The sequence below is a fragment of the Rattus norvegicus genome, chromosome 17, assembly GCF_021556685.1.
Source record: "Rattus norvegicus strain SHRSP/BbbUtx chromosome 17, alternate assembly SHRSP_T2T, whole genome shotgun sequence".
In the NCBI taxonomy this organism is placed as follows: Eukaryota; Metazoa; Chordata; class Mammalia; order Rodentia; family Muridae; genus Rattus; species Rattus norvegicus.
Genome location: NC_141550.1, coordinates 13015057 through 13086985, shown reverse-complemented (window position 1 = coordinate 13086985; position 71929 = coordinate 13015057). Strand labels below are relative to the sequence as shown.

General features: G+C 47.4%; 4 long non-coding RNA genes across 4 annotated transcripts in view; 3 read left to right on the top strand and 1 right to left on the bottom strand.

Annotated features, from left to right (window-relative positions):
* The first annotated feature begins 13866 nt into the window (after positions 1-13866).
* On the top strand, positions 13867-25485 carry LOC102555869 (uncharacterized). Its single transcript, XR_015641484.1, has 3 exons — positions 13867-14139; positions 22138-22387; positions 24517-25485. It is a non-coding gene; the product is annotated as an uncharacterized LOC102555869 (long non-coding RNA).
* An 8682-nt stretch (positions 25486-34167) lies between these two features.
* Positions 34168-40523, top strand: LOC148000006 (uncharacterized). The gene is made up of 4 exons (XR_015641483.1): positions 34168-34317; positions 34480-34612; positions 38531-38580; positions 39244-40523. It is a non-coding gene; the product is annotated as an uncharacterized LOC148000006 (long non-coding RNA).
* Positions 40524-62089: 21566 nt separating this feature from the next.
* LOC134482817 (uncharacterized) overlaps positions 62090-71929 on the top strand; it is a 58491-nt gene continuing 48651 nt past the window's right edge. Inside the window, exon 1 of the long non-coding RNA XR_015641480.1 lies at positions 62090-62858. This is a non-coding gene — a long non-coding RNA (uncharacterized LOC134482817). The remainder of the gene's footprint in view (positions 62859-71929) is intronic.
* Positions 65107-68612, bottom strand: LOC148000005 (uncharacterized). Its single transcript, XR_015641481.1, has 4 exons — positions 68418-68612; positions 66061-66207; positions 65586-65890; positions 65107-65467 (listed from the first exon to the last, which is right to left on the bottom strand). It is a non-coding gene; the product is annotated as an uncharacterized LOC148000005 (long non-coding RNA).

Sequence of the window (71929 nt, the reverse complement as noted above, 5' to 3'; positions counted from 1 at the left end):
TGGGACCGTATTGCCACACTGAATGCGTCTCCTCTATCTACTTTTCTATATTAATTTGGTTCTTTTAATTGGCTTATTGAGGAAGGTTGGCCAAATATGACTTATTGGGGCACATCTGTGCTCCCTGAGCCTGGTACCACACACAGTGCTCCCTTCACCCCCTCTCAGGACTCCCATTACAGTCACGTCTTGGTCCTCCCTCATTGTGGCCTTCTGTAAAATCTTACTCAGCTTGGACCATCAGGTAGCCTTTCACTCCAAAGCATCACTCAACACGACTAAGTGGTTGTGTTTGAAGTGGGCCACAATTCTCCACTGGGCAGTATTCTCTGAAAGGCTCAGGCCTCTCTGGTTCAGTGCACCAGGGCTTGAAGACAGAGCAATAAAAGTTACTCCATGTGAGCAAGAAGAATGTTGTGGAATGCTGCCCTCTGAGCAAGATGTGAGCTGGGCCCATCAGTGTTTCACCACAGCTGAGGGGTTCATGAAACCCTACCACTCTCTGTGAATATCAGAAAGTATAATAGTTACTGGGAGAGATATTTTCTTCAGTGGTGTAGCCACGTGTAAGCTATCCAATGTCTTGTAAGTAAACCCTCCCACACGTTCTTGTAAGTAGTCCCGATTAAACTTATTGAGTCATTAAACCAGACTTCAGTAGGTGATCAGGCAGGTTCCAAGAAGAGTAGAAAGTTACACAGATGACATTCTACCCCACGTGTTCATAAAACAAATCTGATAGGTGAAATAAACACAAGAGAAGGCTCTGGTCCCAAGACCACGATCTTTAAAGTGAGGGAGGTAAAGATATCTAAATGGCTTACTGCACCCTGGTACACACCAGTCATTCCAGCAATGGTAGCATTGAGGCAGGATTACAAGTTCAAGATTATCCAAGGCTACACGGCAAGAGACCCTGTCTCAGAAGAGAGAAAGAAAATAGCTTAATCAGAGGTAGGGTTTCCCTGTTTCTTTTGAAGTTGTAAAACAAACGCTTTACCACCACTCACTAAAACCAACTTGTGCTTCATGGGCTCTCTTTAGTAACTTCATTTTTCTGTCATTTTACAGCTGTACCTCTGAGAGTACCCCCCTTCTACCAACCAAGCCCCCTGTTCTCTCCTGACACCAGTCCACCACAGCGACTGACCTTTTTGAGGTAGTCTGCCACTCCGCAAAGCAGAGAGAGCTGACGATTTCCAAATTATCTCCCAGCAATCAAAGGCACCCTTCCCAGTGGCTTTCTCTGCTTCTGAATCACCCTTCCTCACTGCCTTGGGTTTCCTGACAATACGAGATCAGGTGCCCCTAATCCCTGGGAGCACTCCCAGCAGGCTTCTGCATCTGTCTGCTGCCTTGAAACCAAAACTCTCTTACCTTCTTCTGATGCTTTAGGCTTGACACACCCTGGAGACAGACGTGCGCAGGGTTGTGAGAAAGACTGCCTTTGCATTCAGAAAAGAAAAGATTAAGAACTCGGAGCTCCTCCTGCACCTGTAGTGAACACCTGAAGAGACTAGTTAAGGTATGAGTTCTTTTGTAAAAGCTTGATTGTGCTTTGAAGTCCCAGAGTTGAGTTTTTGAGTTCCATTTCAATGAGAGAAGCAAGCTCTTTTAACCACTGACATATCTTTTCAGCCCCACCTTTATCTTTAAGTATAAAAACAAAATGAGCTGAGGCAAGTCAGGTGAAGAGCTTACTTATGCTAGGAGTATGGGAGCTGAGGCTGGGGAGACAGCCTAGTCGAGCAGGTCAGCTGCCTTCCATGCGGCTGTGAAGACCCGAGTTGGATCCCCAGTGCACACCTGAAGCTGGGGATATGCATTTCCGCTGGGGAGGTGTGGAGTAGATTCCAGCAGCTCCCTGGACAAGGGCATAGGCCAAAAAGGGGTCCTCAGTTCCCAGTGAGAGACGAGGTCTCAAGAAACAGGATGGCTGAGTACTGAGGACTGACACCCGAGGTTGTCTTCTGGCCTCTACATGCACAAGCACACACACAAACACACATGCACACATATACAAAAGTGGGCTCTGTGTGTGTGTGTGTGTGTGTGTATGTTTGTGTTTGTGTGTGTCTGAGAGAGGGGGGAGGGGGAGGGGGATGGGCGGGGTTGGGACGGGAAGGGGGGGGAGGAAGAAGAGGGGAGGGAGTGGGAGAGACAGAGAGAGGGGGGGGGAGGGGGGAGAAGAGAGCAAAAGCAGTAAGGATACACACAAGTTTGAAAAGACACACTCTTACCCACACAAGTCTAGATATCCGTTTATACAAATGACATCATTTCTGTGAGCACCTGTGTGACAGGGAAGGTCAAGGACAATTTCGGATGAGACAATCAACCTTGAGGCCTGTGAGAGCATTCTCCGTGCTCATTACTCACCAATTCGTAATCAGTTGACGGGCATCCAGGCTGGCTCCCTGTTCCTGGCTACTGTGAATCGATCAGCAGTAAGGCTGATCTCTGAGGGCAGAGATGCCTAGCAGGAGATGACGTCCTTTGAGCACATTCTCAGGAGTGGGTCAGCCAGATGATGTCAGAGTACTACTGCTAAGTTTTTTTGAGGTGCCTCCCCATGGATTTCCATCACAAGTGCATTAAGTTATACTCTCCTAGCTGGGGATAAGGGTTCTTCTTTCTCAACAGCTGCACCGGCGTCGTCTGTCATTTGTTCTTGATGACAAACTCTCTGAGTGGGTGAGGTGCGGTCTGGGTGGAATTTTAATTTTCATATTGGCAATGGCTATAAGATGGAGAGTCCTCAATTAAAAAAATTATATAATCTAGATCTCTGTCATACACATACACACACACATTCACACATACACAGAGACACACACATACTCATACATACACACACACAGACACATAGACAGATACATACACACACTCACACATACAGACACACAAAGACACACATACACACACTTATTCACACACACAAACATACACAGACAGGCACATGACACACATATTTACACATGTACATATACATACACGCACAGACACACGCACACACATGCACACACATGCACACACACTCACACACACACATGCACAGACACACACACGCAGACACACACACACTCACACGCACACTCCTCTGCTGATGTGTAACTGACACAAATCCCCCACCATTCTGTAGCTGCTCCTTTACTCTGATGATTGCTTCTTTTGTGTGTAGACGTTTTAATTTTCATACAGTCCTATTTGTCAATTCTTAGGATTACTTCTGAAGCTATTAGAGTCCTTTTATTATTTAAAGGTTTACGTTATTCGGTGTGTGTGTGTACGTATAACGTGTATATGAGTGCAGGCACTTACAGAGGCCAGAAGAAGGAACCAGATCTCCCATAGCTGGAATTACAGGCAGTTGTGAGATGCCCAGCATGGTGCTCTCACTCATTAGAGTTGGTTCCTCTGAAGGAACAACAAGTGCTCTCAACCTCAGAGCATCTCTCCACCCCCTTGGAGTCCTCTTAGAAGAGCTTTGCCTACTCCAGCATCCTGAAGTGATTTGGGATACATCACTGATGGCCCAGTTAACTTTCTTGATAAATATCCTTCTTCATCCTTTTCTTCTGTAGTTTTCATCTTTAAAACACCCCCCAACACCCTATGGATCAAACCATTGCTATGATTATTGAAGAAGAGTATCTCCCCTTAAGTACCGGCTATCCAGTGTGCCTGGCCCTTGCTTCCCTGCCTATGGGCTGGCTCCATAGTAGTTCCAACCACTGGAGGACCACGGAGTCTTGGAGGAACTCTAGGTGAGCAGTGAAGCTATTTCCACTGGGCAGCAGTTCAGTGCACGTTGCTGTCATTTTAAATAAGCACACCTTGGCTTAAGCAGTTTTGAAATGATTTTTTCTTCTAGTCTAAAACAGACTGAAGTTTCTGAAACCATGTGCGGACATTTGCAAGAGGATTCCATTGCCAACCTTTGATTCTATGCTCTGAGGTAGAGATTGCATTTGCCCAGTCAATGTCTGATGTCTTCCCTCCTCCCTGAGACACAAAAGTCTTACATTATTGCAAATAATAATTTTAATCATCATCTGTTACATAAAATCAACTCTCCTTCCCCCTCCCTCCCTGTCCCTCTCCCTTCCTCCGCCTCTCTCTCTCTCTCTGTTACACTGGGGATCGAACCCAGGGATCCAAGCATGAAGCATGCTAGGTGAACACTTGAGCCCAGAGTCCCCATTTCTTGGTCTCCAGTGAAGCTGGCTCTGGTTGGGACTTAGTGCTGACCGTGGACATGTAAGCAGCAGAAATAACAGCAAGACACACCGCTCGTTTCCTGTGATCTCTGACTCGGTCGTCTCTGTGGAATGCATCGGTGATGGCTGGGCACCAGAAGTCTACCTGAACCCTAAGATTGCCTTGTTGGAAGCCATTCACTGAGAATGCTGGAAAGGAGCATCAGAAGCAAGCCAGGACTGCCTTCTTAGGACTTGTTTATGTGAGATAAAAATATTCCCTACCTTCTTTAACCTGCTGAATCCGCATTTCTGTTTTAAGTGGGTGAATCTAATCATAACTGATTCGCTCCACTGCGCTCAGATACAAGAAACGCCACATTCTTGTCCCCGTACCAAGCAGCAGTACATTTTATGTCTCATCAAAATAGTAAGAAATCCAATCTCATCTATGTGTGCGGAGGAACTGACCATAGTTTCTGGACCCCTTGCTGTGTGGAGGACACAAAGTAACTGTTTCTCCATCGCTGTAACAAAACACCAACATAATGGCCATGTAACAAAAGGTTAGGTTGAGCTCATGTTTTGGGAGTGCCCAGTCCAAGGCACAATGCAGAGCCCTAAAGCTAAGAGAGAGAAGAGGAGAAAGAATGGAAGGGTAGGGGTTCCCCAGTCCCTGTAGGCCAAACTCTCAGTGCCTCAAGATCTTCTAGTAAGTTCCACCTCCTAAAGGCCCTGTTGGGAGAGACTTTTTCTGGGGAGGTGTATCACAGTTGTACTCTCTTCAGGAGTACAAGTGAGAGGTCACGTAAAGGAGCACGAGAGACTCAAAGGCAGCCGGGTCACTGAAAAGCCCACCTCTGTATGACTACTTATATCTATGACATCTCCGGGTGCCTCTGCACAATTTGCAGGCAGTACCACGTGTTTGAGAATCTCCTCTTCTCAGGGTCGCTGGCCAGGCTCCTCCCCCACCAGCGAAGGACTGTGACTATAAAGCTGGGGAGGGTGGGGGTGGGTATGAGAATCTTACACCTTTCTGCTTTTCGAGACACGTGCAAATCATTGACTGGGTCTCAGGATCCTCCAGCCTCCGTTTTGGAATGTTTCCACTCAGAGGAATTACTGTACAACCTGCCCACGGTGACTTCTGCTCTCCTTTGTCCCGTGGACCTTAGTTGCCTACTCAGAGGAATGGAACCAAATGGCTCACCCAGGCTTCACACGGGCACCAGGATCTTGGCTCACACATTACTCTATCCACTCAAGGTCCTTTGGGCTCCAGCCCTTCTCTCTATCTCTCCTGACTTAGAAGTGGCCCTCTTTGCCAAGGTCCCAGAAGCCTCTCTGCCTCTACGCCTTCTACTTCACATGCCCGCCCACCCTGTCAGCGTATGACACAGAAAGAGGACATTCAACCTTGGTCAGAGTATCTGACTCTGCCTTTCCACCATGCGTATACATGGGAGGGCTCCACATTTCCATGGGTCTACAAAGGCCTAGAGGTTCTTAAACTGAGGGTTGTGACACCCACCCACCCCCTGCCCCAGAGCTCCCATATCAGATACGCTACATATTAGTTATAACAGTAACAAAATCACAGTTATGGAGTAGCAATGAAATAATGTTATGGTTAGGAGTTACCACAACAGGAGGAACTGTATTAAAGGGTGGCAGCATTAGGAAGGTTGAGAGCTCCTGGCTTAAGTGGATAACAAGGCAGGAATGTACGTGAGGTACCAGGTTTAAGGAGGATTATCTCTCCTGTCGGCATTCTAAGAGGTCAAACCTAGGCTTTCCCAAGTAAGTGCATGTTAATACGTCATCCTATTCATTTTAAAAATTAAAACCTTGTTAATATCGCTTTTCTTTATCACCTACACTCTTTGAGAATATCACTGAGTGACACTTCAGTGTCCAACTAGACCTGCCCTGTTCTTACAGGAGTTCACAGCTTGGAGAGTTGAGAGATAAGACGGATGGAAGGATGAAGAAGAAAATCAAGGGGATTTAAGACAGGCTTTCTGGGGTCTGCAGTATTGGTCTGAAAGAAAGCTCGAATGGCTTGCCTTCGCATCAGACAGTCAGTGTAGGGGTCACTGTGTCCCTGTTAGATTAAAAAAAAAAAAGCAGTAATGTGTCACCAAAACAGAAGTCTTATCTCTTACCTTCTAAAGTCCGGGTCTGAAGGGTGTTGACTATGCATTAGTGCTTCCAAAATTCTCGTGTCTGCGCCCATGTCCCTGTGTGCATGCGTGTATGCATGCGTGTAAGTACGCATGTGTAGATGCATAGAGAGGCCAGAGATGGATGTCAGGTCTTCTTCAGTGACTCTCCACCTTTGATTCTAAGACATGGTCTGTCACTCAGCCTGGAGCTCACACATTTGCTAGACTGGCTGGACAGTGAATGTGCCCGTCTCTGCCTCCCCAGTGCTGGGGTCTCAGGTGAGTTCTCCTCACGTTTGCATAGCAAACACTTTGCTAGTTTAGCCATCTCCTCATCCTAGTTTTTCCAAATATCTAGTGCTAGCTTTCAAGTGCATTTCACACCTCAAAGACTTTATTATTTTATTTCTGAGGCAGGGCCAGAACTAGCTAGAATTAATTAATTATTAATTAATTAATTGTAATGAGAGTAGCAATGTTCTATTCAGGAACTCCACCTGTGTTTTCCCATCTCCGACCTGTAAGGCCATCTGTCTTAGCGCTGAGTGGTAAAAGACTTTTCATGTTAGCATTAATGAGTCCTAGTCCTCTGGGGGAATCACAACCCACATGTTGAAATCAACTAGATGCACAAATAATATTCACAAATAATTAACTATTATTAATTTACAATCTAGCCCAGGCTAACCCAAAACTCACAATCTCCCTACCTTAGACTTAGGAGTGCCGGGATCCTAAGTATGTGCCACCCAGCCTGGCCAAATTCAGAGTCATTGTAATGAGAGTAGGGATTTTCTATTCAGGAACTCCACCTCTGTTTTCCCATCTGCAGCACGTAAGACCATCTGTGTTCACTTGAGCAGTAAGAGGCTAGTCATGTTAGCGCGAACGACTTAATGTGTGTGGCGCTTGGAGGGGAGGCAGCCACCAAGCTGCCAGTGTTGTTGCCATTGAGATAATAAAGACTGAGCCTGGGGGGGCTCTTGGTGTGTATGAACTCCAAGCAGTCCTGTCCTGACAGGTTCACTCTCTGCAGCTCCCTGCCAGCCTCACACGCCTGTTCTGGGAGCAGGTTGTGGAGTTCAGGCCTCTTCGGGCGCACGGGTCTAATGATGGTCTCCAGGCTGCAGCTGTTGTTGAACTTGGAGCCTACTTTGGGCGTTCCCATCTGCAGAACTGGTTCATCTGCTCACTCTCCCACCTGGAGAGCAGGAACCAAAGCCGAGGCACAAAACACCATTTGCTTGTTCCAGGAAAATGCCCTAAGGCCTTATGTTCTCAAAGTACCTCAGCCACCGAGTGTGGCTACCCAGTAAGAAAGCCTCTGGAGGTCTCAAGGCAGGCACGTCATCCTCTCGCGCCTCTTCCTGGACTACTAGGTTTCTTTACTAAATAAAGTGTAATGGATGGAACCCTACAACAGCTCAAATGTGTGCTCCCAGTGAGAGGGCAGCACTGAGGGAGAAGCCCTGGCCTCTGAAGGTGAAGTATGTTTGAACCCTGATCACTCACAGGTGATGGAGATGGGACCAGCTATTGCAGAAGTGCCTGGAACTGTCCCGAGAGCTGTTTCCCCCTCCCTACGACAGTACTGTGTGTTCCTTTCTACATGTCTCTAACTATGGCGGTGTGCCCAAGAGCCGCCCTCAGGAACCCATACAACTGCCTGTTATCTTGACCTAAAAGAATATCATTAGGGCAGAGAGTGTGGCTTGGTTGGTAGAGAGCGCTTGCTTAGCATGCACCGAGCCCTGGGTTTGTTCCCTAGGACCACATATTCTGGGCATGATAGGGCATACTATAATCCTGGCACTTAGAATGTGGAGGCAGGAGGGTCAGGACTATGCTCGTCAGAGTCTGAGGTACATGAACTATTAATACTCTACCTCCAGCACCAAGGAAGAGCACCTTCTGGAGGCATTCTTTGTGCTGTGCAGTATTGAGATAATTCCAAGCCCAGGCTGTCCCATTCCTTCTGCACCTTATGCTGGACTCTTCTGGGACAGAGGCCCGGATTTCCTTGATGAAGATACTGTAAAGGTAGCCAAGGGATACTGGGCCATGGGGGGAAGGGGAGGGGACATCAGTCACCTTGAGTGAGAGTCCTCAGACCTTGTCAGACTGTATAAGGAGTGCAGAGAGGGTTAAGAGAATATGGGAAGACATGGGCTAGAACTAACAAAAGTCCTTTTGCCTCAGTAGGTCCCGAGTTCACAGTCCGAGGATTAGGGATAGGTCAAACCCTGTCCATAACAGATTAGAGTGCAGAAGCAGTTCATAAAAGAAATTTGGGAGTGTATGGTTCCAGAGGGTTAGAGTCCATGATGGCACAGTGAAGGGATGGTGGAGGTACCCAGAGCAGCAGCTGAGAGCTCACATCTTCATCTATAATCAGGAGGCAGAGAGAAACTATCTCAAATTGATTGCCACAAGTCTTTTGATACATCAAAGCCTGCCACATCTCTTCCAACAAGGCCACACCTCCTAATCCTTCTCAAACAGTTCCACCAGTTGGGGGCCAAATGTTTAAACATGTGTGCTGAGGGGAAGCCATTCTCACTCAAACCCTGACAGGGACTGATTGAGGCTTCTACTGTGCAGGCTCTGCCTGAGCGGCCTGATCATGTGACCTGCTCAACTGCACGCGCTCAGGCTGTGACAACAGAACTTTGCTGCTCACGGAAGAGACGAGGATCACAGTTGTTGACTTCCATCACTCCACGTGCCCATGCTTGCTGAGTTCAAGCTGACACTTGTGAGGCCACTGACCAAAAGGGAGGGAAGAAAGAGTGGTCACACCACCACAAGGTTAACTAGCCACACGGGTCGTGGAACGTTGTGAGACAGAAAGTCTCTGGGAGGGGAGCAGAGCAAGGCGTCGTGGCTGTTTAGTAGAATCCGTTCACTGCATTAGTGACATGCAATTTACTGATTGATTGATTGATTGATTTTCACTGTGGGAAGAATATCCAAGAAAGTAGTTCCCTTTTAAAAGACAGCATATGACAGTTTGGTTGACTTGATAGACCAGGTCATCGGGTATGGGCTGCCGTGCTGTCTGTGTCTTTCATGGAAGGCTCACACAAGTCACTCATATGGCTCCTCTTGTCTGCTGGAGACCAAGAAGGTGAAGGGGATCTGCCTCTGATATGTGATCTCTTTCTCCATCCCTGGGAGCAATTGGGACATCTCTTGGATTATGACCCATTCTGGAGGCCACTGTGTCATTGGAACCGATGATCTCTTGTTTGGAACTATGTGCTGAGGCGGGTGCATTTGGTTGGGGTTGGGTGAAATGAGGGATAGAGGAGGTTCAAGCTGGGAGTAGGTGTGTGCACAAGAGCATGCGTGTAAGCACAGATCGTGAATGAGTGCATGAGAGTGTGTGTCTCTCAATGATGGGGTATATAATTGCACAAGTCCTCCGGTGAATAGGTGTCTATGCATGTATACAGAAGTGTGTGTACTCACATATGGAGATGTATGCGGATGCTGGTGGGTACACAGGTGTGTCGCTGTTTAGAAGTATGTGTGATCAGTGCGTGAGTGTATAATTACTAAGTGAGAATATGCAAATATATGGGTATGCGATCGGCTGAGTATATATAAGAGTGTTGTGGGTACATGCATGTGTGAAAATGGAGGTTGGTAGCTGTTGGTATGTCTGGGGTATGCAGGTAGATGACTGCATGTGTGTGGATACGCAGGTGGGATGGAGAGGGAGTTTGGTTGTTGTTCAACATGTGTCACGACAGAGGTGCACACACGCGTGTATCTGTCAGTGTGCGCCTATGTATGTACCTGTCATGGGAGCGTGGTGGTTTATAAGCCACAGTAAACAAGTGAGAAGGAGGCAAAGCTACAGCCACTGGGTAGGAATGCACGCGTGGGAAGCGGAAGTCAGAGCAAAGCAGATCACTAGTGACTGTAAACTTAAGCCCCATGATTCCCTGGGAAGGGAGGCTTGGTTTCAGAAAGGGCTAATGGGAAAGCAGGAAGGTTTGGTACCTCTGTAACAAACGGGCTTGCCTGATCGCTCTCTGGAGCGTCCTGTACCTGGAGCATCTTTAACAGCAAATTGGTAGCAGGCACCCATCCGTCCGTACACCTGCGTGTGCCTGTGTGCACGTATAGTGTGTGCACACAGACTAGCATAAACACATGCTATCTCTCTTTGATCTGCCTTGGATGAAGTTTTTGTTGTAGAGAAAACCGGTTTGTCCAGGAGCTCTTCCACCTCACCAGACTGTGCCGAGCTGTGTGTCCTTTGATGTGTAGCATGTGCTAAAACTGATCCTAGAGCTCTGAGCCTCAAAGGAAAGGGAGGCCGAGGTAGCCCCAGGATCGGCATAGTCCTGCCCCTCAGGGGGATGATCATAGTCACCGCCGGACTGGACCCAGCAGGCGGGGTTCTGAAGGCTCTGGGTTATAAAATCTGATGGAGTTTGATGGAGTATGTGGGCTGCCTTTCAGGCAAATGGTCTGACTTCTTGGGAGGTATGTAGAGCAGCCTCTGCAAGTTTGGCAATATCTAGAGAGAGGTATCCAGACAGAAAGCGCTGGGACCGTTCCCCTGGCCTCACAGCCTGTGTGGGTTCCTCGTCCTTGTAAGAATGGACAATTCTGAGAGAGCACTGTCATCTTCGAGAAAATGGACATGGTTGGTCAGGATGCAGAAACACACACACACACACACACACACACACACACACACACACACACAGAGTTATGCAGCGAACTTAGGACCTGTGGTCAGGCAGACCACATGTCCCTTCCTGTAGGTGAGAAAAGTTCCCAGAAACAAGCTTTTTGCGTTGACCTGGCTGGGGACAGCTGTGTTTGGGGACTGGGGAGACCTCCCACTTGTCTTTCTGACCGGATAGCAAGGATGATTGAGAAGGATCTGGGTGTCACTGTGGGCAGTCACAGAAAGGTCATGGCCTGGTGTCAAATCTCCAAGGGAGAAACTTTGGCTGGCACATGGGGTCAGGGGACAGTGTCAGAATATCCCAGCCCCTAAGCTCTGAATACAAAAGTGGAACTCTTTAATTCCTGTGTAAACTTTGAGAAGGCAAACACTCCCTTACTCTCCTGGCTCCATTATAAGGAGCTGTGTTTGCACTGCCAACTTCTTGGGGCTCTTCTGAGGTCTGCAGGGTTATTTTGTTGCTGTTGGTGGTGCTGGTATTGTTGGTATTTTGTTTTGTTTTGAGGGCAAAGCCGACCATCTCCTAGCTGCTTTAGTAAGTCCCCCCCTTCCCCGCAACTCCCGTACTTACAAGCTTGTTTTAAAAAACATTCTTTGGTAGGAGCCTGGTTTACTGTGTCTACAGATCTGGGGGTGATTACTTTCCTACTGTTTCACAATTTTGGTTGATATTTGTTCGGCCTGGCTGGCTTTTGAAAAGCAATAGTAAGTAAGTAACTTCTGTAGACAACTGTGGTCTATCCGCTCCCTGCCCCATGCCCCAACCCCATGCCCTAACCCTCTCGTCCTGTAGATCGTGCCTGTGTTATTGTCTCTGGTCCCTTGACATAAAGAGTTCTGTAAAAGAAATGAGGGGTAAATGAGGGCTCTTAAGTTTCTTTTTCACATTGAAAAGCGATTTCTTACTTGGTTTGTGGTTGTGGGTCACTTGGGAGCAGCTGAGGAGGGAGGTGTTAGCAGGAACCTGCCCTCACTCTTTACTCTTAATTCTACAGGGAAGAGAAGGGCAGAGAGCAAGTTTCTGTGATTGCCACAGTGTGGAGACTGCCTTCTGCCCAACTTTGTATCGCTCCAGACACCGCGGGGTTGAAATCCACTCTTCACGCTAAGGTTGGCCAATATTTGAAGACCCGTTTGTGTAAATATCAGGAACTGTCAGAACCCAGCAGCAGGAAACCCTACCCCCAACGCACATCAAGATCCGTTGTCCCTGCCCAAAACAACAGATCAGCTTCCTAGAAGGCCCTTGCTCAAACCTGGGAGTAACGTCAGCCTGCCCTCTGCCTGTGCGTATGAAGGCTGACCTTCTGAGATCAAACACTGTCCTGTCCAAGAGTCCCCTTGCCTGGAAATGTCCCTGCCTGGCGCAGATCGCTGTTTCCCTCAGACCCTCAGCAGCCTGACTGTCTTCCCAGGGTGACCAGCCCAGCTCTGCTCTGAGACACAGCTCTGCCAAAGTAAACCGCATGGCTTATAAACAGTTTAAAAATCATTTTTCCCTGATGAGCTAAGAATGCATAAGGGAGAGAGAGAGGAACTTCATTTTTTTTAAAAATAAAAAATGGGTCTTTTAGTGTTATTATTAATAAAGTCATGTTGGTGATTAGATATTTCAAAGGTATCCAGGGATGTTTCAGAGGCCGGGGATGACCCGGAAGCTATACAGGACCCATCTGTGACAGAGAAGAAGAATCCATAGTAGCTGTCGCACAACGGAAGCCCTGGAAGCAAAGCTAAGAACCCATCACGTGGCTGGGATGCCATATAGTGTCCAAAACAGAGCTGTTAACCAGGGTCTGCTGCTGGCCCAGCACTTGCTTCTTCTAGACAAAATAGCCGGTTTCCCAGGATTTTGCAAGTGGCAGATGAGACCTGAATGGTTTCACACCAGATCTTGGCAGGGATTTGTTAACCCTGTTTGCAAGGTTGTCCTAGACTGGATCACAACGTACATAGAAATGGCTCTGAAATTCCCTTGTAGAACAAATTCCTTAGTACAGCTTTCCATCTGGAAATTAACCTTGCAAAAATGCTAACAGGACTGGAAGGTGCCTCGGTGGGGCCAGATGACCATGGTAGCACACACATCTGCGAGCCCAGCATTCTTACGGTGAGATGGGAAACTAAGACAAGAATCCACAGAGGCTTGAGGGCCGGCTAGCCTTGGAATGTGCAGCAGGGAACAATAAGAGTGTCTCAGACAAAAAGGCCCTGTGTGGTTTAATAGGACCAGCGGAGGTTGTCCTATGATCTCCACCCATGAGCTTCGGTATGCTTCCCCAACAACGTTAATAAGAAGGGCAAGGATAAGAACAGTGAGCGTAGACCAGCGGCAGCTGAACAGATAGATGGTACCATTTATTTGGTCCAGCCCAATGCCCTGCTAGCATCTCTGTTTGCTTTGATCTGCATGCATGATCTGCTCCTCTCCGGGGGATGGAGAATGCAAAGGGACTAGATCTTACTCCAGGGTACACTTTTAGCATCGAAGCCACTGCAGCCTGTGGCAAGCACGCAGGAGGGTGGAGGAGACTGTCGCCTCTGCTGGGCACCGTGAATCAGTGCTTGTTCTGCACTTACAATGCACATCATCACCATAGAAACCTGGCAAGAGCTGGGTAAGAGTCTGTGGGTTCTGCCAAATGAATGTTTTGCTGTTATGATTCGCAGCGATCCTATTAAATCACAAGGAGTGTTTTTCTGCTGGGCAGCAGATGCTGTCATAAAACACGTTCGTCCTCAGATTCGCACGCAGGCACGCAGCCCTTTGACCAGCCCCACCGTGCGTGTTGACATAGGCGGGCTGCAAACGCCACCCACAGCTGTGGGCTTGCTGCAGGGACTCCCCTGCAACAGGTGTGTGTTTTAAAGGACCCTGAACCTGGATTTACAGTGGGGCCAGCTGCTGCCTTTGGGACTGACCATTTGTCATCTCTAGATGGGTCACCCTCCTCAAAGACTGGCTTGTTGGAAATTCTATCCTCGCCATGGGACCCTGTCGTAATTCTCATTCTGCTGGCTTCTGCTAGCATGGAGGGAAGAAGTCGGACGGTTTGCCCAAGCTGTAAGTAACAAATCAAACCAAAGAAACAAAACACCCGCTTAGACCAGGCGGTACTGAAGCATTCTAGAGAGCTGAGAGCTGAAAGTCCCAAGGTTGGTTAGGAACCAAGTCCTTGCCTCCTCTGGCAGAGTCCAGAGGTGACACCAGGCTCTACTTTGTAGAACAGGCAGCATTAGCTCTAAACACCATGGCCGACTAAATGTCCTCCCCAAGAAAAATATTGCGGGCAGTTTCTATTCTGGGAGGAACTTTTGGTAAACAAAAACTTCATCTGAGTACCACTCATCACTATACTGAAGAAGGGGGAAAGACTTAAAATAGCAAAATGTACTATTTTTGTTGGCTCGAAGCCCATGTTCTTCCACCGGCTTTGGGGCTTTAAGACCCACACTCCTAGAGTACTCTTGGGGCTTCCTAACAAGGTTTAACTTGAGTGGTGCCGGGCTGTACAGTTTTCTTTCTCAAAGTGAAAGCGACACGTGTTCAGAGGAGACCTGAAAGACCCCAGAATGTAAATCAGTAAACTGTTTGCAGACCTGACACACAATCTCCTGACCTATCACTGTGGGCCTACTGATTTGTGCTGTTCATTCCTCTTACAGAGAGACTTGGAGGAAATGTGGGGAAGCTGGGTCTCCAAATAATGAGGGTGAGAGTCAGACCCAGAAGTACAGATGTCAGAGTAACAGAAGCCAGAGGGAAATGATGACCTGGGATGCTGTGCTCTACCCAGGGTCCCTCTGTCCTTTACATCTGTGGCTCTTAGGTGCTGAGGATGGCCTTAGAGCACCTGCATGAGGTCCTGAGTTCAATCCCCGGCACTGGAAATAAAACAAGTTGCAAGGTCCAGGCAGAACTACTCAGCCTCCTTCAGGCTCAGGCACAAACTTTCAGAGATTTGTACAAGACTACAGGGGCCTTGGGAGATGGGTCAGTGGAGAGCGACAAACCCCTAGATTCATGGTATGGAGCTAAAGAGTCCTATGTCTCAGGACCTGCAGCTGCAGGGGTCTCGGAGTTCAATTGGCTGAGAGAAAGAGCCTCTCAGGCTCCATCTCCCTTGGCTGACAGGGCTCTCACACCGAAGAGTGCATGGCTGGGCTGCTAATCGGATGGGTGTAGACCTTAGCTATGCACAAGAGGGTAGACTGAGGGTCTCATGGCCTCTTTCCTTCTTCAGGAAATTGAAATTACAGACCTAGACTAAGCCTCAGATGAATGGGAGTGTCCATCTCTGCACGTGTTTGCAAGGATTGGGGTGGGCCGAAGCCTCTGGGGCACTAGTTACAGGTCCACAGTGGAGATCCTGAGAAGCCTGGACTGTGTGTCTTTGGGACAAGCTTAAATACCTAAAGGAAAAGAAAGATGCCTGAATGGGATTTGGGGCTCTTTCTTCCAGGCACGAGAGATCCAGCCCTGGATAAACGCAGAAAGGACTCACGTTCTTGGAAGGGTTTGTTTTGTTATTGTTCTGTTTGTTCTTCTTCTTCTTCTTCTTCTTTTTTTTTTTTTTTTTGATTCAAAGTCTTAGCTGACTTAGAACTCACTGTGGGCCAGATGGGCCTCAAGTGTATAAAGATCAATCTGCCTTTGCCTCCTGAATGCTGGGATTAAAAGCATGTACCACCATGCCTGACTTTGGTGGCAAGGACCAAACAGACGGACAGTTCCCAGACAGCCCATGGTAGGGTGAATTAGTTAGGGTTCTCCAGAGTAGCAGAATTTGTAGAAAGAACCTCTCTCTTCCTGTCCCCACCCTCTCTCTCTCTCTCTCTCTCTCTCTCTCTCTCTCTCTCTCTCTCTCTCTCTGTGTGTGTGTGTGTGTGTGTGTGTGTGTGTGTGTGTGTGTAATTTATTAGAATCACTTACAGACTATGATCCAGTTAATTCAACAGTGGCAGACTGAATGGAAAGCCCAAGAACCCAATAGTTGCTCAGTTTCCAATTCTCAATTGGTCCTCAATAGATGCTAGTGTTCCAGAGAAGTAGGCTCTAATGTCAATGAAGGAATGGACTTGCTAGCAAGGCAAGAGCAAGCAGGCAAAGAACAAAAGCTTCCTTCTTCCATGAAACTTATAAAGGCTTCCAGCAGGTGTGGCCCAGACTATAGTTGTGTCTTCCTGCCTCAAGATCCAGATCAAAGGTGAGTATCTTTCCACTTCAAAGGTCTGGACTAGAAGTAGATTCACCCAAGCAAAAATGATGTCTCCCAGGTATTCCCTTCATTTCTGGATTGTAGTTTTTTTCCAGACGTAGTCAAACTGATATCCAAGAATGGCCATCACACAGTGGGAGGAAGTGTTTTGGAAGAACCCTTTTCTCTATCTTTCTTAGCTACAGAGAACCACCCAACCCCAACATCTCACCTCATTTCTCCCTCTAGATTTTTTTGATGTATTATAGAATATGCCAGAAATCTTTAGGACCTTCCACTGTCTTCCCGTAACCCAGAGAACTCAGAGTGCTGCTGTGCAAAGACAAGACTGCAAGTTCTCTTTGAAAGAATATTTAATCTCAAGATAGCATCAGCGAACCGCTGAGCTATGCAGGGAATCCCATCATATGACAGGGGACTCCATCTAGAATCCTGGAGAAAAACACAGGGAGCAGGAGCCGGTGCACAGCTCAGATGAAAAACTCAGCCTTGTGCTGGTAACTCCTATATGTGCTATGCATGGGACTATAGTCTGGATACAATAGCTCTCACAGGGCAGGGAACAAGCAAAGCCATGTCTTTTCCAGTCCCGTGTCTGTGGTCACCATCCATGAACCCTTGTGTGGAACCTCACCTGTTTTCCTATAACATGAGGATGTTGACCTCCCCAGATCCTGGGCTCAGTGAATTGGACAGAGCTATGCTCCAATTAGGGGGTTGTAGGCACCTGTAGGCTGTAGGCTGTAGGGTGTAGGCTGTAGGCTGTAGGCTGTAGGGTGTAGGCTCTAGGCTGTAGGCAGTGGTAACTCTCTGTGCTATATCCCCTTGGGGATACTTTAGGAGAACCCATAAAAGTTCTTATGAACCACAACCCAGGTCACTGAACCAGACAGCACAGAGCAGAACAGGAAGCTCAGGGTGCCACAGGGGTCATGATCATCAGAGCAAAGAGCCACATACCCTTACAAGTGTTAGCGGATGCTCGGGTATTTTGTAACGCTCTGTATGGATTCTGGTGTTATCTACGGGAACTTTATTTGAAAGCTAGGCTCTATTTGAATCCTATGAATAGGATTCTTTTGAACATATATTTTGATTAAACTTGTTTATTCATGACATTTTGCACTACTGTAATGAAATACCTAACAAGACTAACTTCAGGGAAGAAGGGTCTATCGACTCACAGTTAAGGGTACAGTCCATCATGGTGGAGAAGGCACAGCAGGAGTGTGAGACAGCCGGTCAAATCGCCTCGGCCATCAGAAAGCAGAGAGAGAGATAGATGCTAACATTAGCTCATTTTTTTTTCTGTTTATTCAGTCTAGGACTTCAGCCTTCGTGGGATGATGCCACCCTCCTTCAGGGTCAAACCTTCTCAATCAAATCATGTGATCAGACACGTGCAGTGGTGTGTCCCTAAGAGAATCCAAACAAAGGCAGGTTGCAGTTAGGGTGAATAGTCCTGATTACAGTTCTCTTCAATTTGCCTGTTTCACTGAATACCACGTGTTCTACTAGTTCCAATGGATTTCTTTTTAAGTTTCTCAAGTTTTCTGAGTAGACATCCAGGTTGATTGAAAACTTTGTGCATTCAGCCTTCCTTGATAGCAGTTGTGACGATGGCTTGTGCATCACTCACCATGGCGCTCCTAAATACCAATATCAGAAAGAACGTCATTACCTTGTCCCCAGTTTGTACTCAGAGCTGTTGGAGACATGGGCTTCTCTCTCTGCCTCGTCTCTATTGGCAGACTTACTATTTTGTGATCGAAAAGACCGCTGTGTAGCACAGACTATACAACCCGAGCTCCCTTTTTCATTTCAAAGGCCAGCATCCCGTTTCCTCTGGATGTCTTTGTCCTGTGTCTAACGGTCATCAGCAAAGGCAAGACTGACACAGGTCTTACAGTGAGCAGAACTGTCAACTTGACACAACCTATATTCACCTGAGAAAATAGCCTCTGGGGGAGGGTGTGGTTCTCTCTATCAGGTTGGATTGGAGCTAAAAAATTAGATCAACTGTCATTGCTTCTAATAATCCATGGAGATATCGAAAGCTTTTTTATTTATTGCCACAGGGTTTTATACTGGTGCATATTTAATTCCCATATTTCTGGTGTACAGTTAGGTTATCCTCGAGAGTTAGTTTGACAATGAGCTGTAGAACTTTGTCTCCCCTTGTTATACTTTCATATTTATACTTCCATAAACAAGGTCTTCACTCACCTTCCTCTTTGTACACACACATACACACACACACACACACACACACACACACACACACACACACACACACACACCTTTGCATGTGCATGTGGAGGCCACAAGTTGACATCAGATATCTTCCTCTAACACTCTCTACCTTGTTATTGAGGTTGGGTCTCTCTCTCTGAACTTGGGGTTTGTCATTCAGGCTAAACTGGATGACAGGTGCCCGCCACTCCCAGCATCCCCCCCCCCATTTCTGCCTCCCAGCACTGAGGCATAGATGCACGCTGCCACACCTGGCTTTTACGTAGATGCCAGGCCCACTGGCCCTCTCCCGTTTGTGATGAGAACATTTTGTTTCTGGGTTTTACTGGCTTTATAAGCTGAGGTGAGCTATTTCCTTTCTTGCTAATACTGTGAAAAGTGCAGGCACACTGGGTTGGGATGAAAAGAGGACAAATAATAAGAAAAAGGACAGCAACCCTAAGAAATGTTCTCCAACTCAGGGCCCGGGGATGAGCACAGATCTCCCTCTTAGCTGCTCCTTTGAGGGAATGTGGCCGGGAATGAAGTATTCCTAGAAGAGAGCTGTTAAGACAAGGCAACAACGTGCCAGCTGCAGTAAAATCACAGAATGGAAACGGTCCATTCAAAGCTGAGCATGAATATGAGACGAGCCTTTGCATGGTAGTGGCTCTTTCTGATTTCAGACTACAGGACAATGACACTCTGGTGTTTGCTTGCCAGGAAGCAGTCTATTCCGAGGAGGAAACAAGTGGGATGGGTGTTAAGGAAGTATGCTTGCTGATTGTAAGCCTCACTGCCTGGGACTTAAGCTAGACCTTGGGGGAAATCAAAGGTTTTGCTTCCCCATCTGCAGAAGGCATCAGGGACGGTCCTAACTCAGGATTAAAGCAGGGTATCCTACACAGCATGCTCAGTCCAGGGTCTACACCACACACTATGTAGTGTTTGTGTTATCATCTGGTCGTGCCATGCTTCTCCAAGTGCTTGCTGGAAAGTGAGCACAAGGGCTAAGGCTGAGCAGTGCTGGGTCCTGCAGTCCTTGGGTGATAAGGATTTGTATTCTCTGATGAGAAAATGCAAGCATGTGTGAGCATGTGCTCCCAATTTCACTCAGAAGATTCGAATTCTGCCTTAAGAATCTATATTCTGTGTGTGTGTGTGTGTGTGTGTGTGTGTGTGTGTGTGTGATTGGAGTTACCCTACATGGAGAATGATGCTATTCCCAAAAGTCACAGGTTGCCAATATAAGAAGAGGCCAATATGGCCTACACTTCCCACAAAGATGTCTTTCAGGGGTGTCCCAAAGACACTCCCTAAACAATACAGACCACTCCCATTGCTCTTGATCCTCCATCATAACTCACCATCTTGAAAGACATGTAAAGCTCAGAAATGAGCGTTCTTATCTGAAACCGAGGTGGGGGTAGGGGCACTGAACTAGCTCTGTGAGTGGAGTGCCCGCCACACCATCATGGAAGCCTTACGGGAAGACCCTATTGCTGAAGACACCACACGCGTTGGCCACAGGACATGGAGAAATCAAGGTGGTATTGACCAAGAAGAAACTCCCTCCCTGCTGTCTTTCCTAGTACCAGGAAGTGCTGTGCAAGCTGCCGGGAGGCAGAAATCCACAAGACTCATGCAGCTCTGAACCTACAGTAACAACCCGCATTGCAAGACAGGCCGGAGGGTAATAGGAATATTACGAGAATAACCAGCCATTTTCTGGTTAGACCCAGGTTCTGCTCTGACAAAGGAAATGCATTCCCGGTATTGGAAAACTTGGCAGAGAGCCCCTAGTTGGGGAACTCACAGACCCCAAGGTGAATCTACTACTATTGTGTTTCTAAATAAACATGGACATGGAACCAAACTACTCTTTTTTTTTTAAAGATTTATTTGTTTATAAGTACACTGTAGCTGTCTTCAGACACACCAGAAGAGGGCATCAGATCTCATTACAGGTGGTTGTGAGCCACCATGTGGTTGCTGGGATTTGAACTCAGGACCTCTGGAAGAGCAGTCAGTGCTCCTAACCGCTGAGCCCTCTCTCCAGCCCCAAACTACTCTTTAAATTTGTGTCTCTACCCATCGACGAGTGCAGCTCTCAAAACCCATGAGAGCAATTTCTTAGTACGCTGGATGGTGGTTAATGCAGAAACATCTAAGTAGCCAGAGTGGAGAGAATACATGTTACTGGGGTGCTCAGATTAAATAAGACAGGACCCCTGCAGTCAGGAACTCACCGTAGATGTGCTTACCCACACAAGATCAAGCTAGTCAACATTCTAGCAGAGAGGCGGGAAGGGACTCCTGAGCTCCCAGCTCTAACCAAGAACCTATTAATAGTTGATGGCTTTTAGAGAAGAGTCGGTTTTTCATGTGGTAAGCTTACCCCTGGTGGTGTTAGTTGTGGACAGAATCTATAATAACCCAGAAACTAGCCTCTGGGCATAACCGCGTGGTATTATATTAATTGACGTGTGGGAAGACCTTATTAGTTGTGGGTGGGACCATCCCCTGGACAGGGAATCCTGTACTTTATAAAATGAAGAAGGCTGAACAGGAGCATGGGTTTGCCTCTCTGTGTTTTCTGACTGAGGATGTTTTATGACCAACTGCCCCAGTCAAGCCCTGGTGCCCCGAGTTCCCTGCCATGAAGGATGAACTGTGCCTTCAACAGTGATCTAGAACGAGCCCTTTTCCCTCTAATTTGTATTTCCCAGAGTATTTTGTCACAGCGACAGGAAAAAGCAATAGAAAATGTATATTTAAACTATTTTACTCCTTCTGGAACATATGTTTGGAAGCTAACTTGAAACGCTCTGCAGGGGCTAACAGTGATCAGGGCACATTCTGCTGCATGTAAGACAGGGTTGGTGGGACTTGTCACTTATCCATCCTAGGACTTGAAGCGAGACCTCATGAGACCCCTAACACACGTCTCTGATCTTCCTGCTGCTGCTGACTTCACTCCAGTTACCCAGTGGGCAGCTGGTGCAGATTCTGATCGATGCCTGCTTTCCCCTCCAGCATGATGAGGTGTGAACTGAAATCTCCTCAGAGACCATTCTCTTCTGACTGTATCCTCATTTTGTCCCACTCAAAGGATTCCCAGATCGGGGGAGCCATTTCAGGCAGATGGTATTTACCAGTCCAGCCGGTCTGGAGAATCCATAAAGACGCTCTAGGGTTAAAGGAGGGGGATGAAGAATGGATTTGCATGCTATAGAGGTTACGATATCGATAGTATCTGACATCTGCAAGTAGGAGACCAGGAAGAGCAGACGATGCGGTTGTGGTGGGGCTAAAGGTCTGAGAACCAAGGGAGGTGATGGTGTGAGTTCCAGTCAAAGAAAAGAAAACACACCCTAGGCCAGAAGCTGACTGGCTTTCTGTTCTGCCCAGGTTCTAGGACTGGGTGAAGGGTACCACTGGGAGTTCATTCTGCTTTACTCAGTCCATCAGGTCCATTGCTAACATCTAGAAAGATCAGATGCCTGTCAGGCACACCTGGAAATACTGTTCGGTTATCTGGGTACCATGTGTTCCGGTCAAATTGACCTAAAGTAAACCTTACGTCTCACCTCTGAACTCTTGGCTTTCAGATTCTGAAGTACGTCAGTCACGTTGGTGTTCTGTGGTTCAAAAATATTAAGCAAGAAATATTAAGCGATTCCATTGGTGTGTCACAGACTGGACATCAAGCAAATACAAGTCATCCCATAAAATACAGAGAGCCTCCAAGGGTTCCAGTTCCCCATCATCTCATGTATTCCGGTGAGCCTGATGTTCCTGTGTTCCCATGGCTACTTTTCTTTAACCCCACGCTGGAATTGGGAAATCTGGGGCGGGCAGGTGAGTCTTTTGCTTCCCTCTAAGCACATGTAGTGGTTGGTACCTGGTATCTCTTTTCTTTAGGCATGTGGCTGTCTCTTTCTTGACTAGAGTGAACTCTTGCAGTCTTTGGGGGTCTCTTTAAGAACACTACAACATCAAGTCCGTTGCTTCATGGATCACTGACGCTTCTGGGTAAACAATGTCCCCTCTCCCTGTTCTCTGCCTTGGTGATCCATTCTCTGATGTGTGTCTCTCTGAGCCTTCACGACTCTCCCACAGAAAGGTTGATATCAGATAGCAGCTCTCAAGGGCATGGTCTATCCATCCAACAGAACCCAGGTTTACACTGGACGTGATTGCTTTCCTAAGCAAATTCAACATGCGACACGCCTTGCCTCAGGTTGTAAAGTTACCTCTTGCTGCGGTAGATAGATGGAAAACACATTTGGGAGGTTTCCCACGGGGCCGTAAGCACTCCAGGTGGCATTTGGCAAGGTAGGGCAATAAGATGGGGGGGGGGGTAGATATATCGTACAGCTGGGTCAGCTGGTTGAAAGTAACACAGCTCTGCTAGCTACAAATGTCCTCAGAGAGGAACCTAGGAAGCTCAAAGGGACTGCAGGTAGACAAAGAGCTCCATGTGCTTCCTGAGTACCCGGACCCAGCTCTCTGAAAGTGGCCACCCCTTCCTGTAGACGGGATCGGTTGTTCTGTGCCATCAGACAGAACACACCACTGAATGACATTCCATGAATTTCACCCCAACGTCTTGTGACGAGAACTTTGCAAGCATAAAGAAAGACAGATAATCTCAGACTGTTCCCACTGATCTAAGCGCTCGGTCGCCACTGGGCGCCACACACATGGTGCCTGACTGAAGATATGGCTTGGCTTATGATCTTTCACTCAAATGTGAGTATGAAAGTGGGGCTCCCCCAGCAGAAACCGTGCTGTGAATTCTAAGTTTGGCGCTCTCTGAACCTTGCAGTACACAGTGCCATCCTCATTCATGATACCCAGCAGTAGCTGCAGCAGCAACCAGCTGACATCGTAGCCAAGCACAGGGCCAGGAGGGTGACCATTTCACATTCTCCAGTGCACAGAGTTGCTCGGTTATGATGCTCCACAGGGTAGAGTCGTGCTGTTTCGACATCCATTCCTTTCAACTTACGATGGGTTTAGAAGGACGGTGCCCCACACAAGCTGAGGACCCCCTGTAGAGTACTGGCTTTATCACCTGCTAGTCCTGTGCTGTGTGCCTGTATCCAGCGCCAAGACATCATCATATCTACCATAGTTCAGAGTAAGGTGCAGGGATTGGTTGCTTTCATTTTTCGTCGTGGTATTTAACTATTTATGAAATGCCAAAGACTTTTTTTTTTAAATGACATGCTATCAACTATCATAGGAAGCACCATTTAAAACACATCAAAGGAACTGGGAGAGTCGGTAAAACCTGTTTGTTTCCCCAGAACCTCCTGTGTACAAACAAAAACAGAAAGAAAGAAAGAAAGAAAGAAAGAAAGAAAGAAAGAAAGAAAGAAAGAAAGAAAGGAAGGAAGGAAGGAAGGAGGGAGGGAGGAGGGGGAGGGAGGGGGAAGGTGGGGAATCAAGTGGGGCATGATGGTAGACACCTGTTAGCCCTGGCAAGTCAAAGACAGATCTCTGGGGCTTAAGGCCACCTAGCCTAGCCTACTTAATAAGTTCTAGGTCCAGTGAGAGGCCCTGTCTCAAAAATACAAGAAGAAAAACAAGAAGAAAATGACGAAAGATAAAGAACTATTGTAAAGGTAGTTCTCTGAGGAGCCTTCTACGCCCCCTTCACTTCCAAATAACTGAAGGGCGTTTCTACACCCTCTTAGCCCATTTTAGCTACTGAATAAAGACACCGAGACCTGGTGATCTTATTAACAGATGCATGCACTAATAGCTGAGCAGATTCCAATCTACTAGGCTGGATTGGAACTAGGCTGCTACTATGTAGTCAAACGGTCCTTTCTGAGTCTTGCCCTGGCTTGCTCTGGCCCATGTGTGTCCTCCTGGCTGCTCTCTCATTGCGATCCCATGGAGAATCCTCCTGGTCCATCCATGTGGTTTCCCCACATCCTCTTCTCTTCCATCATTTTTACTCTTCCATTACTTTCTAGGGTCCCATGACTAGGATCGGGAGTCCCGCCCTATTTCTTCTGCCCAGCTCATTGGCTGACCGGCTCTTTTACTAACAAATCAGAAGTGATGGAAAACAATTTTTACATGACATTGAGACCAGAGATGCTTGACCTGGCCTTCATCTAGACTGCTGCCAGCTGTCTGGGCATGGGAATCAGTATCTGAAAACACAGTGCACAGAACCCATCCCCCAACGAACTATAGCTATATGATCTGCTGGCCTTCATAACCATACACATATACGTAATGAGACAAACGGCAGCCTGCTAACTACAAGTCACTTCCCAATGTGAGGTCTTGAGAAAGGTTCTCTTCTAGAGGACTGAACGGTGGAGAAGACAAATTTCATGACCATGAAGAATCAAGCTTGATGCCCATGAAAAGTTGGTCCAATCAAACTGCAGCCTGCAAGGCAGAGAAAGCTGTATCTACAGTGTAGTGCTGGTCTGAGGTAAAGTGGATTCGTACTTAATTTCCCAGCAGCCTAATGGGAACTCTCGCCCTTGCACGGAGCCCTAAATTCTCCAGCTTATGAGGTGCTAATGGAGTCTCAGTTTTCTCACCGGGAAGTTGGATTTCATGCACATTCAGGGAGCAGGAAGAGAAGGAATTTGAATATAGTAGCACCCCTTGTCCGTGGTTTCCCTTTCTACGGGTTCGTTTGCCTGCGGGCAATTGTGGTCTGAAAATATTAGGTGGAAAAGATCTAGGAAAAAAAAATCATAAACTTTCAATTGCATATTGTTTTTAGTAACATACCAAAGCTCGCAGAGCTCTTTTCCCCTGTCTGGAACGTGATTTACCGTCGTGCCCAGTGGACCCAAGTTGAGGTGGTTACCCACTCATTAGTAATCCAGTAGACATCTTCAATGAAGTCACAACGATTATGTTCCAGATACCATTATTTTACTTAATAGTGGCCTGGAATAAAAGTATTTATTATAGCATATGATTTATTTTATTATTGTTATGTTTGGGATATATATGTATATGTACACACACACACACACACACACACACACACACACACATATATATATATATATATATATATGGCTCATGGTCACCAGTTGGTAGACAAAGAGGCAGGGGTACCACTGAGGCTCACTAGCCCATCAAAACAGTACCAAGCACCATGTCATTTCTGCTTGGGCACACTGTCAAACGAATAATACTCTGTGATTCTAAATTTCCCAGCCTCCTCCTCTCAACATGCCAACTGTCTGTGCCCCTGACTGGCTTGTCACCTTATGAAGAACAACTGGCTGTGTGTGTCTATGCACTACATTCCTGCCCCCCCCCCCCGTGCCCTCCACCTCTGGCTACTTGAAGGGCGGATTTTACTCTCGGTTGTATCTTTTTCTCTTCAGTTCTAGCTAATGCTGAACGTGAATGTTTTGCGGTCTGCACCCGGCTTTTAATGGAAATCTAAAAATAAGAACTGAAAGCCCCTGGCCTTATCAGAGGGTGCCTGGCTGTAGAGCCAGCTGCCCTGTTCTTCCTGTCAATAGGGCAGCAGAGCTAAAGACCACTGAAGCAATTGAATGCTTCCGTGGACTACTGGGGAGGTCAGTACAAACAAAACGGAGAGAGACGAACGCTAATACATTTCCGCAATACCTCCCGTCTTTCATTAAATCCTGTATATATATTTTGAAATAGCAGGACCATGCAGGAAAAAAAAATCCAATCAGTTACACCCATTCTTCTTCCGTCCCCTCCATCAGTTCCTGGAAAGTTCCATAAATTCAATTTTTGAGTAGTGTATTGGTCACAATGGCATCCTCTTAAGGAAAGAGAAAAACCTGCTCAGATTGATTTAAAACGGGCCTTGCGACCCCAGCAATGTTGATTAAAAAGCTCAATAGACTCAGAGGATGACTATAGGATTTCCACTCTATTGTCCTCGCATCTGTGTTCTGTCCCCTTGTCCCTTAGAGCCTCCCGGTTCGGGTCAGTATAGTTCTGGTCACTCCAAGCACCATCTGGAGGCAGAGCTCTGCAGAGGAAGTCAAGAGCTCACCTTCCTATGAACACTGAAGCATCCCAGCTGCCGCCTTTCAGGATGGCAGCCTTCACCCTCCACTTCCCAGAGCATGGGCTGATGGTGGCTCATTGCACAGTCCTCCCCAAAACCTCTCTCATTCACAAAACAGTCTCGGATAAGAGGCTGCTCTTCTTCCTGAGATCCAAGTGTTAGCCATCTTTTATCAGAACCTGCTCCCACAGTGGAGCATTAAAGAAAGGCCCTATTTTCTTGATACTGGCAGCTCAGTGGGGATTCACCATCTCAAACTGTCTTAGTTAGGGTCAGTGGGGATTCACCAGGAATTCTAGGTTCTGTCTCCAGAAACAAGACTTGATCAGGGACACCATAGTATAAACCAGAGGTAATACTTTTTAGCACATGTCAGAGTAGGGGGTACATTTAGCAGCTTAGCCCCAGGGATACACAAAGGACTTATGTTTCATGGGTTGCTTGTGTGAGAGGGAAGAAACTGGAGTAGAAATATCTGGAGGGTCTAGCAAACACGAACCATTAAAAATGAAGTAAGCGTGTGCATCCCAGGACCTAATGGTGCTAGGGAAGTATCCCATCCCCTAGAGACATCAGGAGGCTTGGAGAAGCAGATGAGCTAAGCGAGGCTGGGGAAGTCACCAATCCAGGGTTCCACTGAAGAGCCTGGATGAGGGAGACACTGTCACTGAGAGGAACTTCCTGTGGCCATGGGAATGACAGGATCCTGTGAACAGGTAATGGGGCTTAGCTGTCAAAGGTCAGAGGTGAGCCATTCGCAGGACTAAAGATGGGTTGAGAATGGAAGCCAGTGTTGTACCTGCAGAGAACTGTAGAGAGGTTACACAGACCCCAGGTCCCTGGAGCAGCTACATTATGGTAGCCAAGAAAATTGATTTCTAAAGCAAGGAAACCAAGGTGCGTAAGGTTCTGAATGAAGACAGCCACCCATTCCAAGACACAGTTCAGTCTACAGATTGAGTCCGGGTCATCTACCCATTGACTAAAAGAAGGCAATATCGTCTTACAAATGGTCCCTGCAATACAACAGTCCCTGGGTTGGAAAACTAAAACTGGCTGTCCAAATCCACCCTATGAGATGCTTTTATGAAGAACCCTGGAACAAGCCAGGCCAGAGTTCCTCTCTATTTTCCAGAACTGTCTTGAGTTCATTATGGAGTTAAGAGGCTGCAGCAGAGACTGGCCGTTCTGTAGAGCCAACAAGACTCTACTAGAACCTTTACACAGAGACTCTTGGCTTCGTTTGTCCAGTGGCTATTGGATCTTCTGGTGCTGCTCTGGGCCTGCTTAGATGCCAATAGCCCCAGTCAGAGGCAGATTTATGCTCCTCATGTTAGTGCTGAGCACCTGGGGTCAGAACACGCGATCACAGCCAGGGTCAGTCTCAGGGTAGGTCCCGGGGTGGGACCACCCATCGCTGCTGTAGCTCCATCTGCAAGCGTTACACAATTCCTTCCCTGAAGGTTATGTGAGGTGGATGGTGGGAAGAATCTTCGCATTGGATCATTGGCCAGTGTGTTGCTTAGGTTTATGTCAACTTGACACGAGTTACGGTCCTTTGGGAAGAGGGAACCTCAACTGAGGAACAATGACCTCACCCGATTGCCCTGGAGGCAAGTCTGAGGCTCATTTTCTTGATTGATGATTAATGTGGGAGGGCTCAGCTCAATGTGGGTGGTGCTACCTGTGGGCTGGTGGTCCTAGGTGCTGTATGAACTAAGGCCGAGCAAGCCATGGCAAACAAGCATTGCTCCATAGCCTCTGGTTCTGTTTCTGTCTTGACTGAGTGCCTTGACCTCTCTGGATGATGGGCTATAGGCTGTATAATGGGATAAATCCTTTCTTCCCAAAGTTAATTTTGGCCTTGGCATTTTATCACAGCAACAGAAACCTAAGACAGTTTGAGATGTAAAGGCTAGGCAGGTGCTTCTGCAAGGATTTATCTCTAGTTTGAAGTGCTTGTCAGAAATCCAGAGAGAATGACAGTTTACTGTCACACTCCAATACCTGGAGGATGTATAGTGGTGCATACTCTCATGGGAGCATTTAATTCACTAGAGAGTTCCTCATAGATGATGGAGGGACAGTCTGCATTCCATCAAGGAATACCCCAACAGAAGCTACTAGGATAATGTGTCAATCTCTCAGTAGATGAAGCAGCACCAGGCATATAAAATCAGTATTCAGCCTCTACGCTGATGAATTCTCTTTTATTCCATCCCTATAAGAAAGTTCAGAAATAACTCCACTATTACAAGACAGGCAGTAGTAGAATGGTGAGTGGGTAAGCTATGCTCCCTGACTGTTGCTTTCTGCTACAGTTGATCTTCATTGCTAACTTGCTAGGATTTTTGTATTACCTTGGAAACACACTGGGAGGACATTTCCAGAGAGATTTAACTAAAGAAGAAAGGCTCCTCCCATTGAATGCTCTATGCCATCCCATGGATGTCCCAGAGATCCTAGCCTGAAGAATAGGGAGGAGGGGAGACATCAGTATAAGCACCAGAGTCCATTTAGTTCTGCTTCTTGACTGTGGATACAATGTGCCACCGTGTTCCTATAGCACTGATTCCCCACTGAGCTGTGAGCCAAAAGGAGCCTTCCTTTCTTCAGTTGCCTCTTTCAGATATTTTGTTGTAATGGTGAGCAAGTTAACTAATACACTCACTTCTCTCACCTCTCTCATAACTGAGTCCAGAGGGACCTGGCCCATTTGAACTGTGTGCAGGGCCTCACTCTGGTCTGTGATGGTGGTAGCACCAGTTTCAACAGCCATGATGAACAAGATGTGCAAAGGAAATGTGAGCTCTTTCAAGACAAGCATAACCCAGAGGACAAGTAAATTCAGCCCCCAGTGGTGTGGAGTATGTCAAGAGGACCCCTAAAAGAGGCATATTATTGACTTTTTTATCTCAGTCCCAAGGAAGAAGCTTCTGGAGGTAGAATATGCCCAATTCATCCTTTTCTGGTCAATATCCTAAATAATAAGAAAGGCTGACATCTGTGAGTGAAGCCCAAAACAGAAGAGGACTCTGCAGCAGATACAGAATGATATGTTGTTGGCTTGGAATATGCATGTGTCTTACACCCCTCCATACAAATGGCGTTAGCCATACCTTTGTAGAAAAGGACACATTGTGGAGATTGGAGCTAGTCACAATAAAAAGCAGAGGTTGTACATGAGCTGAATATAACTGTCCTCTAACTAAAGATGCCTTAGCTTCTGGCACATATGCTAGAACATAGTACCATCTCTCAGGTAGACCAGATAGCCGCCTAATGTCAGGTCAGAGAATTGGATCCATTGACAAGAAGGAAAGATGTTTTCTTGTTTGATAAGGGTCTATATACTACATAAAGGTTTGAATTTCTGACTTAAGGCCTGGTCTAGCAAGGTGATGTGATGACTTTTAAGAAATAACTGTGCACACTTCTCTGACTAAGGAACTCAGTCAACAGCAAAGGAGGAGGCATGGAGCACAGAGCTGGAGTCCTTTGGTCTTCACTCACCACAAAAGCAGAACTGATGACAGAGTTAGACAGATTTGAAAAGGCCTACATTAGTAATGACTTGGTGACTCTGGGTCATACAAGCACACTCTTCAGATTGAAGTGGATACCCTAAGTCCATGGCCATTTATCTCATAGCACTAGGTTCCCAGTGCAAGGGAATCAAGTCTAGGTACTTTGAGAAATAAAATGTTTGTTTCCCAGGTTCCATGAACCAGCTTAGGTTCAGCTCAAATGAACAGAAAACACTAGACCCTTTCTAATAGCTTCTAGTCTAGCCATCCTCCAAACCCTCTAAGCTACCCCCTTGCCTAAAGTGAAGATTAGCAAATCACCAACAGTCAAGCTTGCCAGCAAAGTCTTGCCTCCAATAAGCTTGATTTTAAATCGCTGTTTGTATCTGTGTCTGCCGTGTGAGTATGGGTGTTCATGGAGGTCAGAGGAGGACATCGGATCCCCCTGGTGCTGGAGTTAGAAGTATCTATGAAATGTCTGGCATGGGTGCTGGGGAAAAACTCAGGTTCTGTGGAAGAACAACAAGTGCTCTTAACCTGTAAGCCATCTCTCTCTCCAACTCTAATATACTTTGAAATAAACAGGATGTAAAACATAGAGATGAGCCCACACACTTTTTTGTTGAAGAAGAAAAAAAAGACAAACATAGCAACATAAGGAAACATGAGACTTGGGTGAAGTGTAAGATTGTACCTCCTGTTTACGCTGTGAGCGGAAAGGGGAGAAGGGTCATGCACCAGGGTTTATAAACTGTTTTCTGTACTCTACCAGAGCGCCAGCCACTCTAGGCTGATGCCTGGTCTTGCAAAGTTATAAAAGAAACCATCTTGCTTTTTTTGCTTGAATGTCTAGTAATCTGTCATGAAGTGAGGATTATTGTGTCTCACTGTAGACGTGGGAGTAGAAGTGGATTTTATATCCTATGGAATCATTTATACTTTCCTTCCTGCATTTCTGGGGTCTTTGAGTTTAGAGATATCAATTCCACTGAGGGGAACACTCCAACCATGGGTCATATATAACAAGGGTCCCATTAAAATTAAGTGTTGTCAGATGCCCCATCAATGTGAGTCTTTGACATCAATGGGCCAGGAGGTTGGAAAGGAGGTAGTACCTTGAAGGTAACTGTTCTTTATTCCCAGAAGAGGCAACTTTGGTGGGACATGGAATGAAGGGCCTGGCTCTTAGATGATTGTTATAGCTTCTGCTTGGTTATCCTTTATGTAACTAGACAACGCAATGGTTGAGTAGTTACTCATGCCAAGGGACTAGCCTGTGCATCACCAGTCACCTAAGCCAGCAGAAGCATGAGACATGAGTGCTGAGAACCTGGGAGAGGACAGTGGGGAGGGAGAGGCAAAGCATGGCCTGGAAATGAGTCACACAGATTCCAGCCATGGTACCATCTACCATTCTTAACTTGTTCTCCCAGAAAGACTACCCAAAGTATAGGAGGAGATGCCTACAGAAAAGACTTGCACTAAGCCACTGGGGCTGAGCAGGACAGGGGAACACTGCAGTGGGCCATAGTAGCCACAAAACTACCTGGACAGTGCTCCTGCTTTCCCAAGATGCTGCAAAAACTGGCTGTTGATGGCTCAATTGAGAAGTCCCTCCAGGGAGAGGGTCACAAGAACCCTGGGACAAGTTCATATGCAGGGGATGGCCTATATCTCTTTACCCTACCAAAGACATATGTGTTCAAGAATCGACAACAGCCACATCCAGAGACATAGGAAGAAAATGATTCCGTGTGTAACTCTTTCTAAAGGCCGTCTCAGACCTGGGGCTGGGTTGAATGGGCCCGTGTTGGAGACCACGTCATAATGCAGATTCTTCATCTGTTCAGCTATGTCTCTATCCTTCTCATATAGTTGTTGTTTAAATAAGTTGCCTGATCTATAGACCTCTGTCTCTGCGTTCTAGGAATTCCATAGAAAGCCATCGGCTTTGATTTTAAAAAAAAAATCCATTGTAAGAAATTGGTATTTTCTTAGGACACCCAAGACCAAGTTCTCAGCACAAAGATTTATTTACCCCAGAGGGACAAAGGGCAAAGAGAGGAGATAGAGGACAAGGGAGAAGGAGAAGGGAACAGGAAGATGGGGGCAGGGATACTTCTTCAAGGACAAAAGACTGCCTGTGGATAGAGAGGAGACAGTGGAGTATAGGCAGATAGTAGTTTATAAAGGTAAAATGAGAAACCCCTTGTTAGGATGAAGTATTTAATTGGACATGTTAATTAGGTGAGCCAAGGTAGGGAGGTTGATTGTTGGACTTCGATACTTAGATAGCTAGACCTCGGTGGTCAGCCTCAGGAGGAAGTGGCCAAATAAGAGAATAGACTTTGAGGGGCTAGCTTTAGGGATGTAATCTAACAGTTTTTTAGCAACATGGAGGGAATTGGGGAGAAGGGCAAGGCCTGGCAGAGTCATACCTGTAACACTCAAGGTGGCCAGAGTCCCTACACCCACAGTGGCATGCTTTTCTTTAATGGGCTAGAATAGGTCACATATCCATTCTCTGGTGGTGACCCATGAGAAGAGTGAGTTTTCACTCTTAGATCTGTTATGTGACTTTTTCTGGGGCTATGCAGACAATGTCTTCTCACTAGATAAGACACCGACAAAACAAAGTAATTATTCCATCAAAGTCCAGTATGGCCAATCATAGAGTTTATTGTGGTTACTTATGCGGCTTCATCATGAAAAAACAAACAAACAAACAAAAAAGCCCAGAATGTACTAAAGCTCATAAAAAGCTTCATCTCTGGACATCCCAGTGTGATTTTTCAGGCTGCTAGCTTGCTCAGCATTTTCTGTCCCCACCAATTGTTTTCTGTTTTATAAAATTTTATTTCAGGGCCTTGTGAATCTTGTTAGTTTCAGGAACTTCCTTAAGGCTCATGAGTTGTTAATCTTCTGAGTTTCTTGGGCCTCCTGGATCCTTCCAGGACAGACTGTTTCAATTCAGGGGAAATTGCTATACAATACAGTTAAATTGACTAAGAATGTAATGGCTGTTAGGGAACTGAGCAGAGTCACCATCACCAGGATTCGGGGAAGTCAGTGACTCACTCACAGAACTCTCCAGAAATGCCCCTGAGTTGTATCAGCATGGGACTGGAATGAACAACAGCTGCTGTTTTTGATCCCTGGTGGCACTGGACAGGAGACTATGTCGCATGCCATTCCAGCCACCTGCCTACTGGTGGGAGAGAGCAGCTGCTGGAGTAAGCACTGTTTAAAGGAAGCCTTTGCTCTGCCCAGCTGTTGCGCACGCAAACAAAACCGTGTATGCACCTTCCAATTTCTAAATGTGTGGTCGCCCTCCAACTGCTTAGTTCTTTCCTTTAAAACTTAAAATTGGACTGAAGGAGGTAGTTTTTTTTTTTGCCTTTTATCTATACTGCTTCTCCTATCTACAGAATGTTATATCAAAACTCCTTCACTTTCACTAGTCTCTTTAATTTATGGGAGAGAGGGTCTCATTTCCCACAGATATTCCTCAAGGAACAACATCTGAGGTTGACCTCTGGCCTCTGCCTGTGTCTGCACACTTATGAATGTGAACCCTGACATGTGCACCTACATACATGAACATGCACACACATTCATATAATATATATATGTATATATATATATATATATATATATATATATATATACACACACACACACCTACACACCGCAAAATGTATTAAAAGGGAGAGAATTTAGAAGCTGGAGCTTTCTACTCAGTGAAAACTTTAAGGGAGTACTAGGATTTGGATTTTAGCTTTCAAGAGCCCAGCTTTTGGAGGATTTTGTAACTGTGTGACACAGCAAATCCCACAGTGTAGGCCACTGATGCAGGGGATGTAATACAAGTTGCAGAAAAATAAGATGTGAGACTATGAGGTCAAGTGTGTTCAGTTGCCCTGGCTAATAGGACAAATAGGCTTCTTTGCCAAGAGTCTGCTGAGAGCATCTTACATCTCACACACAGCAATAGCAGATACTGCTGTGTGACCTCAGAGGACCCCTGGCTGTGTATATATCCACCATTCAGATGATCCAGCAGCCCCTGACACACCAGCAGGGTACAGCCTTATGTTTAGAGAACCTAGTGTTATATAAACACTTTCAAAGTGCTTCCTGTGGCCCAGAAAGTCTCTGTTCCAGGTGTCTCTTGCTGAGTCTGAATTCAGAATGAGAAGATGTTTCTTGAGAAGGTGAGCACAGTGGCACTTTCTGGGGTTGAAGGGGACATGCAGCTAGGTGAGGTGTCAGGACTTGGTCAGATAGTTGACCCCTCTGAAACCTGACTCCCACCCCCCCACCCCCCAGGTCCCTGGTCTATCTGCCCAAAATACTTACCAGAGATTCTATTTTAGGTTTGACCTAGTTTTGTTAGCAGCCTGATCCATCAGGAGTATTCATGGTAATTGGCTGGGTACCTATGAAAATCAACAAGGGTTTTCTTCAGATATCCTCAAAGATCTACAGATAAAGTGTTTACTGAGCATGGTAAGCAATATATTATTAGCTGTGGATATTATAATTGAGTTATAGTGTGTGTGTGTGTGTGTGTGTGTGTGTGTGTGTGTGTGTATTTGACACAATCTAGGAAGTACCTAAGAAGAGAGCTTGAACTAAGAAGTTTCCTAGATTAAATTGGCCTGTGGGTCACTGTCTTGACTGTTAATTAATGTAGGAGGGCCAGCTGAATGTGGGCAGTATCATTCCCTAGGCCTTGTCCTGGGCCATACACGAAAGCTACCTGAGTATGATCCTGTACCAATCAACAAGTAGCAGGTCCTTCTCAGTTTTCATCCACATTGCTGCTTCAAGAGACTCTAAATGTCCCTAGACTATTATTCTGAGGAGCTTCTGTTGCAAGGTATCCATGTACCAGACATATTCCCCCAGGTTCCTGTATTGCCAGGAACTCTATCTGTGTCTGAGTTCCTCTGGGACAGTAATGGGACCCTGACTCTCTTCTCACACTTAGCACACCGTTGCATGTGGGCAAGGCTTGGTGTGCATAATCCTAGAAGCATTAGTATTAACTAGGTAACTAAAACAGTTAGGGACACACCGTATCTCTCTGGGCATTTGCTTTTAAAACTATTAAGACCTTGGGGGCTGGGGGGATGACTGAGTTAGTAAATTGCACTGTGTGAGCGTTAGGACACAAGATCGATTCCCAACAGTCCTGTGCAAAAAGCTGGATGTGGTGGCACAGCCCTTCAATCCCAGTGCTGGGGAGGTGGAAAAAAGGATCTCTGGGGGCCATCCAGCTGAACTGGAGATCTCTCTCTCTCTCTCTCTCTCTCTCTCTCTCTCTCTCTCTCTCTCTCACACACACACACACACACACACACACACACACACACACTCCCTTGGTAACTTGGATGGAAAAAGCCAAAAGGAAATAGGGAGATATTTTCAGGCAGGCAGGCATAGGGACTTGAAGGTATGTTTAGGTCTCCATTCTGCCTTCTCTGGGGATCCCAGTAACAGTGACTAAAAGAATGTAGCCCTAGTGAAAGCAGCTGCCATCTTCATCAGACTGAACTGATGGTCCTTGAAGAGTACCATTCTAGCCTAAGATTTTATATACTAGGACAACATTTTCTGTCACTCCTTTTTGTGCTTGCTTTTATTTCAAGACAGGGTTTCTCTGCATAGTTCTGGTTTTCCTGGAAATCACTCTCTAGACCAGGCTGGCCTCAAACTCAGAGATCTGCCTGCCTCTTCCTATCAACTACTGGGATTAAAGGTGTGCACCACCACCACCCAGCAGGACAGATTTTCTTAAAGGATGTCTGCTTGTCGGCCTTGACTCCTAGAAATAAATTACAAAGTATCGGCACACCACCAAAGATGGCCGTTACTGGGTCATCTGAGAGCAATGCTATTGGTCACAACCTCTGTAAGAAATAAATCATCCTGGCCCATTTTCAGGAAAGGGTGCACTCAAAGTTTACCAAAGAGTCAAAGATAAGCAGGAGGTACAAGGTCCCTCTCTATTCTAGCTGGTGACTGACATCTGTGTGTCTCAGATCTCTGAGAGTTGGGAAGTTGCAGGCAGTCTCCTATGTGACTGACATGATCAGAGGACAATCTCAAGTCCCAGTGTATCTCTTATCTTCTGAGTCCCAGTCTGTGGGAAACAGAAGGCTATGTTTCTCATGTCAAGGACTTTAAAAACCATTATCTTGTGCCCAGACATTATGTCAGTCCTTTGTGCCTTTCTTCTTGGTTGGTGTCCCTCACTACAGAGTGGCATGTTAAAAATGGGTTTATCTTCACGAGTTTTTAATCTGTAACAGAGTGAGGATCTTGTTGCCCATACCTCAGGGTTGAAGGCTGAATGTCCCAATACCAGCAACCTCCTGTATCAAAGCCCCAATGCTCAATGGTATTGTGTTAGAATTAGAAACAAATTATGGGAGTCACTACATGAGATCATAAACATGTCCCTGGTACAGCAGAAGTGATTTTCTTACAAGAGATACTGAGATAGCACAGAGCTGGCTCCCACATCCTTCACATAGCCGCATAGCCACAGATCCACAGATCCACATAACCACATAGCCACAGATCCATAGATCCACATAGCCACATAGCCACAGATCCACATAATCACAGATCCACATAGTCACAGATCCACACAGCCACATAGCCACAGATCCACATAGTCACAGATCCACATAGCCACAGACCCACATAGCCACATAGCCACAGATCCATAGATCCATATAGATCCACATAGCCACAGATCCACATAGTCACAAATCCACAGATCTACAGATCCACAGATCCACAGACCCACATAGCCACAGATCCATATAGCCATATAGCCACATAGCCACAGATCCACATAGCCACATAGCCACAGATCTACAGATCCATATAGATCCACATAGCCACAGATCCACATAGTCACATATCCACAGATCTACAGATCCACAGATCCACAGATCCACGTAGCCACATAGCCATAGATCCACAGATCCACATAGCCACATATCCACAGAGCCACAGATTCACAGATCCACATAGCCACAGAGCCAAAGATCCACAGATCCACATAGCCACAGATCCACATAGCCACAGATCCACAGATCTACAGATCCACAGATCCACATAGCCACAGAGCCACAGATCCACAGATTCACAGATCTACAGATCCACAGACCTACATAGCCACGGGTCCACAGATCCACATTGAAGATGTCATGTCATCACAATAGGATCCCTCCTTCACAGGTATCTTGATCTTGGACTTCCCAGTCTCTAAAACTGAGAAATAAATGCCCTCTGTTTACATCATTTGGTCCGTAGCCCAAGTAGACTTATGCACACCAGAAAAGGGTGCATTTGTTCATCCTCTCTGTTTGCGACCTGAGATAACAGCAATTCTTACAATGGCCCCAGCTGCAGGCTCAAAGTTTAGTCATGGCTTGATGTCTTCTGACTGCATTAACTACCTCTTGTCCTTCATACTTGTTTTTAAGCAGCGTAGCTATTGCAAAATCTATACTTCTCTTCTTTTTAATAATATTTTATAATCTGATAGTTCAGTACATTTACACAATGTATAGTGATCCTGTACCCATTTTCTTCTTTAACTCCTCTTTAGTGTCCCACCCCAAATCCCTTCTATTTCCTGTCTTTTTCATATTGTTTGGCTTTGTTGTTATTAACCACTCAGGCCCAATTGGTGTGGCCAATTTGCACATGGGTCTATGGACACTCACTGTGGTCCGAGCAACCTACCAACAGTCATGTCCCCCAAGGAAAGGGACTGTCTCTCCCTTAGCAGCAATTGACTGTCAATCACTTTTCCAATAGTGCTGGGGCTTTAGGGCCCAACCATGCTGGGATTTTGACTAGCTTGATCTTGTACACCGTGCCTGATTTTTCTTACTCACGACTATTTCTCCTCTTGTGGTGGGAGCTTTCCCTTCCCTGTTCCTCCTGGGGTATTGATCTGGAGGCAGTAAGAACCCTGCATGTGACCTGAGGGGCACATGCTGTGCTCAGACAGGCTGCTAGGTTTTCACACAGTAAAACCATGACAGACACTGAGTGCTGGCAGCCCCAGTTCCATGTATTTCAATCCCCCTGGGTTTACATGAACTGGAAAGATTACATTTCTGTTTTGTTTCGGTGTCTAGAGTCATGTGACAACCTTTGGATCATGTCAGTTGTCAATCTCCTGGGCCACAATGTCTTTGGAACAAGGTGTCCTGGTGGGAGGTTGTGCAATAAGTCTACACATGCTCTGGGCATTGCAGGACTAGAAGAAAAAGGTCCCATCGGGAGACCTGACTTGCAATGACTTCCCTCTTCTAACCATGTCACCCAACTCAATCTAGGAGATCCTGCCTTGGGTAGGCGATACCTAAATGTTTTCATCACCTTCTTCTGTTCCAGTGGGGAGCTGAGTGACATCTGAGAAGAAAATGCTTCCTGCATTACCCTGGGTAGGTGCCCCTCCAGAAGCAAGGGTTCTAGGAGGAGGTCAAGACAAAGAATGGAGAGAAGGATGCTCACAGCCTTTCTCAGCAGGGCGTAGATTTGGATTCTATTTTTCATAGCATCATCTGTGACCACCTCGCTCTCAGGGAAACAATACTCCCTGGGTTAGGGTTAGGGTATCACCTCTCTCCTCAGTGTCTTTCCACTTAAATTCTTATCAGTGACCCAATATCCTGCAGAGACAGTCTCTAAGTGTGCTCTTGGCCCAAGGGTGGAAAAAGGACCAAGGACTTCCATGTCAACCCCAGAAGTGCGCAATCCATCAAGGTTGCTTAGCCAACCTTGTCCGTTGCCAAGACAAAAGGTCGGGCCAGGAAAGTAGCCCATACTAGCTCCCCAATCATACATGTGACTAGAGGGGTCACATGCCCATTTGATAGAGCAGAACACTCTTAGCCCGTGAACAGATGTGAGAACATCACTTCCCACCCAGAATCACAGCTGACCACATTCTACACCTCTCTGAGACCAGCCTTTGGCAGCCCCCTTTCTAGGTACGAATTATTTGTTTCACCTTTCTACATGGGAGATAAACTGTCAGCTGTTGGGGACCGGGATTTTTCTAGGTGGAGGATGGCAAGCCAAGATCTCTCTCCTTTCTTTTCTAGACATGGTGTGATGTGTGTTCTCTAAAAGGAGCCAGTGCAGGCAGGTCAACATCTCACCACGCAAGATGGCAACTAACATCATCCAGTGCTCAGCCTGAAGTTCCAACACAGAGCTAAGGGCTGGGTTCCATTTTTGCGTAGGTCATTTGTTGGTCTACTGAACTGACCAGCAAGTGATGCAGTCGCTTTTATTCTCTTGATGGACACAGGGGCCGGTTGAGCTCCACATGTGATCTAGAAAACAAGGGAAAGCTAACATCAAGGACCGGGGGAGGCACTTGCTTTGTAGGACTGAGGATCTGAGTTTGATCCCCAGAACTCATGCTGTGTTTGGTGAAGGCATCTGTAGGGTGGTACACTCTGTGCAAAAACCAGTGCTGGGAACACCGGCACAGAGGGATCCCTGGGGCTCGACGCTCAGCCAAACCAGCATAGTTGGCAAACTTCAGGCCAGTGAGAGAGCCACCAACAAAGGGAATGCAGAGAGCACCTAAAGAAAGGCCCCTGACATGAGCACACACGTGCCGACTCACCACAAACGTGTGCGCACACATACACACTTTAAAAAGTGATGTCAAAAACCAATTCCTAGGAATTTGTCAATGATAGGTTTAGGAATCAAATAGATAGCTTTCATCTACCCATAGTACCACTATTTCTCCTTGTAAATCAATGCTCCCTGCCTCCCTGCCTCCCTGCCTCCCTGCCTCCCTGCCTCCCTGCCTCCCTGCCTCCCTGCCTCCCTGCCTCCCTGCCTCCCTGCCTCCCTGCCTCCCTTGCCTCCCTACACTTTCTCCTCTCTGCCTCTCATGGCAGTAACTTTCTACAATTGTTTTTCATCCCCAGTGTCTTAGTCAAGGTTTCTGTTCCTGCACAAACATCAGGACCAAACAGCGAATTGGGGAGGAAAGGGTTTATTCAGCTTACACTTCCACTTTGCTGTTCATCACCAAAGGAAGTCAGGACTGAGACTCAAACAAGTCAGGAAGCAGGAACTGATGCAGAGGCCATGGAGGGATGTTACTTACTGGCTTGCTTCCCCTGCCTTGCTCAGCTTGCTTTCTTATAGAACCCAGGACCACCAGCCCAGGGACGGCCCCACCCACAATGGTCCCTCCCACCCTTGATCGCTCATTGAGAAAATGCCTTACAGCTGGATCTCATGGAGGTATTTCCTCAAGGGAGGTTCCTTTCTCTGTGTTAACTCCAGCTTGGGTCAAGTTGACACACAAAACCGTCAGTATACCCTGTGAATAAACAGCCGTGACCCTCCCCATCTACTAAGGAGTCTCCTCACTGATGGCTTTTTACTTTGACCATCTAAGATGACTCTCCTGTCCTCTCAGAACCCGGACATGCAATCCCTATGAAAGCTTTCTGCTAATGAAATTAATGGACAGTCTGTACACACAGATGCATGCTGGGATTATGACCGTCATAAGAGTGATGGGAAAGGGGTGGGATGGAGGGAGGATTCTGCCGCACACCTGTATACTGTGAAGTGAAATCCAGGGCATGGATTTCACTCGCAGGCGTCATGTCAGTCCTGTATCTCTGGAGGTGGTTGCCTGGGTCACTGCTTGGCCTACTGGCATCTTCCCAGCTTCCCCATAATCACTCTCTCCTTTCTTCCTCGGGTCAGCCCTGCTCCCACACTGCAGCCTCCAGTGTGACCAGGACTATGGCTCAATGAGAAGGTTCTTTGTTCCCTGACACTTGAAATCTCTCTCAATAGCTGGAGATGAGCAAACACTTGAGAGAGAAACCGTAGTTCAAGTAAGACTGAGCAGTGGACATGAGCTGCTTTGTTACAGGGAAAGAGAGACGATACCATGTTGAGAGATTCTCCCCTCACATATGTGGGAGCAACTCTCTCTACCATAGTATGTCTTTCTCTTAACTATCCAGGCTTAAGAAAGCTTCAGCCAAATGAAGGAGGCTGTGTAGTCGACTAGATTGAAGTTGTGCCCTGGTAACCATGGATTTCGGCCATTGTCACAGCAGGCTATACCGACTCTCTGGCTCCCTCTATGAGAGAATAATTGTATGAGGTCATACAAACATCCACTTAGAGCTTCTCTCTCTCTCTCTCTCTCTCTCTCTCTCTCTCTCTCTCTCTCTCTCTCTCTCTCTCCCTGTTTGCCGAGGGTGACTGGAAGAGAGTGAGTGTCTCTCCCAGGCAATGTTCCTGGAGTCACCCTCAGGCCACATTGCAGGGCTAAGGGCTTTGCAAATCCCATCATGTTGTTGTGGACCCTGGGCACTGAAACGTTGCCAAAGTCCTGATGGTGCGCTACGAGGTTTCCCACCAGCCAACAGCAAAGTGCACAGGAAGGCTTGGGGGCAGATGCATAGCTCTCAGAACTCTATAGTCCATAGCAGGAACCCAGGCTTCCATGCCCGGCACAGGAAGGTCTGGAACTTTCCGTTCCATGACACGGTAATATGGCTGGACTCAGAGACTGTAACAATTGCTGGTTGCACAATCAGGATTGCTTTGTGCTTTTAGGAGGGAAGGCTGGTACTTTCCCGGGGTCTTATGGGCTAGACAATTTGGCTTCAAGGTGATAGGTAGACCTCCTTCTCATACCAATCCACCCTGTGGTCTGCTGTTTTCCTTCTGAGAGATGAGTTGCATAAACCCAGCTCTCCAGATGGCCCCGTGTGAGTTAGGTAACAGCCCTGTCTTGTCAGTCAAAACAAGCTATCATGAGGAGTGCTGGGCTAGCAGGCCAGCTCTAATTGTTGCTCTTGGGAGGAGGATCACCAGGAACGTTGTTGAGAATTGTGTTGCAAGAGGCCGTGTTTATCAAACGGCAGCTTGTCCCATGTACCCTCTCCCCTTTAGCTTTGGAAATCAAAGAGAATTATGGGGCATGTGTTTACTGGAAGGTGGCTTTTCCCAGCAGCAGGAGCAGCAACAGCAGCAGCAGCAGCAGCAGCAGCAGCAGCAGCAGCAGCAGCAGCAGCAGCAGCAGCAGCAGCAACAGTCTAATCCCTTAGAGTTCAGTCTTAGTTGAATAGATGCTTTTAGGCAGTGGACACTGCTGCATTCCCTTTTTATCTGTGATGTGTGTGCCTGTGTGTGCCTGTGTGTGCCTGTGTGTGTGTAAGACCTCCATGCACATGGAGGTCAGAAAACAACCTTGGGTGTTCGCTACCACCTTCAATCTTATTTCAGATAGGACCCCTTTGCCGCAGCTGCTGGCCCCTGGGTGGCTAGCCTGAGGTTTCCAGGGATTCACCCATCTCCCCATCTAGCTGTAGGAGCACTAGGGGTCCACATCTAGGCTATTATACAATGTTTACATGGGCTTACGAGGTTCACACCTAATGTTCTCACGCTCACTTGGAAATCATTTACACACCGAGCCATCTCCCCAGGCACTCAATTTGAGCTACCTTTTGGAAAAGAACTATCAGTAAGAATGCAATTCAGTCCAGTTATGGACAGAACAACAGACTCCTCAGACTGGAGATCTGGGCTGGCCTGTGCGGCCACGGCTTGGCACAGGTGGATACTGAGCACTGCTGAAGGGGCTGATCAGAATGGAAATGGAAAATCCCATCAGTGGGAAAACAACACAACAACAACAAAACAGGAAGCTGGGAAGACGTGTGTGAAAAGCAGAATTATAAACCAGTCATTTGAGGATGGGCAGGTGGCTCAGTGGTTAGGAGTAGTATTTGGTGTTTGTGAAGAGGAACTAAGTTTGGTTCCCAGCACCCTGGTCAGGCAGTTTACCGCCACCTGTAACACCAGGAGCTGACACCCTCTTCTGGCCACTACAGGTACTGCACTCATGTGTGCCAACCCCCAGATACAGACAATTAAAGATTGCACCATTAAAATGTAAGAAAATAAAATAAGGGCTGGAGAGATGGCTCAGCGGTTCAGAGCACCGACTGCTCTTCCAGAGGTCCTGAGTTCAAATCCCAGCAACCACATGGTGGCTCACAACCATCTGTGATGGGATCTGATGGCCTCTTCTGGTGTGTCTGAAGACAGCTACAGTGTACTCATATACAAAATAAATAAATAAATCTTTAAATAAAATAAAATAAAAATCTTAGAAAAGGAAATTTCATCCTTTTAAACATGGGTTCTAAGTCGAGGTGATACTTGGAGTATATCGGTTGAGATGCTGCCATTATAAATGTTAAATCCACCCGTTTTTTTTAAATATAATTTTCTTTAACAAGCCTTGTAGAAAAAGGCTCAGTTACAGAGGCAAGTTGTGTCCTGTTTCTATTTGATGGAGCACTGAAAGCTCTGGATCAAAGCTGTGTTCTCCAGCTGAGACTCGACAGCTTCTTCTGGGCATTTGCTTCTCGCACCGTTCTGAGATCCATACCCACCTGGACCTGAGGAGCTCACAGTGTACCGTGGTATCAGCATTCCGTGCTTAAAGTTCTCGACTGCCTATGACTCCTTGGTGGTTGTCTCCTCCCCCTCCCAGCCACCTCTACGGTGAGATCAGTGTCCTGGCTCCGTGCTTTCATAAGCCCCTCTTGGTGCTAGTAGTCAGAAATACTTTAAGAATGTGTTTTCGCTTTAATCCCAGGTGTGGGATATGGGGCTGCTTCAGATTGTCCGCAGCAGCTGACTATGACTTGCCTCGGACTCTAATAGGGCTGTGGTTTTGCCAGCTGTAGATAGTCTCTGCAGGTGTACGACATTTGGAATTTTGAGGACTCTTGAAAGGGTACATAAATGCTAGAGCCCTGAGAGGGGCTGCAGAAACAGCTGGTGCTGGTGGCTGGTGGCTGGTGGCTGGTGGCTGGTGGCTGGTGGCTGGTGGCTGGTGGCTGGTGGCTGGTGGCTGGTGGTGGTTGCCGGTTGCCGGTTGCCGGTTGCTGTGGTTTGTCAAGTGGTCGTGCTCAACAAGATGAGAAATTAGATATCCTGACGGCGAAGAGAAAATTTGCCGCAAGAGACTTGATACCCCTAATCAATAGGAAGTAGTCTAAGGATATTGACACCCCCTTCCCCCTCTAGTCTTTTTTCTCTTCTACCTGGTGTTGGGGGGGGGTTGGAAAGATAGAATGGGGTGAAGAAGGGTGGGAGTCAAAGGAACCCCCGAAGTAGCCAAAAGTCTGGCTGCAGGTGCTATTCCACTGCTTGGAATATTACAACAGCCCCTAGGACCTCCTATCTTTCCCTAGAACCCCATGCACCCTCCTATAGACAGACCCAGGCGGTCCCTCCCTGTGCCCTACTCTGCCCCACCTGTGTTTTGCTCCACATCTTGGCACTGTGTTGAAACTGTTTGTTTACAAGTCCACCTGCCCATTAGACCATGGGCCCCTCGAGGGTAGGAAATTAAGTCTTTATCTACCTCCCTATGACACTCAGTAAATATTTGTGCAAAGCGCCCAGACTATGGAGACTGAGGATAAACAATATCTGGCTGTCATTGTGCAAGGCTACAACAGTGGCTGTGGGGCTGTGGGGTTTAGTTTTAGTTTTATGTTTATTATCATCAGCAATGTCGTTGTTGTCGTAATAATGAGAACCGCTGAGAGCAGTGACCCCAGTGGCTCTCTTGGTATGAAGGTGTCCGAGACACATCTTTCTCTCCCAGGAGGTGATAGCTTCCCAGTAGTGGGTCTTCCATGCTGGCCACTGGTTTGTTTGGGGGAGTTGAAGGCTGAGAACCCTCCCGCCAGCCACCTGCTGGACTACCTCGATGATGCTGAGTGTGGAGGGTGTCAGCCACTGTGAGCTGTTTGTTTGCGGAGGAGAGATAAGCATCTCACCTGGGCCACTCCTAGTGGTGTTTATGTCTTTTAGATTGCAACTCTGTTTGGGGTTGTGGAGGCCATGTTGCTTCATGCGGTCTGCCTTGCCCTGAGACAGGCTGCCACCCTACTGAGGACTTACTGGCTCTGTCTTGACTTGCCCTCCTTGTACTGGACAATGCGGACAGGCTCGTATTCTGGGAACACCGTGCTTCAAGCTATCTCTCCTGCCCAAAGCTACCTATTGGTACAAGAATAGACAAGGACCAACTCCCTCCCCGAGAAAGGGAACTTCCTTTCTCAGGTCTCCGCCCATTTTTGGCAGGAGGAGCCAGTCAACATTACTGGCTTAAAAATAACCTAGAGGTAAGGCAGGACTAAAGAGATTTGGCTCAGCCTTTATGAACATGTAGGCTTTTGCAGAAGACCTGAGTCTGATTCCTAGCACTCCTGTGGGGTGGCTGGCAACTTTGTATTACTCAATGTAACTCCAGCTCCAAGGAGTTAGATGTCCTCTTCTCTATGTAACTCCAGCTCCAGGGGATCCCATGCCCTCTTCTGGCCTCCCAGGGCACATGCACAGATGTATTATATCCATACCAACACATGTATAACAACAAATAAACATCTTTTTTAAAGGCTAAGGATGCAGTTCAATGGATAGGAAGTTTGCTTAGCTTCCCTATTCATGAAGTTTGAACCCTGGCACCTTATAAACTAGGTGTGGGCCCACACCGGAAATCCCAAGTCAAAGGAGCCTCCCTTCCACAAGATAAAATGTAGCCTTGTTATTGTTGATGAGTGTTCTGTCAGAAAAGCAAAGAATTTTTTTCCCAATAAAATATAGTCTTTATCAAGAATCCTCATCCACTACTTACACCCAACAAAGACACCAGGGGTTCCATCCAAAGCTGGGTATCACAGTTCTCCTCTGAGGTCTTGCTGCCTTGAGCTGAGGGCACCCGGACCATGCTGGGCCTGTTGCCTGCCAGGATCTGGCTCCCCTCCCTGATGTTGGCTTCCTGGCCACATCCTGCCCCAGCTGGCCTGGCCTGTTCCACATTCCAGGTCTCTGTCTTCCAGTGAGCCGTATTTGCTCACTCAGACCCAGATTCTAAGCTTCCGTCTGTAGGTCATTTTCCCTGTGGGACCTTAGTGTCATGCTGCTGGTGAGTCGGCCTCGAAGCAGTTCCAAGGAATTATTCCAACCAGTGCTACATGGCTGTAAGTGCAGGGGCCCAGTTCTCCCTGCAGGTGAGAAATGAGAAGCTGGATTACCCAGCAGCCAGTCTCCAATCGCTCCACTAGCTCCAGCAGCCAAGGCTGTGTGACGACAGCACCCCTTGGACTCTGTTATGTGTAGGAAGGCTTAGCTATTGACATAAGGCCAGCTGTACCCTGCCTGGACAATGGGGACAATCCTGCCAGCTCTGCTCCTGCCTGCCAGTTGTCATGTCCTGTTGAGAGGTTCCTGTGGCACAGCTCCGCAAGACTTTTCTTGTCCCTGTTTTCCTTTACCTCTTTTAAACACTCAAAATAACAGCTTTACCACTAACATAGACCTGAACAGGACCTGGATCCTTCCAGATTGCTCATCCATTACCATAGCTTTAATGCGGTTTGAATGATTACACCAAGACTCGTGTGGTGGATACTTGGTGCCACCAAGTGTGGCGGTATTGAGACTGTGGGACCTTTAAGAGGGGCAGCCATGACTGGTGACGTCACAACCGCTAACCCTATTGGGTGACATTCATGGTGGTTCTTCCCTCCAAAGGAATTGTCTGTCCTCTCAGGACTCATTAGTTGTCATGGGAACAAATGGCTGTGAAGAGGAAGCTGACTTTTGAATCCCTCTGGCTTTAGGTTTGGTCACGTGATCTCTCCCTCTTGTCTCGTTTTTTTTTTTTTTTTTTTTTTTTTTCCTTATCATGTTGAGATGGAGCCAAAAATCCCTCACCAGAGACATCAGGACCACATACTCGAGTATCAGGATTGAAGGCCAACTAAGCCTCCTTTTGCAAGCTTCAGAATTTGGGGTACAGCGACAGGAAACAGACTAATATACATTTTCAGCTGCATCTTCTACAACAGGAGCCTCTAACCCCCAGTGCTCTGAGTCCTAGCTTCCCGGAAACCTCCAAATCCCAGGAACAAAAGATACCACTCGCCCAGAGCAGTCCTTGGTGTCATCTGCCAACTGCGTGCATGCACACAGGCATTTGCGAAGAAACTTATTCAGCAGCAGCTACTCATACAGACCCTGGGCCTGGACCTTCCCAAAATGACGCAGTCAGAGTTTGCAAAGCAAGTCACCTGTCATGTGATCCGCTCGGGAAGATACATTGTTACGGGAGGATGCAGTTCAGGCTCCAGGCTCAGTGATATCAGAACTCAGTCCCAACAGGGAACAGTTGTAACTGTTACATCAGGCAGGGGGTGCTCGGGAAAGAAATGCCTGCTGTATCAGACTATTGAAACAGAGGAGCCCCAACAACTGGACTCTTCCTTAGAATCCCATGCAGGAAGCAAAAAAAAAAAAAAAAGGTGGAAGCTTGGTGTTGATTGGAGGAGGGATTTGCCTCCCAAGAAGAAAGGCCACACAGTTTCGATCCCTTGCCAGATCATCTTGAGGAGAACTGGAGCTGAAATAGTGATGGGGTGATACTGGGCAGGACCACACCCTGACCTGGCTGTTTACTTATGCATGCTTCTTGAATTCTATTTATGCCTAAGCTTCCAGTCCGGACCCTGGCGATAGACTTGAGTAAGGACTTCCTCGTTCTTCCTGACAGGATCACATACCCCGTTCTCTGCCTTTCACTGCTACCATTTTCTTTGAGTGACATGTCAGGTCATGGGACTGAGCCTTCCTTGTAAGCTGCCAGGGTGTTGGCTCTGACCCACACAGCTCTAGGGACACGGTTCAGAGAAGTGACTGCTATTCCACTTTGGAAAGTCAAGCGTGGCCCCTGAAGGTCTTGCCCTTGTAAAAGGAAGGGATCGATGGATGTCGCCTGGTCCAATGCTCTGAGGGGAGGGTGCTTACCTCTCCACTCTGCACAGATTTGGTTTGGGTTTTATTCACCCGTAACAGGACAGACACTGTCATGCGTCTGTCTTGGTCTCCGAGGTCAGCCGCTGAGGGTTGGAGTTAGATGCAGCCTGTTAGAAATACTATTGTGAGCACATCCTGTCAGACAGCATTACAACCAGGATGACAGCCAGGGCAAGCTCTCCTTCCTTATCCCACTGGCTCACCCTAGAAACAGCACGGGTGCTGTGTGCTTACTTGCTGGTGGCCCTCCTCTGAGAAGGAAAGTGACTTTGCCAAGGGCACCCGGCCTACAGGCTCATGAGTCAGACGTTCAGACCTGACTCTCTGTTCAATCCATTGTGTCATAGATGCCAGCCAGAGCCACACCACATATAAAGCGCCTCCATTAACTTGCTTTTCTAGATTATTGGTCTCCACGCCCTCGTAGCTGCTGATTCTGCACAGAGGCTCCAGGCTAACAGGAAGTGGAGACAGCCTGACTGGAAGGGTGTACTACGGACTGCCCATTAGTCACGTGGCACAGAACCTTCCCTGCCTTTAAAATGTGTAAGAAGTCACCTTCACCCCGCCATGAGGCCTGCAATGTCCTCAGAATCTGCCCAGGATGCTGTCTGTCTGACCATCCATGGCATTAATAATCTTTTAATACATTTCTTATTCAAATAGCAATCTACTTCAGCATTCCCCTTAGACTTAAACCTCAAGCTTTTCAACATCCCTTTAAAATATACAACAGAAAACTGGGCAAAGCGGCTGAATGTTTATCGTCCCAGCACTCAGGAGTTGGGGGTGGGGTTGGGGCAGTAGGATCCAGAGTTCAAGGTTATCCTCTACACCTTGAGATCCGGACTAGCCCTGGGTCAAATTACTCCATTTACCTTCCCTATGCAGTATACATCTGTGATGGCTTTAACGGAGCAATCAAACAGCAGGTTGAAGTGAACCAGGCAGTCAGTGACTACTCAATGCTAGAGATTTTACAGTATACAGTGGCAGGTTTGTATCTGACACTGTTACTGAGTATATAGAGGGTTAATACTGTATCTTCGTGCCCTTGGGTAACTGAAGGTCAGCTTTGGCCCTTTAGGGATCCAAGAACAGCCTGTGCACTTTAAGAGAGCGTCCAGGGAGTGGCATTTGATAAGCTTTTCCTAAATCTCAGAAGAAGGCTTTCCTTGGAGCTGTCCTTGAGAATTGTGAGCACACAGAACAGCATTAGTGGCTCTTTGGTCTTCTTAGAAATCCCTATCAGCTCCTTTCTAATTCAACCATGCAGCCTCCTGCTGCAGGACTCCCAAGGTCTGCTCGACAGTGGCCCTCATTGCACATTCCAGCTGGGACGAGCTCCCTGTTCCCAGGGTGTGTTTGAAATGAACAACAAGGTAGGGTTTCCATTCCTGCCTACCCCAAGCTGTTCTCGCTCTGGGCTGCAAGTCCACACCGTGGAACTTACCTCTTCATGCCTGGGGATGTGGTTAGTGTAGACCTCTTGTCTGCCCTGTGTCCCCTGAGCTGTTCTCTGCTGAACTTCAGACAAAGGTGAAGGAAGGTCAGGGCGGAAACCCTCACCAACTCCAGCACACTGCCTGTAACTGTGGCAGCAAGAGCTGGGGGAGGTGTGCACAGGGGCTCCCAGAGAGCCCAGGGGGGAGGCAGCTTTCCCAGGTAGCTGCTCACACAAGGAAGCTTCCAGCATCCTTCCTTTAGATGCTTACCTGGGAGAGCAGCTGAAGAGACCCACTTTGGAAGGGCAGCTTCCTGCTGAGGGTCCGTTCCAGGTATTTTGCAGGAGAAATGATTGCCTTCAGTAATAAAGGGTGCTCAAAATAAGGAGTCAGGGGCTAGATTGAATACACAGATCTGTAAGAATAAGGAGCACCAGAGACTGGAGAGAAATGAAGTCTGTGAGATTCTAGTCCCACGTTAGGTTATTGAACTTGTACCTGGTGACAGCAGAGTAATGCTTGACTTGGTATCAATCAAAAACCTGGAACAGGTACACACACATACAGGTATGCACACACACACACACACAGAGACACACACAGACACACACGCTCTTCCATGCAGAGATGCATACATTCACACAGAGAAAGACCGGGCATGTACATATACAAACACACATGTAATCACACAGGGACATACACACATGTTTGCGTATATATGCACATGTATGAACTTATAGGAACAGGGACATATAGGCACAGGTAGGCAGACACATGTATAGACACATCCATGTATACACTCATGTATGGGAGCAGAGCACACACATGTGCGCACACATACAGACAGGATCTTACAATTTTTAACAATAAATTATACAGAGATTTGTGGACACCAAGGGAAAGGAAATCATTACTGAAGGAAAGCTTGGACGAGTACCAGACCTGTTTCTAAAAGAGAGAGCTGCACTCACACAGCCTCTCATGGGTCCATGCGTACTGCACGCCCCTTCCTGTGCAAGCCAGCTTTGCTACTGCAGCCAGAAGCAAGAAGGATAACCTCTAGACCCCCCCTCCTGTACCCAATCCCTGTTCTCCTACCTCAGTTTCCACCGCACTTGTTCCTTTTCTGCTGGCAAGAGCCCGTGGCACATTAACTAGGTCACCCCGCATCCCTCCAAGAGAGAAGAGGTCCTGGATTCGTGTTCAGAACACACTGGGACAGCCATAGCATCCTTGTATGCAGTGGGATGTTGCAGTGGGGAAGAGGATTGAGGTTCAACTGCAAATAAGACAGGGAAGAATGGGTTTCTGCTGCCTGGTTGGTGTGTATGGTCAGTAGACTGCAACCGCGGACGATGGGTGAAGGGATTAAAAAAAGTGTCTGCGCAATGGAATAGCATTAAGCTATGAAAAAGGAGGGAATGCTGATATTACCAGACTTGGAGTTACAGCCGGTGCCCAAACAAACCAGCTTCAGCCGGTCACCCTCTATAAGCCAATGAGAGCAGCCTGATTTATAGCAAAAAGCAAGACAATCATCCTGACTGTGTCTCTGGAGTCTTGATGTTATGGTAACCTTGGAAACCACTGTGGCTTTGGGCTCCACCTCCCATGCTCACACTCCCAATACTAGAAAGGTAAACATAAGCTTTGCCACTCCTTAAACTAGCAGATTCAAAGGTGGGGGTTCCTGGGCTTGGTTGAGTCTCACTAAGGCAAAGTTATCGTTCCTCATAGTCAAAATAATGGAATCTAAATTCTACCCGTGTCCTGGGTGGAGACCCCAAACATTAGCTAATCCGGTTAGGTCTGCCAATCATTTCCCAAGGCGTTCCCTCCCTCTCCCCTCCAGGATATCTGAGTCACCTGAACTGCTAAGGAGGCAGGAGGAACGATTATCCCTACAGGGAGGGAAGGTGCTCTTCCTCCCCGATGCCCCTTAGGGGGTATCCATCAGACAGCACTGCAGGGTCTCTCCGCCTGTCTGCATCTCTGAGTTCACCAGGGCACAGATTCCCAAACACTCTTGAGTACTGGGTTTTAATTCTGTAAAACGAAGGAGCTCTTGCGGGTGAGTGTGGTGGTGGTTATGTAGTGCCCTGAGCAGGCTTCTTCGCGCCTGGACCCTCGACCCTGAACACAGTTAAAGTGGTAGAGTTTATATTATGTTAAACTTGTGAAAGGCAGAAAAATGAAATGTCTGTGCATACCTTGTTTAGAACTAGCCCCCAGGTGACTAAGCCTTGTCCTCTTCCTGGTGGCTGAGGAACAGAAGTGAATTGTGCACAGGCTCTTAGGTGCGGACCCCCAGGTGGCTGGGACACAAAGGACAATGGGGGCAACTGGTGTGTTTCCATTTGTGCCCTGACAACACAGAGGAAGTGGCCGGGCTGAAAGCAAACAATGAAATAGAAGAACTCGTGAATAAAGGTAATTTAGAGTCACAGCATCTGGGGACACAATTAAGGAAGCGCTAACTTCCCGGGGAACCCTGCTTCTCTCTGCCACTGCCAGTAGAAATGCCTTTCATGGAGGTTGCGCAATGGCCCCCCAAAGCTTCAGAGGACTGTGCTGGAGTGACTCACTAGAGCATACAGTGTCCCGGAGAACCACACACCAATTCTTCTGCCCCCCCCCCCCCAAACGAAATTGGGATCTGTTAACAGCTGTTGGTTCAGCGAAGCAGCCTCACCATGTATTTTGATTTTGTTTTTCACCAGCTTTGTTCAATTAAAAAAATAATATTAGAAGGAGCTTTCAAAGCAGTAGGGGGCCACCCGGCTATGCCTGACAGGATTGTGCCCATCGCTGGGTAACTCGATCTAATGGCAGTGCTCAAGCATTGGGATTCTCATGCTAAGTCCTTGTGATCTGGTTTATTCTGAATGTGGAATCACGTTAGGAACGAAGGGGTCACTTGAGAAGCTCCTTGAGTAGTTTAGGACCTGAAGTAAGGGCTGACTGATTTGTTGCTTCATAGCAAATCTTAGGAGCTTCATCAGTATCGTGTGGAGGGTCAGGAGCCCAGACTGTGTGGCTGCACAACTGGGGCCTCGGCAGCTGCCTAGGAGCTCTCTTCAGCTTAGACTTAGGAGAAGGGTGGACTTTCCACTCTCTTCCTCTTACTGGAGCCGTTAGCGTCAGAGAGGAGGCTCTGGCGGATGGGAGCAGCCGGTGCAGCCGCTGTGCCCACGAAAGTGGTAAATAAGTCAGAGAAAGGTATTTTATTCGGTGCGGCCATTTTCAGGAAGGGAACAAATAAGGCAGAGGTCCAGTGCCCCCCGCCCCCTCAAGTTCATCTTCGGGGACCTGACATAGGTTTCAGCTCGAAGAGAAGCCGAGAGGTACGAAAATCTAAACAGCCTGTCAAGGTGCAGTAGAGCCCATCATCAGTGTCTGGCTCCCGTCTTCCCTGCATGTGGTCTGACAGGCCATCAGAATGATGTGACATCTCTTTCAGGAGACAAGCTTCTCTGGCTAGCTCCAGATTTCAGCCTTTCTCTCCCCAGCCTGAACCTCGTGGGGGAGACTTTCAGTTCTTTGAGGTCCCTCAGCTTAAGTGTCTCTTTAACAACATCTCTGCTGTCCTGGGGAGGAAATACCCCAAGCGTTCTCCCTGTGGCCATGGACGGGTTCTGTATTTCGTAGATACCAGATTGAGGGCCAGGGTCTACATAGCACAGCTCACAGGACCGCCACCGACTTGCCGGACAGAGAAGTCGTACTTGGTGGGAAGAATTGGAAAGTGTCTCTCTTCCTCATCTTCTCAGAGGCAGAAATCAATTGTACCCAGTTTGCCACAGGTGGGAAGCAAAGCATGCTGGGACTCAGTCTCTCCAGGAAGGATTCCCAGAGAAGGCTCAGCACAGAAGACTTGAGAGGTCGCCTTCACTGTCACCTTGACTGGATTCAGTATCACCATGGAGAAGAGACCCAACCTGAATGTGATCGGTACCACCCCCCTGCTGGAGTGGCCGAGGGTACACACTTCAGATTAGCTGCTTGCTAAGGAGTCTCGTGGCCGCTGCACTCTGTTCTCACTGGTGTTGAGTTATGGGTAACTTCCTTACAGGGATCTCTTGGTTCTTGTCTTCTCGAAGGAAAGAGTTTAGTCAAGGGACGTAGGCTGCTCAAGAGGAAGTTTACTTAGCAAAGCAAAGCAAGCACTCCAAAGAGGGAGGAGCGTGGATGTTCCAAGCGTAGGAAACTGCCCAGTAGGTAGGTCTGAAGACATCTTAATGAATATTTATGAAGTGTGTGGTATATGCATGGATTAATATTAATAATTCCAATCATATCATGGTGGGCAAAGGGGATGGTGTGCACACGCGCTTGTGTGTGTGTGTGTGTGTGTGTGTGTGTGTGTGTGTGTGTGTATGTGTGTGTGTGTATCAAAACCATAGTACAGGCAATGCATTTGTCAAGACTTTGAGGTTCTAGGCCCTTTGTTCGTACAGGCAGGTGGCAGCTGGGAGAGTGCCCAGGTGTCTTCATTCCTGATACAGTGGGAAGAAGTTAACTGCAGCTTCAAGGATGTCTAACCACAAAGGGGCATCTGCCCTGCAGGAAACCCAGCTGCCAAGCCACATCTGCTGTTTCCTTGGTTACTACACATCTCATTACACACCTTGCCTCCCTGGTGTAGAGCTGGGTGATGAGGAATGGAGGGACATTTGGCTCTTGGTTCAGAAGACCAGCAGTTCAAGACTGGGTGGTTCAAGGCTGAGTGGCTACATCTGGTGATGTCCTTCTGGCAGGTGGGAGCTGTGTGCGGTGGCGGGGCAGTTCAGTAAGGAGTACATCCAGGCTCAAGCCTCTCCTCATTACAGTCAGGATCTCCTGTCGTCACTGTATCTAGCTTTAACTGCCTATGGAGGAGGTACCACAGACAGGCTGACCTCTTGCCTCTTTCCGCCTCACGTACATTTCAACATGAGAGCCAGGGAGGCAGCTCGGTTGGGAAAGACACAAGCACGAGGTCCTGAGTTCTAGGAGCAATATCATGTGAAAACCCTGGGGCCTGGTGGCTTGCGCTTGTCATCCCAGCATCTCCGGGGAGGCAGAGGTAGGGATTCCAGGGGCTCGCTGGCGGGCAGGCTAGCCAAATGGTGAGTCCCTATTAAAAATAAGTAGGGCAGAGAGCAAATGAGGAAGGCAACACACATTAACATCTGGCCTGCACATATACAGATGTACACAATAGCATTCATACATACACATACAGACATATAAACTAACACACCACACCATACCACATACAACATAATACACACAACACAGCATACCAAACACACACACACCACATACAACATAATACACACAACACAGCATACCAAACACACACACACCACATACAACATAATACACACAACACAGCATACCAAACACACACATACCACATACAACATAATACACACAACACAGCATACCAAACACACACACACCACATACAACATAATAAATACAACACAGCGGGGCTGGGGATTTAGCTCAGTGGTAGAGCGCTTACCTAGGAAGCACAAGGCCCTGGGTTCGGTCCCCAGCTCCGAAAAAAAGAACCAAAAAATAAATAAATAAATAAATAAATACAACACAGCATACCAAACACACACACACACACACACACATACACCGCACACAACACAGCATACCAAACACACACACACACACACACACACACACACACACACAAAACACCATTTCAACCACACAGCAGGCCTATCCCTCATGCTATCTATAAAGCTTATTCTACAAGGGATCAAACTGAACCAGCCAAGAGCCTTCCTTTCCCTATCTCTCCTTCTTTGTCCTCAGGACTACCAAATCATCAGGTATTCTGCAGACTTCCTGGGTTAAGGTAGGCCCCAAAGACATCAGGCACGTGACAAGTGTGAAATAGAATCGGTGAGCCAGAGGCCAGCAGAGCCCTGCTAGTGGGGAAAGAGAAGCCATCACACCTTTGGTGGGCGGGGTCTGTGCAGGTGGGGCTGCTCTGAGAGCCTAGTGGGTGGCCCTCAGGCTGACAATAGGCAGCTGGGAGTTGCCTTGACTCTGGTCAGCCACTGGCTTCATTCCTAGAGGGAAGCCACAAGATCTGGTTTGTGCTCCAAGCTCAGCATCAGGAACTCAGCTGCATGGCTCTAACCTGTTCAGCCTTACCCCAGCCATGGGTTTATCTTGGGCCAACCTCTCTCCCTGACCACTGAGTCTGCACCTCAGTCTCTCGCTCCTGTAGTTCACAGAGGCTATACCTCCATCAAATCCCAGATTCTCTCTCTTCCCAGGCTTGGGTACCCCAATTCAACCTTGATAGTTACTGGACATGCCGGCTCTTCACTGGCCTCCATTTGATCCTTAAGCTCAAAGGCCCTCCGAGCCCCTGCCAGCATCAGTTCCTCGTCCATCTGTTCAGACTACAATGCTGGTCAGGGAAGGGAGGATGAAAGCAGGACAAACAGCTGGCCTGACCTCCAGAGGATGGACAAGTAGGACTGAGAAGGAAAGGCTGGGGAAGCAGAGATGTGATTCGTCACTACAAGTTGGGGGAAGACCCCTGCCTGGGCTCCTCACCTCTTCATCACTCGTGGATCCCTGAGCACTGGCTAGTCCTCCCCTCCCTCTCCCTCCGGGGACAGGCTCCCTTCTCCTTTTGTGAGACACTGGGCATAGATGAGGTCCCATCTCTCTCCCTCTCCCTTTCTCACCACTGGTATAAACACAGCATTGGTTGGCAATCGCGCCTGTTCATCCTGGTGAGCTCGATGACTCTGGGGAGAGAGAAGTAAAATGGGGTGTGCCATCCACAATTTGTCCCAGTAAGAGTTCAGGGCATGCAGAGGTAAGGTTGCTGTGAGTGAAAATGCCTGGGTAACTTTCCAAGGAAACTGGAGTTTCAGACAGATGAGGCATCGTGTGTGTGTGTGTGTGTGTGTGTGTGTGTGTGTGTGTGTGTGTGTTATTGGTGGGTGTTGTGAAAATCCACATTTCCATTCGCAGCCTCTGTGGGACTCAGGGATCCTTCTGGGAGGCCCTGGCCAGCTTTCTCCAGCCTCCAAGAGCCAGTAACACCAGGCCGGACAGACAATTAACTGCTCATGGGCACAGGAATCCTTGGGCTCGGCTTTCAACCAGTACCATGAACAATCAGATCCTTTCCTGGTCCTATCCATTCCTCTCTAGATGTCCTCAGTCCTGGAGCTTAAACCACCATCTCTACCCCTTCTCTTCCTGAGGTTTGGCCACAAGTCCTCACGTAAAGGGACTCATAGCAATGCTTTGTGTTCTGACGACAGAATAGATGTTCTTCAGGTGACCTTCCCTGCCCAGGTGGGTACAGTGGTATGTGGTCAGGCTATGGTCATTGCCCCTCAACCCGGTCATTACCTGTCCTCTGCTTCAGTCAGGATGTTGACTAAACACATATAAGCATTCACGCACAGGCACAGGTATGTTCACATCCATCCATAAACAGATATTTGCCTGTATGCACATCAGTCAGGCTGTTGACTAAATACACGGAGAGACAGATACACAAACATGCATGTTTACACTTGCATGCGTGCATGCACATACAGGCACTCGTGCAAATGCACGCCCAAACGCACAGGTCTATACAAACACACACACACACACACACACACACACACACACACACACACACATACACACAGAGAGAGAGAGACAGAGAGAGACAGAGAGAGACAGAGAGAGACAGAGAGAGAGAGAGAGAGCACTACACACTCAAGGCATCTCCTCCCCCACCCCACAAGGAACTCTGAGTTCAGTAACATCAGAAGCCATATGCTGAGCTCACCAAACCAGAAAGGCAATCAAGATGTAGCCAGGTACTTGTAAAAGTGGATGATCTAGTGTAGCAACTGTTACAATTGTGACTGAATCTGTCTGGATGATACTGGACACATGATAGGCCAGCTGGTAAGGGGGAACTCCTAATGACATGGGTGAGGAGGATCATGGGAAGAAATGCCAAGTTCCAACACCTGGCACTTCTGAGGGTGGGGGTCTTATCTCTCCATTCAGGAGTCAGTTGGCTACTTTGTAGTTCAGTTTGTTATTTTTCTCTTTTAAACCTTAGAGATTTTTTTTCTTCTTCTCAGAAGAGTCCAGGAACCACTGTTCTCAGGTCCTGAGCTGAGAGCTTACTAGTCCCTGTGATAGGAACCAGCAGTTCTTCCTTCTGCTTGTTCTCTGGGGTAGTTGGTAGCAGAGAGCCTATGGCTTCATCTCTGGGACGGGGTCAGCCTCAGTGGAAGTCCTGCCTCTCCAGCTGCAGCTGTGAAGGGTGTAGCTTGTGGATGCTGGCAGCCCTGGGACACAGACTGGCTTGGGTTAGCGGAGAACTCCCCCTGCTCCCTCTCTCCCTTGGAAAACATGAATACACTGAATAGAAAGCATGGGAAATAGCCACAAAGTTCATCTTTCCACAGCACCTTCCTGAGTCTTTAGAAGAGAGAACAGCTAGATTAGCAAGGGGACGGGTGGATGCTTCAACATGTCCAGAAGGCCTCCTGGTCCTCCACCAGCCCAGAATATTTAGCCTGTGTTGAGCTCCACCTTGTCACTTGAACTGTGACAAAGGCCATCTCTTTCTGTAAGAGTCATTACAGATGTGCCTGAGTTAAGATGGGTCCTTCTGGGTAGCTGAGGTCCCAGTAGTTGGAATGATCATAAAGACAGATCTGGAGGCTCAGATATACAGCAGGTGTCACCTACAGGAGGCAGTTCGGAGTGTAGCTCTCACCAGAGCTTCTGGAAGAAGCTGGGAAGGACCCTGGAGTCTTTGGAAAAGTATCCTACTAATACTGAGTCCCAGCTTCCTGTTTCTAGGTAGAGAAGGGATACATTTTTTTTTCTACTTTGAGCCAATCTAGTGCATGGGTTTTTCTTATGTTGGTCACAGGAAATAAACACATCGCTCTTCAAAAACAAAGCAGTCATGATCAGCTATCACATGGAGTCCAGCTGGCCCAGAAAACTCAGGGCTAAAATTGGCACATCTGATAGTGAGCAGATTGGATGGGAGCTCATATTTAGACATGTAGACATATCTGACCCTCAGGTCAGGCAGGGGCCACAGCAATGGAATAAATCAAAGGATAGAAGAGTCCTTGGGGGTCAGGAGGAGCTCTGAGTGGCACTGGGGGCCTCTCTAGTGACCATGCAGGAGGGAAGTGTCAACACCTGGGGTATCTGTGGGAACCTGTGCAGCTTCCTGGTTTCCTTTCTACTGTGATAAAACACTTGACTGAAAGCAACTCGGAGGAGGAAATGGTTTATTTGGCTTAGACATCCAGACTGCAGTTCATCGTCAAAGAAAATCAGGTAGGAACCCCTGGCAGGAATTTGAAGCAGAAGTCATGGAGGGATGGATGCTGCTTTCTGGCTCATGCTTAAATAGCTGTGTGTGTGTGTGTGTGTGTGTGTGTCCCAGGACTATGTGCCCAGGGATGGTATAGCCCCTACTGGATGGACCCTCCTACACCAATCAATTAACAATCAAGACAATCCCCCACAGGCATGTTCATAGACCATTCTGCTCTGGGCAATCCTTCAGCCTAGGCTCTCCTCTCTGATGATTCTAGGGTGTGCCAACTTAACAATTAAAGTTAACTAGGAAGGGTAGGGAGCCTTGCTTTCCACCCCTGGGCTGTGGAAGTTCCCAGGGTGCTCAGAGTGAGGAGGGCAGGACTTGTGCAGGCTTTGGGGACAGGGCAAAATCAGGAGCTGGACACAGCAAGAGGGAGGACCTCTTGGAGTGCCGTTTGCAAGATGATTAGTCTGACATTCCAAAGATACAACTCATCCCAGCCAGCTCTCAGTGCCTCTTCCTCTGTTGGAGAACTCCACAACTTGAGAGGATAGATTGCTGCAGGTGGCTGGAGGGTAAAGTCATGGGACTCCCGTGGATGCTGTCCTCCGCTGTATTTGACCAAGACAGTCAAGGCTTGCACACAGTTGAGGCTCGCACACAACCTTCAGAGAACACAATGTCTTCGAGTGCACTGTACCAACAGGAAGGGATAGCGTGCGCTGCCTGCTGTGGCTGCACAGGTCAGAGGCTACTGTGGGTGACGAAGAACTGTTGATGATCTCCACTAAATGGGACCAGATTGGGAGCTGGTTCACACTTGAGCCGCCCCGTTGGAGGCTGGCAGCAGGGGCAGCGGACAACTTGGTGCTGCGTCTCTGCCACAAGCTTCCCGTTGCCCTCGCTTGCACAGAGCCCAGCTGTTCTTGCCCCCTCTCAAGTGCCATACCCTAAAGTCATGAAAAGTTTGACCCAGGTTCTCCGGTAAAGATTAAAAACAGCCCCAATTTTATCTCTGACTTCAGAGATTATCTGTACTGCCCCATATTCTGGTCTAAACACAGCCAGTTCTATTTATACCGAATGAAATGAGCTGCAGGCAATTCATTTAAACAGTGGGTAAAGATTTTGAGGGCAGATTAAATCGAGGCTGGAGAAGCTTGCCAATAGCACCTGCCTGCCTGATTCCACGGCCGTTGCTGCGCGTTTAGGGCTAGCAACTTCGTTCTTACAAGGGTGTGTTTAGTGGTCGGCTCAAGTGTCCATGTGTTTTATGCAGAGTCTTTCAGCCTGCTCAAAGGACCCTGGTCCTCTGGTCTTCCCTCTAAAGGAAGATCTGTGCACTCTGCAGGGACGAGGAAGGTCCGAGGGGGTGGTAGAAAAAGTGCACCATGTCATTAGAATTCAAACACCAGGGGCTGGAAAGAAGACAGGGTGAAGTATTTGCTGTGCATGCAGGAGAACCAGAGAGTTCTGAGAGCCACAGAGCCCTCATGAAAAGCAGGGCACAGCAGTACATTAGAGCACTGGATGCAGCTTGGACCCTGGCGTCCGGTGGCCAACCAACCTAGCTGAACGGCTGAGGTGCAGGTTCAGAGAGAGACCCTGTCTCAAATAATCAGTGGGGAGCAATGAAGATACCCGATGTTGACCTGGGGTCTGCATGTACACACATAGACGCACACATTCACAAATGGGCCCCTCCCCCACACCCCTCCCCCTCCCCACATACACAAGGGGGGGGGGGGCGCAGACCAGCGGAAGGGAGACTGACTTAGCTCTGGGAAGAAGCTCCCAGGAAAGCCATACAGCACACTTCCTGGGAGTCACAAAACAAGAGCTGAGATTTCAACCCTGTTCTTCTAAGATCCACGGTCTGGAAGCATGGCAGGCTGACTAAATAGGAATGAAAAGCTCTCTCTTACTCAGACATCACACGGGCCGGGCTGATGTAATCTTCCATTTCAATATCTGTGCAAAATCCAGATTGCCTCTTTTCCCAGCATGAGCTTTATGAGGCTGTGACGCAGCCTCTGGTGATGCAGCCTCTGGCTTGTGCATTTACCTCAGCTCCCGGTGACCTACTGCTCCCGTCTACCCCGAGGTTCCTCCACCAGACACCCCCCCAACCCCCACCCCCCCACTACCACTCCCCGCATCCCCCACCCCTGCCAATGTGAAAAGCATCTCAACAGAGCTTAAGTGAGCATCAGAAAGGCTCACTTAGCAGAGGTGCAAACTCAGACTTTGACAGTGTAGGTTCAAGGGGACAATATGAAAGACCTCGGCAGCAAACACATAACATTCTTTCCCCCAGAAAAAAACTAGTGCGAAATATTTCTTCATGGGATCCTTGGGGACACGGGCAACTTCCATTTGCTTTCTCCTTCCTCCTTAGGATCTGCAATCTCAGAGTTCAAAATGGATGCAGATCTTGCTACTGTGTTCACAATGAGCTGGCCAAAGTGAAGAGAGGCAGACAGAGCTTCCTTCTTGTGATCTGAATTCCACGCATTCCCCACATGCCATTGTGTTTGAACACGTGGTCCCCAGAAAGTGGTACAGGTTTGAGAGATGTGGAACCTTTAAGAGGCGGAGCCTCTGAAAAGGAAGTCCATCATTGGGGGCGGACCTTAAGGCTCTAGAGCTCTAGCCACTCCCTTTCTGCTCTCTGCTTCCTGGTTGCGTATTTAACGTGAACCCCACTCCAGGCACCGTACCTCCTTTGCCATCATTTGGACAATATTCTGTCAAACTGAGTTGAAATAAACCCTTCCCTTGCTTAAGTTGCTTCTTGTCAGTTTTTTTGGCCTCAGAAATGACAAAAGTAGTCCAGTGCTACTTTGGTTTGGTGGTTGCCCAGTCCTGAGACCTGTGTTGAAGGTTGGCCCAAGGCTGTGCAATGGACACTTTAGGATATGGAGCCTCATGTGAGGTACTAGTGTTATCGCTGCCGGACCCAGGCTGTTCCTTTCTGACTTCCTGGCCAGGAACTGAGCAGTTTGCTTTATGAAACATTCCCTGATGGTGCCGTTACCAACCCCACCGTAGTCCTAATGGCCGTGGATCCATGTTGAATCTCTTAAAATGATTTTTATTCGTAAAACTGAATTATCTCTAGACTTTTGTTGCAGGCCCAGAAAACTAACTGGTACACTGCCACTCAGCTATCTCTGTGCTGGCATTTAGTCTAGGCTCCACCCCACAGTTACCTGGCAACAGCCAGGTATGCCTGACTCACTATAAAAGGGGCTGCTCTTCCCCTCCTCCTCTGCTCTTGCTCCTGCTCCTCTCTCTCTCCCCATTCCCCTCCCCTCTCTCTTCACAAGTTCAAGGCCTGCTTCTACTCTTCTACTCTCTCTCTCTCCCCTCCACTCTTCTACTCTTCTTCTCTCCTCCTCCTCCTCCTCCTCTTCCCCCTCCTCCTCTTCTTCTTCTTCCTCTTCCTCTTCCTCTTCCTCCTCCTCCTCTTCCTCCTCCTCCTCCTCTTCCTCCTCCTCCTCCTCCTCCTCCTCCTCCTCCTCCTCCTCCTCTTCTTCTTCTTCTTCTTCTTCTTCTTCTTCTTCTTCTTCTTCTTCTTCTTCTTCTTCTTCTTCTTCTTCTTCTTTTCTCTCTCTCTCTCTCTCTCTCTCTCTCTCTCTCTCTCTCTCTGCCTTTCTCTCAACTCAACTCCCCTCCCCACGCCCTGGATAAACTTTATTCTATATTATATCGTAGTCCCTCAGGGGGAAGGGATGCCTCAGCATGGGCCCCAGAGGCACCCCCTTTCCTTATACCATACTGCACCTCCACCACCTCCACCAAACGTATTCCTTTTCTCTATCTTTTTATAAAACACAACACTTTGGGCAGACTGCAGGCAGCAAGCTGTGACACTGGGCTGCTCAGGTGAAGGGAACCTGGGGATGTTGGTAATTGTGATAAAGGATTCGGGAGCAACAGAGGTTCCTGTAAAGTCAGGAGCTCACATCCTGGAGAAAGCTAGGCCTGTGTGTCTGTGAATGCTTAGGAAGAGGCCAGGCACGTAAATTCATCTCCGAGGGTGAGTAACAGCTTCATTACCTAGTTCGGGTACGTCAGGGTAGGGGTTTTGTTTTGTTTTGTTTTACCATATTGAGAACTTTAGTCTTTTCCTGTAGAAACATCTCATGATATTTTTTCTGGGCACAGCTGAATTGACTGGCAGCACATCTGTTGGGCTTCAGGGCCATGGTTAGGTAAACTGTTCTTTTGGACACAAGCACTATGGTTCCATGGTGGGCGCTCAGATGATCCAGAGGGATGCTGTGTGACCGTGATGGATATTGGGCATTTAGCATGGCTGTGTAAGTCAAAGGGTTGATTCATGCTCCGGTGCTGGATGGACACAGTGAAGTGAGGTTTCAGCCCACTGCTCGGAAGGTGCAGGATTAAGAACTTACGAATTACTCATTTCTGGAAATTGCCGTGTGTTCCGTTTTAGCCTGTGATTGGTCACAGGTGACAGGCTGAAGCTGTAAGTGGGGATTTGGGGTGGTAAAGTGGGTGTGACCTCGGTAGGCACTATGAACCAGGTGAAGCTCAACGTGCTGTTGATTTTGATTTTGACTTAACTTCATGTCCAAAATAACCGCGTGAGGAAACCTAGCAGACATTTGAGTGACTTACCCGGGTCACACAGCTGTTAACCAACTTCCTGAGTGTCCGAGAGCAGCAGGCTCTGGGCCACTAGTAACCTGGAAAGTGTTTTCTGGTTTGTTTTCCAAAGGAAAACACCCTCCTCTGAAGCCAGATCCAGACGCATGCATCGTCTTTTCAAGTTATGGCACCCTGACACTGTGGAGCACGGTCGGGGCAAGGTCCGGAAGAGATTCACCTCTGTTACTGCAGAGTGCTTTAGCACAGTTGTGGGAGGAGGGGGATCCTGGCTCCACCCTAAGGATGCCATTGGCTTCGGTAACCTCCAGTGTACCAATTACGCTGCAGCCAGATCTCCATCAGTGCAGGCATATTTAGCACTCATTTTAAAATTCTGATTTATATGGCTCCAAGTCCCCTCCTCCACCCCCCACTTCATCCCAAGTAGTTGTCAGATTTAACAACCAGCTTGTAAAACTCCTGGCAACTTAACAGTTGGCGGTTGTGACCTGGTACAAGATGACTTTGACCTCCGCTGCCCCAGCCAGCTTCACAAACAACTTAAAACGGCATAGGCAGAGTATACATGTGCGCCCCCCCCCCCCTTAAAACACAGTGACCTCCGTTTTCAGCCAACTGGGACTTCTGCCCTCCAGACCAGCATCATGTCTTTCTTCCCCGTGTCTGTTTCCAGCAGCTCAGGGCTCATACAGAAACCCCAACATACCCTGTGCTTTTAAAGCTCATATCCTTAGGAGGAACATTTCCCTCCCTTGCTATCCTGGGTCCTGCTGGCTCACGCTCTGCCCCCTCCTGTCGCTGTGCCTTTGCTGCTTCAGTAAGGTGTTACCTCTCACAAGTCACCAGGCACCAGCTCAGGAGCCGAGTCTGAAGAATTTCGGAGTAGTGAAGTAGTGCGACCCACATTAGCTGGTGGCAAGCACCCGATCTCCCAGTGGTCAGGACTGCGGCTGAGTCTTGTGAGCTCACAGTACAGTGGATGGGAAGTGCTGCTGCTGGGGTTGGCCAAGAACTTGACCTGGGACTAGGCTGTGTCGGGAGTGCGCTCCTCACCTTGGCTTTGTAGAACCACTTTAGTATTCCAAGAGGGTTTTGTTGTTTAAGGAGAAGTCTTTGACGGTCTGGCGGTGTGGCTCAGTGTTGGAGCCCTGGTTTGGTCTCCGCCATGTTTTCTCTTTCAGATTGTGGCTCTGAAAACCAGAGGTCTTCACAAGTCTAACAGATGAGTTGGAGTGTTTAAGTATTCAGTCTCTGCTTGGAAAACTGGTCTTTGGGAACGCAAAGTTCTCGTCTCTTCCCTTCGATATTCCCTTTTGGGAGGGTCACTGTCCCTTTTGGGGGTCACAGCCTTGGGTCCCTCTTTCCCATATTACCCTCCCATATGTTACACTTATCACTCCTCTGTCTTTGTCGCCCGACTATTATCCCCGTGATGAAATGGACAATGGTTATGGATTTTTGAATTTTTTGAATGACCTGGCAAGGAGTAGACACTCTCTCACTCACTCACTCGCTCACTCGCTCGCTCCCACGCACACTCACTGTTTAAGTAATTAGATAACAGATTGCAGCTTATGACCTTGGTACGGAAGCCCAAAGGAGACATCCTTTGTAAAAATCACTGAGTAACAAAATGGTCATTTGAGTCAGAAATGTGTGTCAGAGGCTGCTGTATTTGAAAGCTTGGTTGCCAGTTGGTGACAGTGTTCAGAAGAGTTATGGAGCCTTCGGGCAGCACGGGAGTTGTTGAGGAAGTATGTGGCTTGGGGGAGGGTTTTAAATCTCACTTCCTGTTCTCTATCTCTGTTTCTGGCATTGAGGTGATAATGTGATCAGCCAGCTTCCTGCTCTGCCTTCCTGGTTTGCATGGCTTCCCCACCAGGATGGATTCGAAAGCTCTGGAATCGTAAGGCAAAGTAAACCTCTCCTCCCCTCAACCTTCTGATGAAAAGTGACACGTAAAGGCAAAGGGACCTGGGCTTCATTTGATTCCAGAATTCTCTTTCTCCTGGTCTGTTGAAGAAGAGAAAGCAAAAGCACAAATGTATTTTTAAAATCTTCCCAGGATAACAAATCCGGCCACTTTTCTTCCCCCAATGTGATAACATTTATGAAAGCACTCTGAACTCACCAAGGTGGCGGGTGGGGGAATAAGTGTTGTGCACACACAGAGGGTATGCACGGGAGCATGGAAAGTTTCTCAACATCCTCACAGGACTCCCGTTTGGGAAATGACGTCGGGGAGAGTGAAAGAGAAGAAGGAGCTGAAGGGAAGATGTTTGTCCGATGCTTTATTCCTCACAGAGACAAGCAGAACACCCGTGGCCTGGTCTTGCCCGTAATGCTGATTTTATTAACAGCCAAATGGCGGTGTATCCGGGAAGCAGTAAACCGTACAATTAAAGGGGACAGCTTGGAAAGCTTTCACTTGGCTTTCTGTGAAACCATAAATACAGTCAAGATCAAGATGTCCACCGTTCTCCGGGACTCCTCCTGTTTCTTATGAACCCTCTTCTCTCAGCCCAACCCTCCTCTCCACTCTAGGAAAACAAAAAACAAAACAAAACAAAACAAAACAAAAACATTGTAGAAGCTCGAATCTCTACCTGTTCCAGCAAGGAGGGTTGTTCTGGGCTCTGCATCTGCTGTCCCAGGCAAGCGCACAGTGCTGTGTTTTCTGAGAGCAAATCAGCATCCTGGTCCTGGAGGAGGAGCATAGGACAGCAGGACTTCAGCCTTGGGTACCTTCCTTCCTGCAAGAAACCAAATCAACTCTTGGCTTTCCTGTCTCTACCTGATTCAGCCCTCAGCACAGGCAGAGTTAGGGAGTTGGAGACGCTGTGGTCAAAGTCAGTGATTAGGAATGTTATCCTTGAGAGTGACACAGAGTAGAAGACCATATTCTAAAAAACAAGTTCGAGATGATTTGGACCAAAAATTGTCATTAGCTCCCCACAGGCAGTCAGTTCTCCTGTGTTCCTCTTGGCAAACGAGAGGTGTAGGAATTTATAGCTTAGACACATATGACTCCATAAAGAACATTTTAAAGAAAGGCCTTTCTTGTCACCAGTGTCGTAGACAACCCCCCCCCAACATACAGACACATTCAGTTAGTGGTATCCCCACCCACTCTGCTGTGCAGCTAGATCCTGTCAATAATTCAGTCACACAGCCAGTGTTTCAGCTGGTAGGACATGACATACTCCTTTTTCTGGGCTGGTTCCACTCCCTGTTAGCAGTTTTCCTCAGCAAATAGCCATGGCTGTGGTATCTCGAATGCCGTGGGGTCTCCAAGGTGACTTTAATGTTATAGCTTCTTGTTTCAATGTCTGGGATCCACACCTGATCTTCTGGGCTTGTCCAAAGGACTGGCATCACTTCTCCATCTCTGCCCTCTGTAGCACCCTAAGCTCAGGTTGATCCATGACACTGCTGCTGTTGTTCTTGGTGATTATCCCATGGTACTAGCATCTCCAATACACTGGAGTCTTCTGCTGCAACTAGGTTTCACCAATAGCCTCTCTCATAGGCTCTCTTCATGGTGCCAAGCCTCAACTCCTTTGCACGATCCCTTCAGTCCTGGGCCATCAACTAAAACTAAGGCTACACTTTTACCAATGGCCTTCCCCGGCCTCTCACAGTGCCCAGCCTCATGAAGCCTCATGCTCTTCATGAAGCCTTCCTGCCTTCAAAACCAGTACCACCTGGGTGACTCTTACACATTACCAAGTACAGTTATAGCTTGAGGTACAACTTTGGTTGTCTCTGAACACAGCTTCTTTGTGCTCTCAGAAGATTTCACCTCAGTAACGTTGGTCTCTTCTTAATCACTGCTAATTTCTTAGTTCCAGCTAACCAGCATCAATTGTCCCAATAGTATCTTCTATTCATAACTCAACATGGCCAAAGCTGCTAAGTTCTGCTGCTTATTGGGGCTGGAACATGATCCCCTGTTCTATTGTCTTATCATTAGTTTTCTGTTTTCCAACTCCTTCACTATCTAAGCTTGGCTGTCCCGGAACATCCTCCATAGACTGACTCAGAGATCTGCAATGCCTGTCTCCTCAGCACTAAAGGTGTGGTCCACCAAGTCTGGATTCAAGTTTTTCTTCACCTAGAACTTGCTTTGTCCCAGGCTGGCCTTGAACTCAGAGATCTTCTTGGCTTTATCTCCTGGGATTAAAGATGTGCACCACCATGCCTCGATCTAAACTTAGCTGGGTGGGATCTTGCCCCAAGGTCACTATTCCCTTGATTCAATTTAATATCCTTGAACACAGGTTTCAGTTCTATCTGGTGTCCCTTTGACGCTCGAACCATATACTTTGTATTTTTCCTTTCTCAACTTGCTCCTTTTTCATTAAAATGCTCTTCGTAAGAGTGAACTTTAGTAAGCACACAACAGAATTTACTCCAGGCTATTTTGAGACATCCTTTTTCAAAGCAATTAATCTAAACTTCTTTACCTTAACCTCAGACTCTTCAGACAATGGCAAAAGGCAGCTACAATTTTCCCCCAAACACCACAAAAACAGTCTCTAGGCTACATAGTGAAATTCTTCTCCACTGAACTGTCTTGGGCCAAGTCAGAACAGTTCAAATCACTCTTTTTTTTTTTTTTTTGTTCTTTTTTTCGGAGCTGGGGACTGAACCCAGGGCCTTGAGCTTCCTAGGCAAGCGCTCTACCACTGAGCTAAATCCCCAACCCCCAAATCACTCTTAGTAACAAAGTTTTCTATATTCCTACTGGGATAGCCTGCTAAGCCCCATTTAAAGCATTCCACTGCTTTCCAAATCCAAAGTCCCCAAATCCACATTCTTCCAAACAAAAGCATAATCAGGCCTTTACAGCAATACCCTAGCTCCTGGTACCAGCGTCTGTCTTAGGGTTTTACTGCTGTGAACAGACACCATGACCAATGCAAGTCTTACAAAGGACAACATTTAATTACAGCTGGCTTACAGGTTCAGAGGTTCAGCCCATCATCATCAAGGTTGGAGCAGGGCAGCATCTAGGCAGGCATGGTGCAGGAGGAGCTGAGAGTTCTACATCTTCATCTGAAGGCTGTTACTGAAAGACGGACTTCCAGGCAGCTAGGGTGAAAGTCTTAAGCCCACACCCACAGTGACACACTTACTCCAACAAGGCCACACCTCCAAATAGTACTACTTCCTGGGTTAAGCATATTCAGGTGTCCTTTAGAAAGTTTAACACAGTGAAAGTATGAGTATGTGTGATGGCTAGAGGTTAAGCTTGGGTGTTTTTCTCAATCACTCTCTGTCTTTGTTGTTGTTATTATTGTTTGTTTTTGAGACAAGGTCTTTCACTGATCCTGGGACACTCTGATTCAGTTAGGCTAACTGCCTGGCAAGCATCAAGGATTGCCCTGTCTCTGTCTCCCAGTTCTGGCATTATAGGTACATACTGTTGTGCCTGGCTCTACTTATATGGGCTCTGTGGTACTAAACATGGGTTGTCTTGGTTGTACAGCAAATATTTTATTAACAGAGACTTCCCCAACGCTTTAGAAATGTCAGCTTTCTAACTGAGACCCCTAGGAACTTCTCTCCTGCTTCCCACCCCCTTGAACCTTGCTATGAGCTAATGGACAGCTCCACAGTACAGTGATCTATACAGAAGGAGTCTTTTTGAACTTAAGGTGCTGGCCTGCTAGAACTGATGGCTGAGCCTTCCATACCCATGGACGACCTCACCTAGGAGCAATGATACTGTGTGGGCCTTGGATGCTATGCTTGTACCCACTGACAGAGGGTGTGCACTTCAGAAAATACCCTTGCCATGCATCTTCAGACTTGGAACTTCAGCGTCCCTCAGTTCTGTCTGATGCTTACCAGAGGCCAGTAACATGAAGCCAGACCTTCACGTTCCCAGTGTCACGGTCAGCTGCGGCTGGCAACTTGGAACAACCTAGAGTCACTTGCATGAGGAGGCTCAGCTAAGGGGTTGCCCAGATTAGATTGGCTGGTGGCTGTGTCTGTGAGAGACTGTCTTGATTGCTAATTGATATGGAGGAACCTCTGTGGAAGGTGCTGCTCCCTGAGTGGATGGTCCTGTGTTGTTTAAGAAACATAGCTAAGATGAGCAGAGAATGGGAGAGAGTGAACCAGCAAGCAGTTTCTTCCGTGGGTTCTGCTTCAAGCTCCTAGTTAAGTTCTTGCCCTGACTTCCCTCAATGATGAACTGTGACACGGAAACACATGCCGAATGAACCCTTCTTCCTCCAAGTTGCCTTTCATCAGAGTATTTTATTATGGCGATGGAGATAACGTTAGGGCATCCTGATTATTGAATAAACTGGCATCTTGGAAATCCTAAGGAAGCATCCCTACCTTCTGTGAGCACGGTCTCTGCTCCCTCTAGTTTGCATCATGGGAAGAAACCGAGGCTCCTGTGCTCTTTACAGGACAGATAGGAAGAGTCTCATCTTCAACATTATTACATTGCTCAATCCAGTGCAATGACCAAAGCCCAGGTATTGTTATATTAAAACAGTGTGGTCTGTGTTTGCTTCAGAGCCAGACAGCACATGTGAGACTCTGTCTCCCTTCTCCCTACTGTCCAATCCCCAAGTGAGAAAATATGGTACCAAAGGTTGCTTCTTGGTTTCCCAGACTTGCCTGTTTCCTCCCGGTTGGCAGCGTTTCTTGATTACCTTTCTTTATGCTGTCGTAGACCACAGTGATCATGAAATATGACTGTTTCTAAGCTTCTGTGTCCTTCTGACTGCCGTTGCTTCTGTTATTGTGATTTTTGTACCTACTGTAAATAGACGTTGCCTAAGGTTTTGCTTTTGTGTGCTATTTACCTTTATGTCCAAGTTATGATAGTTTCTTAAAATAGTAAGTTCAATTTTTTCCCCTTTAGAAGACTCAAATACCAGCATTCAAATTCTTGTTTAAAAAGTCTTGTTATATGGCATTTTTCTCTTGACTTTTCCCTTTCTAATTTTAGTAATTTTCAGTCTTTTATGTTTCTTCAGCTAAAGATATCAATTTAATTCTCTTGAGGAATGAGCTGTTTCATTTTTACTTCAAATTTACAAGATAATAGTTTGCTGTTACCCTGTGGCGCTATCACAGGTCCTGTATACTATCACTCTATGATTAGTCTCTACCAGTCATCCATCTATAGTCAATTACTTTATCTATAATCTATCTATCTATCTATCTATCTATCTATCTATCTATCTATCTATCATCTATCTATTTATCTATCATCTATCTATGTATCTATCATATATATTTACCATCTATCATCTATCACTTATCATCTATTTACCTACCATATATTTATCCATTATTCATCTGTTATCTATTTGATTTAATAAAATGTAAGTTTCCATTTACTGACATCATTGTAATAGAAGCACAGTGGATCCCTGAACACCCATGGCTACCAGCCCAGCTTGCCCATAGGAAACATGGTTTTGATCAACCATAATGTCCATTTTTAACAGTTGGAAGTGATCTTTATCTTGTGGCGTGGGATTCTGTGATGACGTGCTCGCACACATAAAAAGGCTAACACTGGTGGAGATGTTCCCCAGCTCCTTTCCCGCCAGCGACCAAGTGAGTCATTTCTGGAAGCATCTCTGTTATCGCTCCAGTCTCCTTGTGCATTCCTCCCTCCCTCCTCTATAACTCTTCTGGCCACTGGGTTTTTCTCAGAAGGGCCATCTGGTCCTGTAGCCAGAGTCTTTAGCAGACTCCTAAAAACCCAAATGGAAATCCATATGGTTCCATGTGCTGTCCTTCAAGTGCAGGCCTTCATCCAACATCACCAGTCCCCACAGCCCAGCGGATGACAGAGTATGTCACCCCCAGGGATCCTCGTGTAGTTTTGAGATTAGGTTTTCTTAGAGGTGCAGCTCTAGGTGTTGGGCTAAAATGGTTTCATGTCCTTTGACACTGATTTACTTTTATTCTGTGTGTATGGGCATTTTGACTGTGTATATATCTATGCACCATGTATGTACCTGGTCCCCACAGAGGCAAGGAGAAGGGATTGTAGCCATACAACTGGGGTTTCAGAACCGTGACCATACTGTGGGTGTTGAGGATCGAACCCAGGTCCTCTGGATGTACAGCAAGTGCTCTTAGCTGGTGAGCCATCTCTCCAGCGCTTTGCTTGGTGTCTTGTCACCAAGGCACCGGTCTAATGACCTTTGGCTTGGTTGCTGTAGCTCCGAGTTAAGGTGACCAGCAACTTTAAAAGGCACTAAAAGCGTGATCCTTGGTGGAACCGCAGACCTAATTCCTAGGACAACTTTAAAGATGAGTTGTTTTGTCCTTAGCAGATGGCGAGCAGATGGCATCATCTTTCCCTAACGTGCAAGGATTTGAGGTCATTGTACAAAAGCAACATCTGAATCACTGCTGTGCTGTCCTGTCACCCTGCAGAGCTGTTGGGTTTTGAGTCTGGGGGACTCTGGTTTTATATATAACTACTGTCCT